The following is a 69,497-nucleotide window of genomic DNA, read 5'->3' as shown; positions in this document are numbered from 1 at the left end:
TCTTGAACTCCCAAGGAACTCCAGTCTCTGTAGTGAGGCCTCCCCAGCGTTAGACCTCTGGCATAATTGCATGCTTGGAGCGGGCAGCTAGAACGTTTTGTTCTTTCCTGATGAATGCAATCGGGCTGATTAGGGGGACCAAAGCACAGAGTCCTCCCCAATATCATGGCAAGACCATGTAAGCTCCATTTCCACACAGGAAGTACCAGTCTGCCATCACCCAAAAACCATAGTCTCCTGGCACTATGGCTCTGCACAGTGTTGTCTCCTGTTGTCTCTTTGTCTTATGCATGATATTGAAACTCCTCTCCTGAAGCAAGTTGTCACAGTCTGGGTTGTCCTTCCAGACTTTGCAGTCGGGGGTCGCCCTTTGACCCCTGCAGGCAATGCAGTTGATGTAATCCGATGTCGTTTCGCAGTAGGTGTAAGCTTTGCTACACAAATTCCAAGGTGACATCCCAAGAGAAACGTGTCCGTCGTTGAAAACGCAGCTCCTCAGAGACCCAGGTTTAGCTCCTGCTAAAGAAATGGTCTCTGGTATTTCCCATGCGGTTAGTGGAAACGGTGAAAATGGAAGTACGTCAGCATTAAAGGAACAGTTCATAGATCCAAAAAGCCCTTTCGCGGCATCTCCTGTCCGAAGTAGAACAGAATAATCCTTTTTGCACCATTTGCATCCCTTTGGCATGGGGACGCTGAGTCATGGTTTTGTGCTCAGGCCATAGAGACACATCTGTTTGTCATCAGTGATGTGTCCTGGACACAGACCTGAGTTGTGTGTGGCAATTGGCAGCTGCGCACACACATAGAAATTCACCTCTTTCTCCTCGTGAGCAGTCCTGTTCATCAGCTGCCACCACAGGTTGGTGCTGTAGTCATGTGGGTGGAAAGTGATGTCACTTCCTCCTCCAACATCAGACATGCTGCAGTCACAGTGCAGTAGAAGATCCATCTGGCATATGGAGTCCCATTGCTGCTTGGCGCGCAGAGATGTCAAAACCCTCAAACTAAAGAGTGAGGATGCGTCGAGTTTCTTCACTGGCGTTGAGACGAACCGCCCTATTGGTCAGGAACCCCTGTGTAGCCAGCCTTCCCCGCCATTCAGGATTAGAGGTCCAACACTCTCTGCAGCTTGCAGTGACTGAGATGTATTAAACTGGGTATTTCAGCAATATTTACAGCTGTTGGTGTTGTCATCAGCACCTGGAATGGTCCTTCCCACCGTGGACTCACCCAGTTCTTTTGTTTGATGACTTTAATGTAGACCCAGTCTCCTGGCTCGATGGGAGTGGTCTCCTGACAAGGAAGAGAATCAGAAGGCAGTAAATTTGTACTGGATACTTCCTTCAGTTTAAGAGTCCTGATTAAACAATCTGCTAATGTTTGCTCTTCATCTGCTTTCTGCAAGTCTGGAGCAAACAGAAGCAATCTATAAGCTCTACCATGAATTATTTCAAAGCATGCTTTGCTGGAACTATTTCAACCCATTTAGAAAAGCGTCAATTGTCATCTAACAGTATTTGTTAATTCAAAAGTTCATAAAAAAAATTATGTAAGAATTTTTCAGTAGTTATATAGTATTACCTCACCATTTTCCCTTCCCCCCCCCCCCCCTTTTCCCTTTTTACACATGGCATTGCCATGTGTCACAATCACTTTAGCTTCAATAAAGTCTTTGGAGGATTAATAGTTAATTCAGTTGAACTCTCAGGTTTATTGCTTTCAGAAGATCCTTTAGCAAACAAGTCTTTTAATTACAGGTTTGCCTTTCATTTATTTTACTTTTTGTTGTAATTCAACAGCGTTCAACATTTCTATTTTGTTTCTCTAAATAAAAATGACCATCTTTAATTTAAACCTAATCTTAAATTCTCTAATTCAAGATTATTATTATTTTTTTCTTTTTGAATTTATTGACTGTCATATCTAGATTAAAATGTTTTAGACTGAAATGTTGCTTTTAGTCACTATTATCAGTTTTTTGTAGCCATTTACATCTCCCAGGTTGCTTAAAGTCTCAGACTTTCACTTAACCTCGCATTTCAGACATGTTAAAAAGGTAAGTTTTTTCCATTTTAAATTAAGTGGTCAATAATTTCATTAGTTACTCAATTTTGTGGTAAAATTTCTCTCTTATAATAATTTTCATTCATCCCAATATAAAATACACAAACACAAAACCAATTTCAATCAATTTGTAGATTCTTTATAGAATTAAACTCTTGAATGTTTCAGTTAAATGCAAAGAAATATTTCAGAATATTTCAACACTGCAATATCAATTATTTTCAACACTTACAGATGTTTAATTTAGTTAAAATTAAACTAAATTAAACAGTTTAATTTAGTTTAAACTGTTTAAACAGTTTAGTTGGTGTAAACTAAACCAACTAAACATGCAAATAAATGCTTAATTTTTACAATTATTACACAGCACAATTAAATACTCTACATTGAAACCAAAGAACAAAACCTGTTTTCAGATCAGCGGATGTGCGTGTTCATCAATCGGGCCTTAATGTGATCCGCAGTCATGTCATTAAAGCGTCTCCTCCAACCTACCCGCGAGATTCACAGCTGTATCTACGGTAGAGTGACGGATCTCATCATCCAAGTCTCTGTGTCATGCTCGGTCTAATGTTTTTAGCCCACATGCAGAAACCCTCACAGAAAGATGGATGAAAAAGAGTGTTTATTGTAAAATACAAGAAATCAAACAAGGAAGCTCGACTAGGGAGGTCCGCGGGTCGGAGTCCGGGTGCGTCTGCACACAAGGGAATAGAGACGTCAAAATGGTTTCACAGGGGGGTAGGGAATGGTGATAATCACTGGTAGGGAGTACAGATCTTACTTGGACAATCGGGTGGAGGAACGGGGTTCCAGTCAGTGGAGAGAGCTATGGAGGCAGGTAGGGAAAGAACCAGGCGGTGAGGGGGGCAGGTCAGGTGTTTCCCCACAGGGAAGCAGTTGAGTCGGCAGCAGAGGCGTCACAGATGGGTTCTTCTGGACTGGTGGGCTTCAAAGGGTTCCTGAGGGTAAGGTCACGAGAGTAGGGTGAGAACCTGAACAGACTCGGGTCAAAACACAAGAAGATTTAGACAAATCACACTGAGGGGCTCGAGTACCAAAACTGGCAAACACTCTGGCAAGGAAGTGTTGGCTGTCTGCTGGTTATATACTGCTCCAAACGATGATTCCCCTCAGGTGTGGGTAGTTGGGAGTCTGCGGGCACGCCTCTCCAGCAGGGTGACCCGATGGCTCCCTCAGGTGGACTGGTAAAGTACTTAAAAGAAAAAAAAAACTAATCCCCACCACCTGGATCCTAACACTCTGGTCAGTTTTTTCTAGCAGAAATTCAAAGTTTCAGTTTTCATCTCCTGAATGGCCAAGCTGCATTACTTATATTTAAATACCATATCATTATTGACACACAGGTAGAGAAGAACCGCAGAGACTGTTTAGCCAATCAGGATGCAGAACACAATGCACAGTGAAAAAAAAACTGCACATAAAAATTCCGCGAAGCAGGGAGACCGCGAAAGGTGAACCACATTATAGCGAGGGTTCACTGTACTTCATTTTTTATTTCTTTCATTAATAGTCTCAACTAGCTTTTATAAATCTGCAGGCTAGATACTGCAACACTCTGCTTGACTGTGATTCCTTATGATTAAAAAGAAATAAAATTTAAGCTGTGGGTTGATGAAGGAAAAGGACATTTGAGGACAAAGAACATAAAGAATATCAGTCAGACATTCTAAGTGTCGAGTAAAACACCTAAGTCCATGCTTAAGATTTTGCAGACCTATACAGATAAAGTGGTGGAACAGTACATATGGGGAAGAATTGCCTGCCTGATCCCACATAAGCACCACATAAGCACCTGTGCTCCCTGAGGTCCTGGTGATGCAAACAACTTTGTAAGAGTCATGTCGAAGTTTGAGCAGAGAAGAAGAACAGAAACAGCAGCAAATATGTCAAATGCAGAAGAAAATATTAGGATTTAGTAAAACACAAGCATATTTACAGCAACTGTACAAAATGAAGATTTAATATTTGAATCTGATATGATTTGAGAAATAAGAGACAAAAACAGAAAATGTCTTGAGATTGAAAAAAACTGCTCAACCAGGAAAAAAACGAGAAAAACATCCTGATATTCAAAGTGAATATTTGACTTGCATATATTTGACAGATACACAAACAAGATTTAGATCCTGAATTACTGTTGGAATAATGCCATTTTAGATTTTTAGAGGATTGGAAGTGGAAAAAGTTTCAAAAGAATCGTTTAGAAAAGTTTCACCAAGAAGCTGATTGAATCCATACATCTGAAAATATCTTTCTGAATAAAGAGTCAAACATGTAGAGACTGAACTATCTGTTCAACTGAGAGAGAGTTTCTTTGACACGAGGAGACTTTTTAACTCTTGTATGTCAAAATGGGGTCCAACTGACCCCACACACGTAAAAATTGTATCATTTTCCATAGTCCTGTGTGTTTGCCTCAGTCCTCGCACGCACAAGGGTTAAACTCTTTAGACTCAAATCAGCACAAAAACACTGAGGAACCAGAATTGGACAACCAGAACCTAAATCCAGGAATCAGAGGTTCAGTGAATGTGGTGTTGAAGGTGTGGAGGTGGATCAGTGAGTCAGAGGAGACTCTGTAGAAGGACAGAATGCCAGCAGGACAGTCCACATACACTGATACTCTGTTAGAGTCAGAGGAGGAGGAGAGACGAGTTTCTATGTTATTGTGCCAGACAGAGTAACCTTTATCATCAGAGCAGATCAGACTCCAGGAATGATCATTCCTTCCAAACACACCGTCTATGCTGTATCCTTTCTTCCTGATTCTTCTGTAACTTACTGATATATTAACTCCTCTCCACTCGACCTCCCAGTAACAGCGACCAGTCAGACCAGTTCTACACAGCAGCTGAGGATGATCAAATCTGTCTGGATGATCAGGATATGACTGAAGCTCTTCCACAAGTGTCACCTTCCTGTTGTCTTCAGACAGTTTGATGTTTCTGCTCACTGTGTTTGTGTCGATGGTGAGTTGACAGGAATCTGATGGAGAGAACAAACACAATCCAGCTGCAGTTATTGATCATTTATTGATCTTTGATGATGATCCTGAATGAGTGATGTGACAGTTTGAAGATGGTTGAATGTGAGCTGCTTTGTTGTCATGAATCAGATGAGAAACACACTTACACTTCCTCAGCCTGGTGTCAAGAATCGGCCTCCAGCAGGCTCCACCCTGAAAGGAGGAGGGGGGTCAGACCATCAGTCTCTTTCAGCAGCAAACATGGACATTACATGTCAGAAAAATAATTTTAAAAATCAGTTATAAAAACGAAAGATTAAAAACTAAATTTGTTTCATACCACAAAACATCATTAATACCCCACTTGCAGACATCCGTGTTTTGTCAACTTCAAAAAATCAAATTCCAAACAAACTCAACCAACTACCAGTGTCTGCAATAAAACACAGATGTTATCCAATTGATGTCCATTTTTTTTTCTGAAAATCCATATTGTTACTTTTGCAGTACCAGTGATCTAATTTAAAAGAATATAAATAGACTTTTTATTGTACAGTTTTGTGGACCATCAAAGAGGTCTTTGATACTGGAAACTATCTAAGTGTTATTTTCCCAACCCAGAACTAATTTGCCTTCTTTAGCATTAAAGAACAACCACCTTTTTTAACAATAGACGAATGGCAAGAACATCTGTGTTGGAGTCCACAGAATTCCTGATACATAACAACAACCAAGGATTCACACCTATTTTCTAATTAGAACCTATAAAAGAAAGCCGAAATCTACTGTTAGTCAGACCAGACTTTACAGACTGTTTTGACTTTGCATTTCTGCTCCTATCTGCTCCTAAGGTTTTAATAAATTTCTTATTTCTTCTCATTCAGACTCTTGTTAGAGTATTTTTTCCCTGACAGATTTTTCTCATTTCTCCCTCTTCCTCCTCTATCAGACCTTCTCTTCTCCTGCAGCAGGTTCCTTCATACCTGAGAGCTTCCAGTCTCCAGTCTGGATCCTTCAGTCCAGCCGACAGCAGCTTCAATCCTGCAGCTGCCTCCAGTTCCCGCGCCAAGGCAGCGTTAGACTCCACTGCCTCCGGTCCCCGTGCCGAGGCGGCGTCTGTCTCCGCCCCCAGAGTTCCCCTTGCCCTCTGCTGATGAGCAGTCACCTTGGTTCCCCGAGTTGCCCTTGGCTCCACCCCACGAGTTTGCCGACGACCCCGAGTTCGCTGCTGGTGCGCAGCTCCCCGAATCCGCTGCCGGTGTGCAGCTCCCCAGTGCTCCTCCCGAGACTCCAAGACAGTGCTTGCACGGAGGATCTGTAATAATGTTTCTTTGTGTACCTCGGATGCAGCAATCTGGCAAGTGTCCAGAGTACACTATCAGTCGAAGCCTGAGCCCCACCTTTCTAAATATATTTTTGTTGCTATTGCGGTGCACAATGTTGCAGTCTTCTTGATTTCCGCAGATATTAATAATATTAATTATAATATTAATATTTGGAGGTGCTGTGGTGGCACAGGGGCAAAGCACAACCCATGTATTGAGGCCTTAGTCCCCATGCCAGTGGTCGCAGGTTTGATTCACGGCCTGGTGACATTTGCCACAGGTCTTCCCCCTCTCTCATAACCCTGTTTCCTGTCGAACTACTTTCAAATAAAGACCACTAGAGCCAACAATACCTTTAAAAATATACTCTTAACTTTAGAATTATACTTTAGAATTTATTTTATTGATGTATTAAATTTCTTAATCTGGGACCTGAGTCCGAATTTTATACCACAAGCAAGTAAAGGTGGAATGATAATAAAATTATTCTCTTCTTGATTCTTTCAGCCTGGAAATGAAAACCAGCCAAGTTTATGTTTATAGACTTAGCATGGTAACCAACATCAAAGTCAGACATCTATTATTATTATAATCAACTATTGAAATAAAATTTATACCATATCTGATAGCAGGTCATGGACAGAAATCTGGTTTCAACAAGATGGAAAACATTTTACCTGAGAGTTTCCAGGTTGCAGTTTGGACTCTTCAAGCCAGCAGAGAGAAGCTTCACTCCTGAATCCTGTAGGTTGTTTTTACTCAGGTCCAGTTCTCTGAGACTGGAGGACTGGGAGCTGAGAACTGAGGACAGAGCTTCACAGCTTCTCTCTGAGAGGTTACAGACACTCAGTCTGAGGAGACAAAGACAGAAAATGTGTCAATTCATCAAAATTAAGTTTTTATTTCCAGTCAACAAAGTTCTTGGATAGATTTAAGTGAATGTCTTATTTTACACAATTCTGTGTTGCCTTTTGTTGTAAACAAAAGGAGACTGGCATCAGAAATATTTGATTCCACAATGAACTAAATTAATATAGTTTCAGCTTAACCGCTGTTTGATTATGTAACATTATGACAAGACAGAAGGAAGTCTGTCTCTCTTATTCTCCTCATCCGTTAGTGGTCGGCAATGAGGAGACAATGTACCAATAAATAAACTGAATAACATAAAGCAATATTTACCATATCAATTTCATTACCAGATTTCTCTCTATCAAAAATAAACACAGTAACAATCTGTGTCCTTACAGAGCTTTGTCAGAAGCTTTAACCACTGGCAGCAGCCTCAGAAGAACCTCCTCTGAAGCAGAGTATTTCTTCAGGTCAAACACATCCAGATCTTTTCCTGATGACACTAAGATGAAACCCAGAGCTGACCACTGAGCAGGAGACAGTTTATCTGTGGAGGGACTTCCTGAACTCAGAGACTGTTGGATCGCCTGCACTAGAGAACGATCATGCAGTTCATTCAGACAGTGGAACAGGTTGATGCTTTTCTCTGCAGACACATTCTGACTGATCTTCTCCTTGATGTACTGAACTGTTTCCTGATTGGTCTGTGAGCTACTTCCTATCTGTGTCAGAAGACATTGTAGGAGTCTCTGATTTGTCTGCAGTGAAAGTCCCAGGAGGAAACGGAGGAACAAGTCTAGGTGTCCATTTGGACTCTGTAAGGCCTGGTCAACAGCTCTCTGATGGAGAGACTTTAGTTTAGGTTTATTAAATAACAAAAAAAATTTAGATGTTTGTTTTTCTCCCATCAGGTTGACCCCAGAGTTGATGAAGGTCAGATGAACATGAAGAGCAGCCAGATACTCCTGAACACTCAACTTTAAAGATGTTTTCTTGTCTGATTGTTGTTTCTGGTCTGTGTTGTTTCCTGGACGCTGTTTCAATCTGTCTGACCTCATGTTCATCATTGACCTCTCCAGTCCCTCCCTCTGTGATGTAGAGCTCTGTGTAGATCTGGTTCAGAAGGGTTGGACTTCCTGCTTTAGCAATCCCCTCAAATACAGACTGGAACGTTTTCTTTAGACCAGATTTAAGTGATCTCACAATGCACACAGGAACCAAGTCCAATTTGCTGCAGTTGGCAAACTGCAGCAAATTGATCTAAATTAACGAAAAAAACAAATCAGAAACAAACCAAAATCATTCATATTATTTGAATAAATGCGATTCCATCTCTTTGTCCATCAGGACTTTATAGAAATCATCTTACTGCTCTGCAGACGGTCAGCCAGCTCCTCCTGTTTCATCCTCCTCAGGAAGTTCAGTGTGATCTTCTTCATTGCCTCTCTGCTGATCCTCATCTGTTTTTCATCTTCACCTTCCATCAACTTATCAACCTCTCTCTTACTCTTAGAACCTTCTGCAGGATTTGGACTCAGATCTTTCCAGATTATCTTCAGCTCTTTCTTCACAAAAGTAAAAATGTGTTCCTCCAGCATCTGAAACAGAGTAATTGTCATGAATTGTGAAGTTGTAGTGGTGAGGATTGATATGGTTGAGCCAGATTGTAGTGTAAAATGATGATGATTTAATCAATGAACTCACAGAAAACCATGCAGCACAGGTGAACTAAGAGACAAGGAACTCAACACTGGAATCACTGGCAACAAGGACAAATGACAGCAAAGACAATGACATCTAAGACACGACAAGGATCTGATAAGGAAACAAAGACAAAGGTGGAATTAAATAGACAAGAATTTATCAGGGTACACGAGACACAGCTGGAAGCAATCAGGGCAGACAGGACAAGACAGAAACTAAGTAAACACACAGAAAAACCACATCCTCACAATAATAGATGAACACATCACACTGTACTCATGGAGCCAAACACTAGATGGTTGTTGGACAGACTGACAGTCCTCTGGTCTACAAAGTGCAGCAAGGAGACGTCTGTGAACTGTACCATTGAAAAGTAGTTGTTCATGTACAGACCTTAAATATGGAGTCCAGCTGTGTTTGGTGCTGCTGTGCAGACGGACCGTTGGGAACCTCTGAGCTCTGCTGGTTCACTCTGTGGAGGAACCTGGAGCAATCTGAAAGTCAGGGAATATTCATCCAGCAGGATTCACAGAGGAAATCACTGGGAGTTTCACATTATAAGTCCTTAAAGCAGAAAAATAGAGAATCACATGAAATTAGAAAGAGGAAGATGAACTACAAGGATGAAGACCAGTAACACCAGAATCACCAGTAGACATTTTAAAAAGTTGGTGCTGAACTTGGACTTCAAACTGTCCACACTGTCAGCAGATCTGATGCTGGTGGAGACAGAGTCCCAGAGCTTGGGGACAGTGGAAGTGAAGGCTCTGTCCACACAGGTCTTCAGGACAGTGTGGGACATCCATCAGGTTCTGATGACTGGATCTGAGGTGATGTGGACATGGAGGAGCTCTGAGATATGTGGGTGTGTCCATGTGGGATCCTCTCCTGGATGTTATAGAGGATTTAAAATGGATCCTGTAGATCCTGGAAGCCAGTGAGCTCACATTATATCTGTCCACACAGACAATCAGAAGGTAAAGGTCCATGAAGTGATATCTGGATGTGAGCAGTGAACCAGATGATCCAAGTAGCTGTAAAGATTTAATGTTCCTGCTGATCCCACTAAGAACCAGCAGAACCTCTGATGGTCCACATCAGCTCAGTCTGGTTGAGTTCCAGCAGATCTCACCAACCACATCATGAAGTTTTCCTTCCTGCTGAACTGATCTCACAATGCACACAGGAACCAAGTCCTGATGGACCAGACTGGTTTACCAGGTATTTCCCAGTGGGTGGTGGAAATGTGTCCCACTGTTAGTCTGACATGGAGCCAGGAAGCAGCAGAACATCATCATCATCACCCAGAGATGAAGATATGAAGGTGTTTTCATTAGAACAGAGCAGCTGATTTCTGTATATAATCAGCTGTAACTGGAAACATCTGAGTTATTACTGGTTCAGTTTCCTCAGTTACAGTAAATAGATTTAGCTCACCTCTCTGATGATGGAGGTCCAGGGGAGTTGACTGGTGTCATGAAGTGTCATTCGGTGAATAATGACACTTTTAAGGCAAAGTTTCTTTAAAAGTTGCATTAAAAGTGCTGATGTTGCATTATTTTTGCGTATAATGACACTTTGATGCAAAATTGGCACTTTTGATGGACTCTCAATGCAACTTCAGAGCAACTTTGCATTAAAAGTGTCATTATTTCCCAAGTGACACTTGATGACTACAGTCATAGACATTCACAAAAACTCCTTCGTGTTCATGACAGGTGTTATGGCATATTTATGACAGTGTCATGTCAGTCCTAAACACACCCCATCAAATTTAGTGTTAGCCTTAGTTTCCTTTATATTTTTGTATTATTTGTAGAGTTTATTTGTAGGTTAATAATTGTTGATTTATTTATTTTTGTTTTATTTTTGTTAATTGTTGGTTTTTCTAAGTGAGACAGAAGGAACTGTGGGTCAATTGTTTTCATTAGTATAGGGACTGGTATAGGGCCTATGGATTTTGTTTTACCACAGCAGGAGAGGCACCATAAAACAATGAAAATTATTATTTTGTTATTTGCTTGACAACTGGAAAAAAATGAACCATAAAGAGCAACTATCAAGTTTTGAACATTGGACTTCTTTTTCCTGCGTACAAAACTTCATCCCACTACAATAGCAGTGGCTCATTGATGGAACTTATTGGATGTTTGCTGTAACAATCGCCACTAAAATTTCATTTAGAAAAATTAAATTGATGCACAACAGGGAAAACACAATTAAATGTTTGTGGTTCAAAGGTCATGTCAACATAATAGTTTATGTATGTGTGTCCTGATTAAATAGTGAATTTATTCTGGTTATTTTTTTCCCAGTTATTCAACATTCATCTTATATGTGGTGTGAATAACTGGCCAGTAGGGGGCAGTATCACTACCTGAATGATGGTTAAATGGATCTCATGGAAACATCAGATCAAATATTGAGACGTCTGTAAACTAGATGAACCTGGAAAAGCTCTGGGTAGAGAATGTTGATCTAAATTGACCTGATTAATACTGAGAAGTTCTTACATTAATTTTTGCTGCTGCCCCCGCGACCCGGGGCAGCAGCTGATTCAATAAGTGGAAGAAAATGGATGGATGGATGGATGGATGGATGGATGGATGGATGGATGGATGGATGGATGGATGGATGGATGGATGGATGGATGGATGGATGGATGGATGGATGGATGGATGGATGGATGGATGGATGGATGGATGGATGGATGGATGGATGGATGGATGGATGGATGGATGGATGGATGGATGGATCCACTTGGACTTTACTGTCTCCATGGTATCATATTACCATGGAGACATCAATGTCATTGATAAATTCATATGAACGGAAAATAATGTGTAATCTGAAATTATGTGTAATGTTCCCATGACAACAGAACCCAACAGAACTTAGTATCATCATGTGGTCATAATAACAGATGTAGTCAGAACAGTAAATGCAATTAGAAACAGCTCACCTCTCTGATGGTGAAGATTCAGGAGATTTAAAGTCAATACCAGGATCATCTTTTGACATGTCGCTCTTAAAGGACACACAGCTGGGTTCTGGTTCTGGTTCTGGTTCTGGTTTGAGTCTCTGATGGATCCTGACAGAAACATGATGGTTAAAACTGAATCTGTTCAGTCTGGACGAAGCGGCAAAGAGGAGCAGCAGCAGCTTCATCACCACGTCTGTTTTGGCCTGATACAGTGAACGCTGTGTGAAAAGGGCTGTGGACAGTTAGAGATGGTGACCTCACCTCTGACCTTTGCTCTGGCTCTCATCTTCCCCACACAGAGTGGTTTTAGAGGGAGGGACTCCCTCCTCTCTGTCCTCACACTGATCCATGCTGCTCAATTCACATCAGCTCACACACACTTTCTAGCTTCACCTGCAGAGAAAACACACATCATTCATCTGCACATCAACTCTGATCATCCTTTACATCATTAGTGCTGGAAAAAGATCAGCTGCTCCTCCTCTGATTGGCTCTTCTTCTCTGCTTCATATCAGTGTCAGGTGAATGCAGTCAGACAGCAGAGAGGCAGAGGAAGCTGCCATCAGCTGCTGCACTTCTACTATCAGTCCACTAGATGGAGACATGGAGCAACATTTACATTCACTGATTCACTCTGAACAAGAAGGATTTTAGTTAATTATTATTCTCTATAACAAGTGTGACCTGAACAACAAGTAGATTATCTGCTCCATCAAAGATTAATTATTTAATAATCTGACTGAATCAAAAACATTTTAAGAAAATTATTTCAATTTGAAACGAAGCAGCAAGAAACTTCTCTTTGATGTTCATGGTTCTATATGTTTCCAATGGAAACAATTGAATTGTGAAATTGAGTTTTTATTCTATTATCAAAATAAAGACAAAGTTTTGTGCCCATTTTTAATGGAAACGCAGCTCATGTGATTCTGTTTTAACTGACCTGATGGAGCCGGTTCTGTCCAAACCTCCACAGGAATGAAGATGATGTTCTTTCTTCATCACTCAGCCATCAGACTGGTTTATCTTGATTCTATTCTTTCTTTGTTTAAACGCATATGACAAGCTGTCTGGTTATGTAAAGAATCCGACTTTGCTAATGCAAGAAATTTCTAAAAATCTATTTTAATATTTTATTCTCTGTCATTGGCCCAAAGTTATGGAACGACTTGCCTTTGCAGGTCAGAGAGGCCCCTTCACTGTCCCCTTTAAAAACCCATCTATTTTACTTGGCTTTCAACTCCACCGGGATCTAGTTTTAAATTGTATGTTTGTTTTTAAACTGTAAGTTTTTAGTTTTTATTGTCATGTTGTGTTTTAATGTACAGCAATTTGCATCAGCTGTGGTTGTTTTAAAGTGCTTTATAAATAAAGTTGGTTTGGTTTAAATAACCTGAGTGGTTCATAAGTTCTGACTAACATGTTAAACTCTGCAATTTACTTAACAGACGTTGGAAGCCTTAAATTTGCGACAAAAAATAAGATCAAATGTCTATTAAAATAATTTCTCTTCATTAAGTTTTCTCCAAACTTTTATTTTAGTCTTACTGTGTTTTCACACCTGTAGACCTGCTTCGATTAGGGACCAAAATTGCGATATGTGTTATATTTTCAGTCAGTCCTTTTAAATACAAAGCATCTGTAAAGTATATATATTGCTTTACTTTTTCCACATTTTGCTATTTTACAGCTTTATTTCAACTTGTATTATTATTCCGCAAAATTCTACACACAAACATGAAAATGTGGAAAAGAGTCATAATTCAGTGGGGGGGAGAGAGGTTGTAATTCTGAGAAAGAATTTCTGAGATTTTAAATTCTGAGAAAAAAAGTCAGAAATATGGAATTATAAAATTAGAAAAAATGAATTGAGATTAAATTCTGATTTTTTTTTTAAACAAAGAATTGTGGTATTTAAGTTAGAAGTCTAAATTTCAAAAGTAGAAAATGTTCAGTTTTTGAAACTCTAGAAAATTTTAGATTAATCAAACAGAAAAGACTTTTTTTCTTTTTAATTTTCAAAATATTTTTGAGCTCAGAATTTTTTTTTTCCTCCAGAAAATTTCTGAGATTAATCTAAAAATGTTGAGTTTGGTTTTAGCAGATTTGGAGCTCCAAAATTTCAAAAAAAAATTCTTAGAAAATTTCTTAAATTAACCTAAATATTGTCTTGCAAATTTTCGACATTTGGAGTTCAGAAAGTTTTGTTTTTTTCTATAAATTTTCTGAGCTTTTTCTGGAAGTTATTAGACTTTTAAAACTTAGAAATTTCTGTTTTTTTCTTTAATTATTCTTAAAATTACCTTGTTTTTTGCAGAAATGCAAAAAAAACAAGGTTATTTTTTCTTGCAGTCTCAAAACATGACCGTTACCTTAGGGGTGACCAAACACTTTTGCACAAACCATTTTAACCATAAATCTTTTTATTTATATAACAATACATGTTTTTCAGTAATAGCAACAGAAAACGTTTAGAGTTCTGCCTGAAAAGCCGCAGACACCAGCACCGATGCACCCATTATCGGACAGCCGTCCCGCCGGCTCACAGCGCACCCAGCTCCCGCTGCAGCCGCTCCTTCTCCCGCTGGAGCTCCGCGATGCTCTGGCGGTTCTGCTGCAGCCGGTCCTCCAGCCACTGCAGCAGCGGCCCGCTGACGGCGGACATCTGGCTGCACAGGTTCTTGGTGAACACCGAGCCGTTGTGGATCTTGGTGACCGGGTCCAGGTGGGACAGCCCGTGGATCCGGCGGTACGTGTCCTGCTCCTCCTGGCACAGGATCCGCGGCAGCTCCACGGCGGACTCCAGGCACGCCTTCCCGATCGCCTCGCGCGGAACCACGTGCACGGGAATCTCCACTCGCTCGTACTCGGAGCCCTTCTGCGCCTGCGCGGACTGGAAGCAGGTGTAGAGGACGCGGCCCGTTCTGGTGTTCTTGTCCTCGATGAAGCAGGAGAAGATGAGCCCCACGAAGCACTGGTCCAGCATCTGGTACATCGCCTGGGTCCGCACGTCGACGTGGGACGGCCACACCGTGATGTGCGGGTGGGAGTGGTACCAGCCCACCACCCGCATCGGTCTGCCGGTGGAGTCCGCCAGCCGCTCCGCCTCGGTGGAGGCAGCGGACAGCTGCTCCGGGGAGATCTCCACCCGGTCCTTCCGCTTGTCGGAGCGGCGGAGGATGATCACCGAGTGGATGTGGACGATCCGGGACGCCTCCACCTCCCCGATACATAAACCCATCACCTCCTCCTTCTCGGTGCTAAGCGCGTGGTTCATGCACACCAGGAAGGCGTCAGACTCCAGGTGGACCGCGCTGACGGCCATTTTTTATCAGAAAAAACAGGTTTCTGTCACCGGGAAGAGAGGAAAACAAAATAACACGAAGGCACGCGCTCACTTCCGGGTTCCTCTACTTCGCTTTTATCTGCTTTAGCGCCCCCATCGGGTCCGGAATGGTTCTGCAGTGACTTCATTAAAGTTTGCCATATTGTCAGCAGATACCAAATATCAACAACAAAAAGTTATGTCATTAATTTAATAAAACTGAAAATAAATACAGAAATAATTTAAAAAGCTGTTTTTATATAATTGAACATTACTCATTCATAGAATATATAAATAACAGACATAGAATTGTAAAAAACAAACTAAATTAAGCATTTTATTTTTTATGTAACAGAACATGGAAAATTCCCCACATTTATCAGCATTATAAATAACTTACCTAAAATAGCGACATTTAAAACAAAAACCTAAACAGAGCTTTTTATTTTAAGTTTTTTAAATATAATTTATCATTTTAAATATTTTAGATATTAATGATATTCATAAATTGCAAACCTAAAATCTGTGGGGGGAAAAACAAAGAGAGAAAAAATCTATTAAGTTGATTCATAATATGCTTCATTACAGGAACATAAAATATTTTAGTAAATATTGAAATTATTCTTTCTAGTTTTTAAAATGAAATGAAATCATTTACTTGAGGCACATTTACTGAATATATATTTATTATTAATTTATTTCTGTATTTACAGTTTGAATAACACATTTAAACTATTATTTCTTAAGTGTTGTAATTTGTCACTGTTGCTTATATATTAACCCTCCTGTTATGTTGCGGGTCAAATTGACCCGATTCAAAGTTTAAAAATATTTTTAAAATAGTTGCAAGTATTTTTATTGCATGAAACTTTTTCTATTTGTCTTAATAGGTGAACTCTACATATAAATTGAAAATTTATTCATTTTACACATTTGCAGCCCCCCCTGCGTCTACTTGTTACATCGATACTGTTCGGGTCAATTTGACCCGGCAGTCAAGTTAAAGTGCAAAAAAAGATTAAAAATGTCCAATTCTGTTTGTTTCCTTACAGCTTTGAACCTTATTTCACCACACACACACAAACACAACACACCACACACACACAAACACACACACACACATACACACGCAGACACACACAAACCCACTTTCTCCCTGCTCTCTTTTCTTCACAATGAACTGCGAGAAAGCAGGTGTTCATACAACTTTTGACAGGAACCTTTTCTGTTCCCGTGGGTAAACTCCACCCACACTGAGTGACACTCAGTAGAAGTGGAGGGGAACATAAATACTCTCTGCATGACTCATTTATCTTGATTTTAATTGGCGGGTCAATTTGACCCGGAACAGTATGTGTGTCTCAAATTCAATTATAAAGATCACCCTTTGAAAAAAAAAAAAAAAATGTAATATAAAAATTTTTTACCAAAAATCACTTTCAAGGAAATTATTGTTTTTTTGTGTCTAGGTTTTTTTCAGTGGACATAAAAAATGTAAATCCTATTTTTTATGTCCAAATGAGTAATTGAGTAAGTTGTCGTCATTAATCCTTAATTTCTGAGAAATAAAAAACATAATTGCACAAATTTTGATTGAGATGGTTAGTATTAGAGTTAATAATCAGATAAAAAAATGTTTTGGAGGAATTTTTTGGTTCCTGACACTATTAAATGATAAAACTCTCCCCGGGTCAAATTGACCCACGAACATTATTCCTGTACCTCAGAAACGAACATAATAGGAGGGTTAAATGATGAAATATTGCCCTGTTTTTTGTTTAATCCTTTTTTAATTGCCCTGTAGGCAGAAATTTATTAATATATCTATACATTTATTATTACTGATACTTTAATTAAAGATGAGTTGTACAAGTTTATGTCATGGGGGGAGGGGGGGCACCGATGACATGTTCTCATACACCTCAGAAAGTTTGTAGTTGCGCCCCTGCTGTTGTTACAACTCACATCTGCATATTATCAGGTTACAACTACAGATTTATTTATTTTAAACCTTCATGAGTTAAGCAACCTAATCAATAAATAACTTAAAATAAAATCTGAAAAGTGTGGCATGCATTTAGCCCCTTATTCTGATGCCCATGAATGAAATTCAGTGATTTATGGGTGACCATCTTCTAAATGTTTTAAAAAACAATATTTTTCTAAAATAATAAAATAAATCAGAGTTTGCATGTCGAGTAGAGAATCCATGGCTGCTTGATTCTTGACCTCTGGTCCCGACAAGGTGACCGATGAAAGCAGACGGCGGCCCGGTTGAGGAGTCTGATTGTCGCTCAAATAAACACACGTCCAGGCTGGGCTATGCTGGGAGTGTTAAGACATCTAAAGCTGCTGTGAGGGTGTTGATCCTTCCTCTGACCCATGAGCAAAACAGAGAAAACCTGAGAAAACTTTACTTTTAACGCCTGGTAGCGTGTTTTTATATTTGTTTCATCATCATGAAACACATCTGTTGTTATTTTCCAACCTACTTAAGCAAGATGAAGTTTTCAGAAGATCTTTGAGTTTGAAGATGGAGGAACCAGCGAAACCGACGGCTGGAAGATCTGGTTTTGGTTTCAACATAATATTTAGAAGGTTAAAGTCCAGGAGGATGACATCACGATTACATCACAAATAAAAATAGTAATAAAAAAAAAACAATTTATGTAAAAATAAAAGATGGACCGGAGTGGTCGTCTCCACATGCTGCTGTTGTGTGGATTTTTGTCCGCGCCGTCACAGCCTTCCTGTTGCCAGGCGATGAGCGCGGCTCGGATCCATGACAAGCAGAAGCTGCGGTGGTTCTGGGAGCAGAGGATCGTCCGGCACGGCCAGCAGATGGACCAGGAGGAGAACCGCCTGAGGAGCAGCGCCCTGACGCGGTCAGAAGACACGTCAGCTGCGAGTCGGAGGTTTTATCCATGCCAACCCAATCAGGACTCATTATTCCACTACGTCCTCATCAGGCGCTAAAATAAGGACAAACATTTTACAACAACTAAACCAAAACACACAAGTAGATGATTATAAACCTAAAGAGCAGCTTCCGTCAGATTTAAAGGTTTTATGCTTCCTTGAACATGTTGAACTAAATCATTGCTGGATCATTCTTAGGAAATGAGATTCTAATCGGCTCAGTTCTCCTGTTTTAGGGCTTCCGTCACTTTAAATCCAAATAAGCTGCTGCTAGCCACGCCCACCAAATTCAATGCTTACGCATCTTTGAAAAGCACAAGTGGAGCCTCCTGCACAACCAACAAGAATCAATCAAGGGGTTTATGTATGGCACATCAAGAACAAAACACTTGACTTTTCCAGCAGCCATTGTACAGCGGATAAAACCAGGTGGCCAAACGTGCTGGAGCTCCGCTTGGGTTGCTAGGTAACGGGCTGGGCTTGGCTGGGGTTGCTAGGTGTTGGTACACTGCACTGTCTTATTTACACTGTATTTCAGGAGTGAAACAACGGATTTACTGTGTTAGCATTTTGGCACTAGCATGCTAGTTACCTTGCTAGGTTAGCAGTTAGATGCTTGTTGTTAGCAGGGGCCATCACTTTTCTATAAAAATAATTTAAAATAACCCCATAAAACTAACGTGCATAGATTGCACATTAGTTTTATTAAGCCTAGTTTGCTATCATTAAGTTGTTAGATTATGGGATGGATTGAAGTTTTCTCTCATTGTTTCTGAACTTTGGTTTAGTTTCTGGTAAAAAAAAAAATATACATACGTATTTCCTAAAATAATAATAAAAATAAAGTCAAATAAAGTTCTGGCAGGTGAACAAAGCCGTGTGGACAAACTGTCAGACAGGAAGGGAACGCTAAAAATAAAGTGTATTACCGAGGGATGGATGAGTTCATTAAACGCCTCGGTCGTGTTTGCAGCTTGTTTGTCTGTCATCGCGTCGTCGCCTGAGAATGTTGATCAGAGGCAGCGAGGCCGCAGGTTTGAATCCCGGAGATCAGCAAGAGAATCACTTAATTAATCCTTCAGCCAACACGGCTTTCCTCTTTCCACAACATGAGATGCTGGTGCAACGACCGAGGATCAACGCTGCAGGACCAGAACAGACAAAGAGGAGCACGTTTTCCAGACAGATGGTGGATCTTTCGTGAAAAACATTTACAAAATGTACATTTGTGGAAAAAAGTCAAAATGTCCCTAAGAATTGGTCAGAACAAAAGTAGGATTTACTAAAAATTTTACAGAAAAGATCAAACATCTCCAGGTTTTCTGCACATACAGGATGTGACCTGATTGACGGACATCTGCCAGACGTCTTAAAAACTTTAAATATCAAACATCAGATTGTCTCATTAATGAAAATTATCTAAATTAGCTAATTAGCCATTTCTTCAGTCTGAAATAGAACCAGGAGAAGGAACTAAGTTCAAAGTTCACATTAATGTTGAGTTCACTTTTCATTTCTAGTCTTTAAATCATATTTCTCTTTTTAACGCCACATTTCCACAACGGAAGCTGTAGCTAAAAATGTAGTTGCGCTAACCGTACGGCACCAAACTCAACCATTAGTTCTGCCAATGCTAAGCAGTTAGCATTAGCTAAGCTAAAGCTCCAAAGACCTAAATTAAATCAAGTTAATTTAGTAATTAGCTACTTATGCATTAGCATAAGTAGCTAAAGCAGTTTATGCTACCATTAGCATAAGTAGCCACTTATGCTAATGCATAAGTAACATTACTTATGCATAATTACTTTGCATTAGCATGCTAATGCATTAGCATGCTGCGAGACACTTCTCACATTAGCATTAGCATAAGCATATGCTAATGCTTTAGCTACTTATTCATTAGCATAAGTAGCTAATGCATAAGTAGTGCATTAGCTACTTATGCATTAGCTACTTATGCAAGCTAATGCACTAAATATTTTTGAAGTTAGCCAAATAACTCAGAAAAACAATTAGCATATTAGCGGTAGAGTGCCTACTTCATTTTGAATAATTCTCCACTCATATGATGCAGTAAATTGACTAATAGCTTTTCCACAACTATAACTACCACATTTCTTGGTCTGGACCTGAGCTGAACCTTCTCGCCTCCATTTTGCTGTTTCGCTTCAGGCTCAGGGACCAGTGGCTGCTGCGCCTCAACCTGAGGAACCAGAACCAGAACCAGCAGCGCTTCTTGGAGGAGAGAAGACAGCGAGAGCAGAAAGCTTCTCGGTTTCTCCAAAGGCCCAATTAACCAACAAACCAAGAGTTTAAAAAAAACTGATCACAGAAATGAGATCAGCAAACCTGGAACTTCAGATTAAATCAAACATCTGAATGTTTAATATCAGAAAAGATCAAATAAAATGTACTGATATAAATCTGTCATTTTTCAACTCAAACATTTTATTTGTCCATCAAAAACTCAAATCTATATTACGAGTTACTTAAAGAATATTCAACTATTTTAAAGTTCTGAAATTATAGTTAAAATTTTCTTCATTTCTTCAGCACATTTCCACTTTCCCAATAAACTCCAACGCTACAAAACGAAACGTTCAGATCGATCACTTATTATCAATTACATGAATCGTGATGTTAAAACTGAGTCGTCATGTTTTTAGAGCTGAATTACTTAGAAATTAATTTTATGTGACGATACGTGAAGGACTGCATCCAAAACAAAGGCCAGATGTCAGTTTGAGAGGAGAACCAGTTAGAGGTGATGATGAGTGTCGGGATTTGTTTCAGAAAATTATGAATCTTAGCTGAAATTCTGTGGGTCACTTAACCAGTTTCCAGGGGTTTATTTAATCTATATGGTTATATGTGGGTCAGTGTAGTCCAGAGGAGCCATCTGGATGAAAAAAAACAAAACATGAACGCTGTATGCGCTGGGTTTTTACCTTAGAATGGCAAACCTTCTGTTATTCCTGTTAATTTGATACAGTAAGAGCTTCCGCACTTCCCATATCTGTGTCCTCTGACACTTTTATCAGCAGTTAAAACTGTTTAATCCGTTGTTAACATGTGGTAACCTGTTTTTCCGAGCCGCCTTTAAACGCAACATGAGAACTACGACGCTCGCGCTGGGTTTACACCTGTGAAGGAGACCTGCTGCTGCTGGGCGGAGCTACGCAGGTTTGTGTTAGAATCATGGCAGCAAAACGCAAAGAACTTTTCACCGTTTTTCCCCCAAACTAACAGACTGAGTTGAGTGAAGCTGTTGGATGAAGGTAATGCTAGCTAAAAGATGACTAGCTAATGTTAGCTAAAAGATGACTAGCTAATGTTAGCTAAAAGATGACTAGCTAATGTTAGCTAAAAGATGACTAGCTAATGTTAGCTAAAAGATGACTAGCTAATATCAATACAGCACCTTTAGCTTAACAGGTAGCCTGTAGGCTACTGGTGTTGTTGTCTATGTTCAGCTACTACATTCATTTTGCTCCCAAAGAAGTTGAATCCCCGTCTCCCAGGGGGCCCAGAAAATGTTTGGAAACCACTGGGGGGGCGCAAGAGATTAAGTTTGGGTACCACTGGTCTAGTCAAAGTACTGTATGGAGAATAATGGAGGGTATTCTGGGTCTTTAACTCTGAGCCCTCTTTCTGGGACTGGCCTGTAGGTGTCAGCAGAGAGCTGCAGTTTGACTCAGAGGGCCTGAACTCGTCATAATTAACTTTCCCTCACAGTTAAACCTGCAGGTGCCTGAATTTTACAGAAACTCTTTTTGTTTTTTTCCCAGCAGGCATTGCAGCTGTGACTCAGGAACTGAACAGAAATGTTCAATGTTCACTTTTCAGATTTAGAATAAAAGTTAGGTTATGACTAAAATTAGCTTTCAGCTCTATTTTCTGATTTATTTTTTTACACTTTTAGGTATTTTTACATAAAAACATGGCCATGTTGTGTATTGTTGAGAATTTTCTTTCCAAACCTCTAAACATTTTGACCAAAGTGGAATTATTTTCAGTTTTTAGTACCATTTAACTCTGTTACACTAAATGTTGTTAATCCCTAGTACCAATGTAATTTTCTAAATAATTTCTGACGGTTCAAATTTACACACAATAGAAAACAAACTAAAACTCATTAAGGCTTAAAACTATTCAGTTTAATATTTTACAACGACTTGTTGGAAAACTGTGAATGAAAACATGAAAAACTGTTTTTATCACATTTATCTCTTCGCTTTATTTTCTCTGACAGGAAAAGTCGGATATTTGCTGAACAGTTTTTCTGTCAAAGGGAGGCGTCACCATGGCAGCAGGGAGTCGTTTGGCTCCTCCTCCTCCTCCTCCTCCTCCTCCTCCTCCTCCTCCTCCTCCTCCTCCTCCTCCTCCTCCTCCTCCTCCTCCTTCATTAATCTGTTTTAAATCCATCCAGATCCGCCGCAGCTTTTTCTCTCCTCTGCTGGTTTCTGAGTTTCTCCGCTGGACGTCTGACCTGCTGACAAACTGAAACTAAAATCACGTTAACAGCTTTTCATCGACTGGAGCGTTTTTAATTAACTTGTTAGGAGGAGTCGCCTGGGCAACAATGGGGAGATTACGCTCTGGTTACTCTGGGATTAAGACGGAAAACCTGCCTGATTATCTCCTCATCCACACATTTGTGTTTTCTTGTACACTGTAAAAAGTGTATTTGGGCTGCAGTTGATCTTACAGACTTATTTACATTAATTTCACTTAATTATTCTGCTTTTGCTGTGATAACTTACTTTTTTGTGTTCATTTAACTCAAAACTTACAATTTTTTAACTTAAATGAACTTTTTACTTTGACTTTACTTAAAACAATTGAGTTCAATGCCAGTTTCGTATCCTATGTCTGAACAACTCAATTCACTAAGTTCTTATAACTTAATTCATAAGGGGGTTTAAGATAACAGTTTTAAGTCACTCTTACTCAAATCATTTATTTTCTTCTAATAAACATTTAAAATCTCTTTGACTTAATTCTACAGAAAGTCAACTCAAACTTTTAAGTCGTTAAAAACTACATTTTAATTCTCTTTTTACAGTGTCATCTAAATACACAAATCTTTTCCTCAAATGGCCTTTTTGCTTTGACTTTACTTGAAATAATTAAGTTAAATGCCATAAGGACTTAAACCCCAAGTTACCTACTGATCTGCACATTAAGTGAATGTGACTCTAAAATGCTTTCAGTGGCCAAAATGAATGGAAAAAGCTCTATATAAATGTATTTACCATTTTTGAAGTAAACTAAATGATTTGAGTAAGAGTGACTTAAATCTGTTATCTTAAACATACTTAACACATTTGTTAAGAATAAATTAACAAATTGAGTTGGATGGATTAGAATATATTGAATTGGTTAAACGTAATAAATTCAGTAGGATAAACTTAACTGACTTGCTTGTTACCCATAGAAGCAATTCAATTAAGTTGGTTCAACTGTTTTCTTTTTAGAGTGTTCCTCTGCAGCAGGAAAACTCCTGGTTTGGATGTTTTTAGTTGAGGTTAAAGTCAAATGTTTTGGATTTTATTCAGGTGAAAAGGAGAGTTAGATAAATGTAGCTCTGTTAACCCAAAGCATTAACCATAAATTACACTCAGGCTAAACTGCTGCTACACCAACATGGCATTTAGCAAAAACTAAGGATATAACATGGTGTTGAGCAGATGCTAACGCTAACGTGCTAACTTCTATTAAAACTTTATCTGCTCTTGAAACACTGCAAAGTTTGAGCACCAAATTAATTTTGATGTTCATTAATGACCTTATATATTGTATTTATGTTCATATTTTCTCTACTGGTTGTTTTACTTCATGTTGTTTCAGATATTGATTCATAAAAAAAGTCAGTAAACGTCTTCACCCATTTCAAAATAAGAGCATGAGTATAAACAGACTCTTAGCAGTAGATAACCAAAACTTTAACTCATATTTTGAGTTTATGACTAAAATTAGCCTGAAATTTCACAAAATAGTCAGAAAAACTCACTCTTTAGAATTTATTTAGGGGAAACTAAGTGCTAAAAGGCTAACAGAAAATTAGCTTAGCTGTTAGCCAATTTCACAGCTTTGTGTTCTTGGAAACCAAACAATATTGATGCAGATTAAACAAAAGAGCCGACAGGAACATTTAGGTTTTCAGACAACATATAATAGACGCACTAAAACACACAATCGTCTTATTTTAGTGAAATAAAGCTGCAGACGAGGTGAATGTGACTGAAACCCTCTGCTTTAATCATCCAGACCTCCACTGACCTCCAACAGCTCTGGGTTTTATTTAGCGTCTCGTTGGAGGAGATTAAAAACACGTTCAGGCCACACTTTACTGCAAATTTTTATTATTTTCCACAACTTTCCCTCTTTACCCCATGAACCAAAACAACACTTGGAATTTTATGGTTAAATAATTGAAATAAATCTGCAAAGATTCTTTATTTAGATTTGTTTCTTTAGGACTTACAGAAAACCAGGCGACGGACTGCAGAGCAGCAGCTTCTGTTTGTTTTAGATAAGAAAGCAGCAGATAATCAAATCCAACCTCATCAATAAAGTGGAGATAAGAGGCAGGAGAGAAAACGGCTGGAAATACCTGCAGATAACAGAAAGGCTGGAAGAAGAACCGCAAAACCGGTTCAAACGAAACCCTGAGCATCAGCAGCACGAATACGGCTTCAATTAAACAAACCAGGTTCAACACAAAACGTCACATCAGATTAAAACAAGAATCACAGGAAGTTTTTTCCTTCAAAGACAAAATGACTTTAAAACATTTTCCATAAAAATCTTATATACAGCTTCCTTCATTTCCTTTATATGGAAGGATATTAGGGCCACTGAACGAAAAAAAAAGTGACTTTTTCTCAGAATTTTGATTTTAATGTCAGATGAACTCAAGAAAAACAAACGAGAAATCAGAGTTTAAAACTGAAAAAAAGCCACAAATTTTGAGAAAAAAAAAACAAGATTCAGAGACAAAAAAGTCAGTATTACAGTTAGAAATCTGAGGTTAAAAAAATAATTATGACATAAAAAAGAAATCATTTCTGAGAAGAAAGTCAAAATTCTGAGATTAAAGTTAGAATTTTTGTGGAAAAAGTCAGAATTTGAGAAAAATTTTACAATTTTGAGAAAAAAACAAATTTCTGAGAAAAAAAAGTCACATTTCTGAAAGTAAAGTCAGCATGCTTAGATTACAGTTGGAAATCTGAGGTTAAAAAAATATGAGAAAAAAGAAATCGTTTTCTGAGAATAAAGTCAAAATTCTGAGAATAAAAGTCATATTTCTGAGATTAAATTTAGAATTCCGGTGGAAAAAGTCAGAATTTGAGGAAAATTTTACAATTTTGAGAAAAAATAGAATTGTAAGAAAAAGTAAAATCTGAGAAAAAAACGTCAGAATTCGGAGGGGGAAAAAATAAGATTTTTTTGTGGCACTAATCTTCCTCCATACATTTAGATCTTTCAGGCAAACAGGATTTATTTTGGAAGAACTCTTCTCTCTCCAGTTAGTTACATAAAAGCAAATCAGGAGTTGGTTTTTTCCTCATTAAAATAAATACTGCAGCATCATCAAGTTTATTATTCACGTCGTTTTGGAGCCGATTAGAGAATAAAATCTTATGAGCGTCAGAAGACGAGCAGCACAGGAAGTAGCATCAGCAGAGACAGGAAACAGCTGAGCGGAGTCAACCTGACCGCCGATGAAAGATACCAACGAACCTCCTCATCCGAGTCATCTGGGAGAAAACGAAACAATCAAGAGTTTACATCATTAATATCATGTCTTTAGAGCCATTTCATGTATTTTAAGCCGTTATCTTTTTCTTTCACTTTCTCTAAACTTGGCTTCGCTTATCTCGACTTCCAGCAGCTCTTAAAGATACACGTTTATCTCCCAGGCGGGACAAGGAAAGCCTTCACTCTACACTTCTGCAGCTCGTTTATTTTTGGAAAAAAGACAGAAGTAAGTGATGCTCTGTGTTGGATTAGCTAGCTAGCTTAAAATTTTACCCGCTTAATTAAAGTATCAAAAGTTGGATTGATTTTTAGTTCCAAGTTGAAGATTTTATCTTCAGGACAAAACTCAGAACATTATGTGACATATGACTATGTGCAGAAGATTTGACACACATAGTGCTCCATAGAAGCTTTATTAAAGATATTTCTTTTCCAAAAATGTTTTATGCCTTTATTGCATCTATCCATAACAAATATTTGTGATTTTTCCTCTTTCTGATCATGAAATAAAGTCATTATTTTTACAAAAATATAAATCCCCTACATTTCATATTTGGAATTGGAAAGATTTTAGGTCGGTTTTTCCATTTTTGTCATCAATGTCAAAAAATAAAATAATGTCTAGAGACACGATTACCTGAAAACATGATGCAGTAATCGTAAATCTAAAGAGCTTAAGAAAATTACAATAATTAGCTGTGGATGCTACCAGTAACATGCTAATGCTAGCAAGTATTACTGTTAGCTGACTCTGTTGACTGAGTTAACCTGGTTTAATTATTGTGCTTAAACATTTTAAATGAGTAACAATAAAATACAGAAATAAACTGGAAACATTCAATAACCAGAATTATCAAGATTAAAACAAGGTTTTGTTTAAGGCTAACATGCTAACGTGTTAGCCTTAAAGAGCTAGGTGAGCTGGTGTGGGGATAAAGCAAAGAGACATGAGGTAGATATGCTTGAGCATTTTATAAACACGAACCTAAATCACAATATGTAGCTAACATTATTAATACGCTCCCACATGCTAATGCTAACATTAGCAGCTGTGATGGCTCAGTGGAAGCAAACAATTTAGCAGCTAGCATGTGTGAGAAGTTGTTCACTTCTAGATTCTAGTTTGAAAATCACAATAACTTTTAACATTTTTAATTCTCATACATGCTAGCGTTAGCAGTAGCATGTTTGGTGGGTCCAGAGCAGTTTTATAGAAACAAGAGGGAGTTTGGATCAGTTCTGATGGACCAGATTTTAGTTCTGTTGACAAATAAAACCCATAGGAGGAAATTCAGCATCAAACACTTTTGACATTTTGCTTTAAGAAACAAAGTTTTGGGGCCCAACAATAAAGATCAAACTAGATTTGTTTCTTTGTCTTTTCTGGGTTTCAAAATCATCCCAAACTCCACATCAGTGTTTCTGTGTTAAGGAGTCAAATAAGAAACATTTTGGAGGATAAAAGGCTTGAACTGTAAATGAGAAGGTGGAGCAAATTCATTCAGCCCCATTTACACTCAGAAGGAGTTTTTGTGTCTTCGGGTGAAACGTGTGAAAGGCGGGTTTTACAGCGACTGTGGGTGTTGATTCTCTTCCCCCCCTTTGAGATGACAAAACCTTTCAGGGATTACCTGAACCACACCAAGAAACCAAAAGAATTAAAAACTAGAATAAAACTTTGGAGGATCTCGTCTCAGAATGCAAAGCCGACAGACTCTCAGCTTTAACGCTTTTATATCTAATAAAAACAGATGATACTGTTGCTACGTGTGGCGACTTTCTTACCACAGTCTTCATGGAAAACGTGAGGGAAGCAATGCAAGACGCCGTAGAAACAGCGGCAGTAGGAGCAGCCTTTCTGGACCCACTCGCCGTGAGGAACAACGTCACATCGTCTGCAAACACACAAACAGTGAAAACCAGGCCACGGCGACAGACAGAACAAAACCATTATGATGTTAATGTTGCTGGAAACCCAGGAGACCATCAGCTGGGTTACCTGATTCTGGTGTCGTACTCGCAACTCCTCCCGGTGAAGAACGGAGGGCAGGCGCAGAAACTGCCCAGGATGCAGGTTCCTCCGTTTTTACAGCAGCTGCGGCTCTGATCAGCACCTTAGAAACATTAAGAACATTAAAAACATCAACCTGATCCTCCGTTTCCATCAGCCTCAGCAACGACGGAGGGAAACATTTCATCTTCACTGCAAAAACACAAAATCTCACCAAGTAATTTTGGTCCAGTTTGTAGTGAAACTATCTCAGTAACTTTCCATTTCAATCGGCAGATAAATTAACTCATTACATGAGAAAAACGTCTTGTTAAATAACCTGCCAACGGAACTGCAGCTGGGTTGCTAGGTAACAGGCTGAGCTGGGCTTGGCTGGCGTTGCTAGGTAACAGGCTGAGCTGGGCTTGGCTGGCGTTGCTAGGTAACAGGCTGAGCTGGGCTTGGCTGGCGTTGCTAGGTAACAGGCTGGGCTTGGCTGGCGTTGCTAGGTAACAGGCTGAGCTGGGCTTGGCTGGCGTTGCTAGGTAACGGGCTGGGCTTGGCTGGCGTTGCTAGGTAACAGGCTGAGCTGGGCTTGGCTGGCATTGCTAGGTAATGGGCTGAGCTGGGCTTGGCTGGCGTTGCTAGGTAACTGGCTGAGCTGGTCTTGGCTTGCGTTGCTAGGTAACAGGCTGAGCTGGGCTTGGCTGGCGTTGCTAGGTAACAGGCTGAGCTGGGCTTGGCTGGCGTTGCTAGGTAACAGGCTGAGCTGGGCTTGGCTGGCGTTGCTAGGTAACAGGCTGGGCTGGGCTTGGCTGGCGTTGCTAGGTAACAGGCTGGGCTGGGCTTGGCTGGCGTTGCTAGGTAACAGGCTGGGCTGGGCTTGGCTGGCGTTGCTAGGTAACAGGCTGGGCTTGGCTGGCGTTGCTAGGTAACGGGCTGGGCTTGGCTGGCGTTGCTAGGTAACGGGCTGGGCTTGGCTGGCGTTGCTAGGTAACGGGCTGGGCTTGGCTGGCGTTGCTAGGTAACAGGCTGAGCTGGGCTTGGCTGGCATTGCTAGGTAACGGGCTGAGCTGGGCTTGGCTGGCGTTGCTAGGTAACAGGCTGAGCTGGGCTTGGCTGGCGTTGCTAGGTAACAGGCTGAGCTGGGCTTGGCTGGCGTTGCTAGGTAACAGGCTGAGCTGGGCTTGGCTGGCGTTGCTAGGTAACAGGCTGAGCTGGGCTTGGCTGGCGTTGCTAGGTAACAGGCTGAGCTGGGCTTGGCTGGCGTTGCTAGGTAACAGGCTGGGCTGGGCTTGGCTGGCGTTGCTAGGTAACAGGCTGGGCTTGGCTGGCGTTGCTAGGTAACAGCCCCAGTGGAACCAGAACTTTTTTAAAATATCAAAGGAATTACTGACTTAAAACAAGTCTATATGTATGTTGCTTTTAATTTAGTTTATTTTATTGCAAATAAACTAAAATATTTCCACTAGAAATTAAACCAAAACTACTTGGTAAGAGATTTTGTGTTTTTGCAGTGTTTACCTGTTGTAAGTATTCATTTAATCCTTGTTTTTTATCTATTTTCCTTCACAATGTCTGTATATTTATATAATGTTTAGCTTTTTTTTTCATCCAGAAAAAAAAGTTTTCACTGTTTTTCTAGTTTATAATCTGGAAAACTGAAAACAATAATCTGAATATGAAGTTTTACTGATTTCTCACGTAATCGTCTCTGTTTAGCAGATTATTTCTGTCTCGTTTTGTTTACAGATTTGAAGTTTTACTGGGTTTGAACATAAAGATCAAAACTCCTCATGTAAGTTTTCTGCAGGTTTTCAGTCTGAAATCTGCTGTCCAGCTGCTGCAGCTCCTCTGTGTGTGTCGGTGAAATAAACCAGAGTCTGCAGCAGCTGGCAGCACATTCCTGCAGCACTCCTCCGCTCCACACCAGTAAACAGCAGAGAGTCTGAGCAAACCTCTGAAAATGACAGAAAAACACTAAAACTCAACATCCAGACACTCAAAGCTGAAGCGTTTTGTTGCTTCATGCTGCAGAAACGTTGATTCAGTTTCACTTTTTATGAATTACTGAAACGTTTTCCTGCTAGAGACGTGTTATTTTCTGTGAGAACAGAAATCTGTGTGTGTGTGTGTGTGTGTGTGTGTGTGTGTGTGTGTGTGTGTGTGTGTGTGTGTGTGAGGAGGCGTACTGCTGGTGAGGCCGATGAAGGGCAGCACGGCGCTGGCGTCTCGGTGTTTACGGTCGCCGCTGTTTGGAGAATTCACCTGGGTAAACTGGGACAGAAACTCCTGGGAGGACTGGGCCGCAGGAGGAGGGTGAGGAGGAGAGGAGGGCGATGTGGCAGCTGTAGAAGAAGAAGAGTGGAGGACTCCTTCAGAGCCTGAAAGAAAACAGCGGCAGGTTTGAGTGAATAAAGTAAAACCTCTGAATCATCAGCTGGTTTGATGGATTCAGGGTAAAATCGGTGAAATGTAAACCCTGACAGCCACATTGTTGGTTCCTCGCCTCCCTCATGTCTGGTTCAGAACAAAGTCCCTCCATTACATCTGACTGATGTGCAAATGAGGAGAAACCAGCAGCTCAATGGAGCCAAACTGGCTCAAAACCAGTTAAACCACAGAGGAGAAAACGTCTGAATTTACACTGAAAATATCTGATTGTTTTAACAGAGAGAGAAAAATTACAGGCAGATTACATGGAGCAAAAACTTCATGATGCGTTCAAGTACATGTAGAAAATATGCGAGTAAATACACAGTTTTGGATAAAACGTCTGTTTAAGGGCAAACGTTGACCAGTTAGGATTTGGGTCACCGGAAAAAATTATTCTGACTTTAATACAAGATTTTTATTCGATTCGAATAACCAAACATTCTTTGGTTTACGTCAATTTTGTAGTTAAAATGTGAAAATAGCCACATAACCTTTTCATTCTCCCGTTTCATAAAAATGCACTTTATCTTTAACTTCATCCAAACCGAAAGTCTGTCTCAACTTTAGTTGGTAGATTTGAGTTTTAAGAACATAAACAATTAAAACGTTTGTGATTCAGAGATTAAAATCATTCTTCCGTGTTTCAGTGTCCCTAATCCTCTTCCGTAGATTCTTAATCAAATCTGATTGATGAACGTTGAAAATTGGTGCCAGATTTCCCTCGAAATGTTCTGAAGGTTGTGGAAAATTTAAGATGATTTATAGTTTTACGAGGTGCGTTTGAACGCATCGTGAAATGATCGCTTCTAATAAAGAAGCCCGTAAAAAAAGATATATATACATATATATATATATATATCGTGGAAATGTGGAGAAAAACCGACCTGAGGGAGAAACAAGCCGGAGACACCAGAAAACACCGAGCAGGACTCTGAGAGAAACGGGGAATAAATTCATTAAACATGGAAAAAAATGAGGAAAATTTTTTGAAAAAAGTTTTTTCAGTTTTTAGGACTCACTTGAACTTCTGCTGTCGCCTCATAGTTAAACTTTTCAAAATTCCAACTCCTTGCAGTTTTAATATGAGTATAAAAAAAATAAGAAAAATCTGTTAATTTTATCTGTAAATATTCCTGAAGTTCCCAGAAAAAGAAAGAAAATCAATAAATCCAGGAACAAATGAGAGCTCGAGGTTTTCTCAGCCTCATTGGTGAACATCTGATCAGATTCAAATCCCTCCTCTCTGCTCTCCAGGTGATTTCCATTCCGGAAGTGGGCGGGACTCCGGCAGCCACGCCCCTTTCTGTCTGCTGCCCGTTTCCGCCTGCAGGTTGGAATCAACAAGAACCGGAATGACGGAAGATGAGAGGATTCTGCTGAAAAGGTCCAGATTTTAATCCAGGAAACAAATATTTGACTCATTTATTCGGAAATAATTTAAATAAAGTTAAAACTGTTTATTTTTTTAGTGAAAGTGAGATAAAATTAATTTAATGAGATAAGTTTACTTAAAAAGTTTGGTTATAAAACTCTAAATAAGGAAAGCTGCTTTTATTTCCTCTGAAATTTTGTCTGTGAATTAAATCTTAAGTTTTAATTAGATTAAACTTTACATTTTATACGTTTTTCTCCATATTATTTTACTAATTTTTATATTTTTATTTTGTTTTATCTTTGACTGGAAAAATGGAAAATTTGTATGTTTTGCTGCAACAAAATAGTTTGTCTTTATTTTATTCGTATGATTATTTTTGTATTTTTTTGCCATTTTGTTTTATCAAACTTAAGTTTTATTTCTTGTGATTTTGTCATTGCTGTGAAGTTACGGAAGAGGATTAGGGCCACTGGAAAAAAAAAATAAAACTTTAACCTCAGATTTCTGAGAAAAAAAGTCAGAATTCTGAAATTAAAGTCAAAATTCTGAGAAAAAAGTCGGAACTGTTTTAATTTTTCTCAGTGGCCCTAATCCTCTTCCGTAGTGAAGTACTTCAGTTGAGGTTATTCTTCTTCTGTGGATGTTTAGCTGGATCTCTCCACCCCCACCAGCATGTGTGCTAACCTCATTAGCATGTGTGCTAACCTCGTTAGCATCCAGTCACATGTTAATCACTCAGCTGCTGCCAACAGGAAAAACTCCTCAACAGAAAACATGCAGAAACTTTTCATGCATGAAAATAAGCAGAAAGTTCAGGTTTAAACTTCATTTCTTGATATTTAAATCCCCAAAAAGCCTGAATTTATTCTGACACATTAAAATGTTTTTTTTTATCGACACCTTTTTATTCTTTCTGAAACTTTAAGAAACTTTTTAACTACATTTCAGTCCAACATGTTTCCGTTTTCAGAAGAATGCATCTCTTTCTGTTATAAAAAGGTCAAAATGTTTTGAAATAAAATGATTAAAAATAAAAAATAATGTGTTAAAATGATAAGATCTGCTATTCAAAGCGGTGAACCTCAGGGTTGTGTTTTCGGCTCCATCCACATGGAAACTTAACAGGTTTTTTTCACCTATGAAAAGCAAAAACGTCTCTTTGATAAAAACTCTGACATATTAGCCCGAACTCTAATCTGACCTTTAACCCCAAAAACATCTTAAATGGCAGATTTCATGCTCATCTTGTAGTTTATTAGTTTTCTAATTCATTATGTGACAGAGAAGAAGAAGATCGACTGATTTTAATTGGTTGAAATCAGATTTTGTTTGGTCGCTCATGCCAATAATCAATCAATCAATCAGACTCTGTGTGGACAGTTTACGACCCCAGTAAACATGCAGAAGAAGAACATCGATGTCGAACAGCAGCTCTTTGTCTACAGGATTGATTATGGATCAGTTTTAATGTTTTTGAGCAACAGGAAATCACGACAAGAGAAAGAAAAGAGAAAACACGACCAACAGCTTCAGCCTTTGATTACATCCAGAGTTACTGTCCGTCTTCTTCTGGTGCAGAATCATGACGCACGTCTCACAGCACTGATGTAAGTTTGGATGAAACTCAAGATTCTGTTGGGATTCCAACAAGAAATAGGATAAATAACAACAAAAAATTAAAAAGTCAGTAAAAAAAACTGAGAAAATGAAAGATTATGTTGTCTAGTCCAACAATTATCTTGTTTTTCTGTTGACAAAAGGCTGATTTTGTAACTGTCTTTGTGTTGCTCTGAAGGTTCAGGTTTTGAGTCCAGGAAGCCGTTAAATCATGTAAAACTGAAGATGCTGCTTGTTCTGGTTCTTCTCCCTCTGAGGGACAAACAGAGGAAATGGGCTTTTTGTCGTCACAAAGAAGTTTGAGCTAAAGAGGAGCAGCAGGAGGGGCGACCTGATGGGACCCCAGCAGGAGGGGCGACCTGATGGGACCCCAGCAGGAGGTCAGCATCCTAAAGCAGGAGGAAGACCTGCTGCAGGAAGAGAGGAAGACCTGCCTCGTTCAGCTGCAGCAGGATCAGGAATCAGAACAAAGTGACCTGATGTTGACAGCAGAGACTCATTAAAACTCAGATCTTGTTTCACCACTTTAGTTTTTCTGACAGGAACCAGGAATCCTGACCACATGACACCAACTCTGGCATCTTTACACCTGCTGCCTGGTTTTTATCCAATAGATTTTAAGATTCTGTTGTTAACTTATAAAATGGGTTAAACCCCCTTTATCTTCAGGACCTTTTAAATGTCCGGTCTGCGTCCAGAACTTTAAGATTATTACTGAATGTTCCTCGGACTCGACTTGAGAGGAAAGGAGATGGAGCTTTTTCTGTTGCTGCTCCTGTTTTATGGAATAACTTCCCTTTCCAGATTAGATCTGCCCACAGCCTGGAGCATTTTAAATCTTAAATCTCATTTTTACTCTTTGGCATTTAATTGATGAAAAATATCCAAAGAAACGACAGATTAACCGACAGAAATGTGATTTCAGCTTCAATTAGGGATCCAGAATCAAACATTTCTCTGTTATTCAGAGGAAGATATAAAACATGTCCAGTTGGTTTGAGCTGCTCTGGGTTTTTCCTGCGTGTTTCTTTCTTTGGTGAGGAAATATCAGTGAATTTTTATGTAACTAAATAAAAAAGCCTCGTCTTGACTCCACCTGGAAGCATCTAAACTGCTGCTGTTTGTCCCCAGTGGGGCGTAGTGACGCAGTCCCACCACTAGAGGGGATGTTCCACAAGCAGTCAGCTCTTCTCTCCTTCCGTTTCCGTTTCCTGTTTTTCTTTTCGACTGATCAGTTTGTTTTGCGGGTGAATTTTTTGCCAACATGGAAACAAGAAAATAGTTTGATTTGCAAAGAAGCTGGAATCCAGCAGAGAAACATAATGACGAGCAAAACCGACAAAGATTCAATTTATTATTTAAAATTTATTACATATTTTGATGTACAATTTACATATTTGTACAAATATTAACAGACAGTTTTTAACCTAAGCTTTCTAAGAATCTACAGATTATTTTCCTGGACGTCACGTTACACGTTACTTTCCAGAAACTGACCGGAAACCGTCCTGGTACGTAACCGATTTCAAAATAAAAGGCTCCGGTAGCTTGGAGTTACGTTCAGTAAACATGAAGTATTTTCTCATATTTACTACAATGAATCTACAGAGGACTTTCCTGGAAGGTGCAGGTTACTGTTTATTTATTTTAAAGGGATCAGAACACGTCATTAAATATTCTGGTGTTAGCCATAAAGGTTTGTTTTTATCCGTGCTAACATGCTAACCTTTGAACTCGGGTCACTGAACCAGAATTCACTGAATAATTAGCTGAAATGTGTGTAATTTACAGGGTAATACTTTAGCGTTAGCATCCATCTACACAATCCTTTCCTGGCATAGCGCTGTTTTGCTAGCAGAGCTAATATTTAAGTGCGTTAGCATTAGCGCAGCTAACGTTTTAGCCAGCGGTGAACACAAAGTATCTTGTAAGATCCAGGAAAGTTTTGATCAACGTTCATTAAAATGTCTCAGTTCATAATGTTTGATCACATTTCAGCTCTCCTCTTCATCCTCCTCTTCATCCTCCTCTTCCTCCTTCTCCTCCTCTTCCTCATCCTCCTCTTCGCCGTTAGCTGTGTTCATTTTCCAGCTCAGATTCCACTTCCTGTTTGTCGTTTCGTCCACTTCCTGTATGGCGTCCCGGCGGCTCCGGTGCTCCCAGCAGAAGCTCATCACCTCGTCTTCGTCCGTCTTCCTCCAGCGGCAGATTCTCCAGGACTCCTTCCAGGCCCGCCACTCGTCCCCTTCCTCCTCGCCCTCCTCTTCCTCGTCGTCTTCGTCGGCTCCGCCGCGGTGAGCCACGGCGACCATCCAGCAGCGCCGCCAGGCGGAGAAGGAGGCGTTCAGCTTGTGGAACTGCAGGTGAAGCGGAGCGTCAGGTTTGGTTTTCGCTCGTCTCCGTTTCTTCTTCTTCGTCTGTTTTAGAACGCCGCTCTTCGTCTCCTGCTCCTCTTCCTCTGTTTGTTCGTCAGCTCTTCCCTCCACAGGATTTTCTTCATCAGTTTCTCTGTTTTCCTCACCTTCATCTTTGTTTTTGTTGATTTCTTCCACCTCTTCATCATCTTCCTCCTCATCTTCCTCACAGCCCTCATGCTCTTCCTCATCCTCCTCTTCCTCATCGTCCTCCTCATCTTCCTCACAGCCCTCATGCTCTTCCTCATCCTCCTCTTCCTCATCGTCCTCCTCATCTTCCTCACAGCCCTCATGCTCTTCCTCTTCCTCATCTTCAGATCGGCTTTGTTTGGTTTCCATCTTCATCCTGTGAATGTTTCCATCGTCATCCTCATCGTCGTTTTTGACTTTCTGCTTTTCATTTTCTTCTGCCTCCTCTTCCTCCTCTTCACCTTCCTCCTCTTCACCTTCCTCCTCTTCACCTTCCTCCTCTTCTTCATCATCTTCTTCATCATCCTCTATATCCACACTGGAAACTTCCTTCTCCTCTTCCTCCTTCTTTCCCATTTTTCTCTCCATTTCTGTCTCTTCTTCTTCTACATCCAGTCTATCATCATCATCATCATCTTCCTCCTTGTTGCTCTTTCTTTCATCTTTAATCTCCTCCTCTTCCTCTTTTCCTTGTTTTTTGTTCGTTTCCTCTTCCTCTTCTTCTTCATCATCGTCTTCTAAATCTGGGCTCTCTTCATCCTCCTCTTCCTCTTCCACATTTACGTCTTCATCCTTTCCTTTTTCCTTCTCTCCTTCTTCATCTGCATCTTCATAGTCTTCCTCCTCTTCTTCCTCTTCATCTCCTTTACTTTTGTCGCTTTCTTCATCAAAGTCCAGAAACTCCTCCTCTTCATCATCTTCCTTGTCTTTTCCCAGCTTTATGGTGTTCTTCTCCTCTTCCTCGTCTTTTTCTGATTCGTTGTTTTTCTTTCTTTCTTCCTCCTCATCTTCATCTTCCTCATCTTCAGCATCTCTTCCTCTGCTCTATTGGATCTCGACTCTTCGTTTCTTTTGTTTTGGTGTATTTGTGTCTTTCTTCATCATTGGCCTGATTTTTCTCTTCCTCATCTTCCTCCTCCTCATCTTCAGCATCCTCCTCTTCTTCATCTTCCTCCTCTTCCTCCTCTTCAGCATCCTCCTCTTCTTCATCTTCCTCATCTTCAGCATCCTTCTTCCTCTGCTCAGTTTCAAGCTTTTGACTCTCCGTTTTGTTCGTTTTGGTGTTTTGCTCCTCTTCCTCATAAATTTCCTCTTCATCCTTCATCTTGTCAGCTGACTCGTTGTCCTCCTCCTCTTCCTCATCTGCATTTTCACATTTTTCTTCATCCTGCTCCTCCTTCGTCACTTTGACACTATGATGCGTTTCCTCCTCTTCATCTTCTCCTCTCTCCGTTTCGTTTTCACCATTTTCTTTCTCATCTTCTTCATCTTCGTCTTCCTCCTCTTTATCTACACCTTCATCTTCCTCTTTTTCCTGCTCCTTGTTCTTGTTGAAGTTTTTGAATATTTTTGTCCTCCTCTCCTCTTCCTCCTGTTCTTCTTCCTCCTCCATTCCTTCATCCTCCTCCTCTTCCTCAGTTTCGTCTCCTTCCTCGTCCTCCGGTGTTTTCTGTCCTCTTGGAGCCTTCCAGGCCTCCGTCCAGTCACTCAGACTGGACCGGTCCAGACCCGAGAACAGGAAGACGTTTATGGCTCTCCGTCTCCTGGTCATCTGGTTGCTATGGTGATGGGCGGACAAGATGGACGCCTGACGCCACCTGAGGGGAAACCAGAGGTCAGTGTGGAAAAACCCAACGTTTATCCATCCAGCGCTAACAACGGAGCTAAATTTAGTTTTAGCATTTTTTGCTAAATCTAAAACCGTTTAGCGCTTTTAGCTCCCGCTAAGCTAATTTTCCCAGATGAATTCGATATTAAAACTTTATTCAACTTTTAGTTGAATAAAGTTTTTTATCTGTGTTGAAGTTTTAGTTTTCGGTTGTTAAGAATTCTTCAAATATTTAGACGTTCACATTCATGCTCTTATTCTGAAATCCGTGTGGCCTGATTACGCAGCAGATCCATTTCCTGTCCTCACCTTCTCATGACACATGCTAAGTGTCAACATGGCTAAATTTAGCTCATAGCATTAGCTTTCACTAAATACCAAGCTGCTGTAGTCATTTAGCGTTAGCAGAACTAATGCTAATTATTAGCGCTTTAGGGTTAGCTTAGTGGTTAGCGGTGGCCTCCTCTGGTGATGGGAACGTTTCGGTGGTGTGTTGAGGCTGAAGCCGACCCACCTGACCTGCTGCTGGTACCCCCAGCAGCAGCTCCAGCTCCTCTGCCGCTCTTCGTGCTCCTCTGGAGGAGCTGCAGCCAGCAGGCAGGATTTGCTCCATCCGGGCATCAGCCAGTCGTTTATCTCTGCTGTGAACGTGGCGGGTCCATCCGCTGGATCTTCTGCTCCGGAGAGCCTCCATGAATCCTCCCAGCCTTCAGGCTCGTCCTAGTTAAAGACCAGAACACAGATTTTCTTTGGTCAGTCAGATTTGGGGCTGAAACCCTGGAAACGGCAGGAAAACAACAACCTGATCCAGCTGCTCCTGAATGAGGTCAAACTTATCGGACTTGTCTGTTGTTCCCTGTTGGTAGTTTTCCCAGCCGCAGTCCCAGTTCTTCTTCTGCTGCCTGAAGGGAAAGTTCATGATCTTCCACGTTCCGGCCCAGACAGGAAGACGATATTCTCCTATTTCCACTTTCCTGTCCATCGTCCTTTCAAACAGAGTGTCCCACTCAAAGTCTCTGTCCTCTGACTGCTCTGACTGAGCTGGGCTTTTCACCTGGAAGCAAGAAAAACATTTAGAGAAAACATCCGTTTTGGTTCATTTCCTGTCTTTTTCTCTAATCCCATTTATTACGACAATAAAACCCAAAATATTAGAGAGGAAAACTGACAATCTAAATATCTACACATCATCTTTATTGTGAGATTTGACCCTTAAAGAACAATCAGTTCCACGGTGGTGGACACGGCTAACTAAAAGGTTAGCTTTGCTAGCCCTTAAAGTGCTACACAACACCATATTTAGCAGAGGCTAATGCTAAAACAATGAAACTGTATTTAGTCTAACCTAATGTTAAAGGGATACAATAACATATCTAACTAATAATAGTAGAAGCTAATACTAATGTGCTTAGTGGAAGCTAATGCTACAGCGCTATACCAACATAGTTTTAGTGGAAGCAGCACAAATGTTGAACTTTAATCAACTGAAAGTTGACAAAACAGCCAATAAATTAGCACTTTATAATGTAGGGGAAGTTAAATGCACTAAACGTTTCAAAGTTAGCAAAAAGCGCTAAACAAAAAATTAGCTCTGCTATTAGCGCATTAGCAGGCGTGTGCATCCTGACCTGCTTCCAGGAGTGACTCCATTTAGAAATCGGACCCGTCCCGTCGGCGTCCGGTCCAGGAAGTACAAACCCGATTGATTTGTACTTCCTGTTCCTGGGACACTGTAAGCTCATCAGCAGCGTCCTCCTCTCTTTAGCCTCTCTGGCCTTCAGGTAAAGGTACTTTGGTGGCTTCAGGCTCATCCAGGATTCCCTCCAGCACAACCCAAACACGTCCACTTCCACTTTGCGTTTTTGCCTGTGACGTTTCGGGGAGGACGACCTCCTGGGGGGGGGCGGCGGCGGAGGAGGCTCCGCTTTGACTTTTGGAGGAGGAGGAACAATTTTGAATTTGATTTTAGGCTTTTTTTCTTCGTCGTCTGTCCGGGTCGTCGCCCTCCTGAAGTCGGAAATCTCATCCTTCACCTGTTCCCCGTTGGGCCAGTGGTAGGTCCACTTTGAGAAAAGACTGGAGCAAAACACAGAAAATAAAAACCATCTGTTAGATTGAATATGGAAAACCTGCTTTACATGGAACTAATAAACAGAATTCGCTTACATTTCAATCAGTCAATTATATACGGAGGTCTGGTCCTGACAAAACTGCCCGTAGTAATAATAATAATAAGTACTGTTTCAAATAAAAGATGTAAAATATAAGAACTTTCCCTACTTACCTGAGTTTTTGAGTGAGACAAATACATATTTAGCATTTTTAGCTGTGTTAATTTTACTGTTTTATTTATGTGAAATAAGTTGTACGGAATAAATGTTTTGATCTTTACACTTTAACAGAGCTTTTCCGTTTCCATTCAGCCTCCTGTTTGCACTGGTCCGCCTCGTTCTGGGCTAGTTTCTCCCACTGGTCTCTCAGACGGCCGTTGCTGAACGATCTCTTCTCTTCCTTTTTGGACAACATCGCGTTTCCTACGAGAAACGCAGATTTATTATCACTGTAAATTATATTTTAACATCAGTATAAAAGAAATAGAAAAAGTGTGGTAACATAAATAAGGTCCAGGTTTGTGTGTTAAGTCTGATTTAATATATATAATCTAATTATAGAGTCATAATTGGCTAAAAAGCTAAAGTTAGCATAAATGCTATCATTCTATTGTTGGCTTATACTACGCGTTTTCATCAATCCTTTCAATAACATTAATTTATTACTTTTCTTTATAATTTATCATTTGTTTTTTCCAGATTTTGTAAAAAATTGAAAAATAAATTTCTATACCACAGGTGTCAAACTCCAGTCCTCTGCTGTCCTGCAGTTTTTAGATGTGCCACAGATACAAAACACTGGAATGAAATGACTTAATTACCTCCTTCTTGTGTAGATCAGGTCTCCAGAGCCTTTATGGCCTAATTATTCTATTCTGGTGCAGCAGAGGCACATCTAACAGTTGCAGGACAGTTTTGACACCCCTGTTCCATACAACAAGGAATAAAACAGAGGAAATAAATCAATATATTTTGAGAAAGGACAGTAAATAAAAAAACACTAAATAAATAGCAATAAATAATATAATAAAACAATAAGTTTGGAAATAATGGAAAATTAAATAGAAGCGACAATGTTAAATTAATATTGTTGAAAATTACAAAGAAATTTTTGTCACACTGTCTAATCACATAAATTGGAAATGCTCTTATTTTTATTTTTGAAGAACAAATTATTAACATTAAGTCATTTATTTATTTCTATATTTTTGGATAATTCTGGCAGGATCAGTCCTCCGTACAATTAGCATTCCAGGAATGTCACAAGTTGTTTTCTCAGAGAATGAAAGCGACAAGCAGCAGCTCTAAAATTAAACTCTGCCCGGCAACAAGAGCCTGTAAACTGAGGAATAAACACAGATATTAAATCACATTCTGTCCATCAACACAACAACTTTATGCTCAGATTTATCACTTTGATTTCCAGCTGACTTTACATAACTGGAAACCTGTAAATATGGAAAATGTTTAGTTTGTTATGTGAAAATGGAAGAGCAGCAGCAGTCAGAGGTTTTTAAAGAACGGCTAATTTTAAAACTAGCATCAGAACCGTAGACCGTCTGGAGGATTTACTTTGCATTTCAGCCTCATCCGTCTTGATAAACGCCGTAAAATTAGAGGATGACTTCAGGGACCCTCCACCACCTGCTGCCCGAGACGCTTCCCCCCCAAAAAGACCCCAAACATGTTTCACAGAAACGATTCACATTAAATCTTTAACACAAAAGATTCAAAATCTGACAGAAATTAAGCAGCAGCTGCAGCGCTCCACAGAAAAGGGAAAGTAATGCGGAAACGTTGCCATGGAAACCGGCTGACATCAGCCCCACTAGCCAACGGAGCGGCGGTGTTACGTTCAATCCTGTCAGGAGGAACGTCAACCCATAAATAAAACTCAAAACATTTCCCAGAAAAATTCAGTCTGTGGCAACTTCATGTTTTCACGCTTGATGTTTATCTCCTGATTTCTAATAATCACCTGAAAACGAGCGGCGATTGATTAGCTAGTGAGCGCCAGCCAGCTGGAACCAAAATGTCTCATTTGGACACATTTTATTTTTTTTGATCTAATTTCAACATAAAGCTTTGTTGATCTGTAGTTTCTGGAGTTAAACTGCGTCTGTTTAGCAGCTGTCAGTGTTTTTAAAGAGACACAAACCATCGATCTGTTAGCGCCAAAATGCTAACCTAGAATCCCACAGAAACAAACTACAAAACATCACATGTTGTCGGCTAAAGGGACATAAATAATGAATTCTCACCTGTTTCTCTGGCTCGTCCTGGTTTTTCCTTCCTCTCCGGCTCCACTGATCGTCGCCTCGACGCTCCTGCAGCTGAAGTTTGACTCTCTGTCCTGAATAACCAGCCGGCTTCCCTCCTCCTATCTTTACATCACAACACATCCAGGGCTGCTGCTCTAAATTTAGAGCAGCCAGCGGGACAGACGAGGAGGATTAGATGAAAAACACATTAGTGAAATGAATCTTCATTCAACAGGTGCAGCTGCAGAAATACGACAAAGACGAGACGTTAAAGGCTGCAGGTCAGGAGAGACGTAAATATAGAACAACAGATATTAGAGCTGCTGCGTTTTCCACAGGTTGCTGATAAATGATGCACAAGATTCATATAGAATAAATAATCTGGTGTTAATTTAATGTTAAAATGTTTAATTACAGGAATAAGAAACGTACAGATTATGCAAAATGTCCAGTAGGATATAAATCTGTTAACTGTTTGGTTTATAGATTTGGATTTGGAAACTGAATCTGTGGGTTTAAACAGAGAAAACAAGACAATTGAAAACTTTCTGTTTTTTTAAATTAATTTATTTTGTTTTTATATTTATTTGTATTTATATTTTACTCTATGCTTATATAACTCGTTTATTTTTGTTTTATTGATTTTATTTTAATTTATTTTTTCAGTTTTTATCAGTTTATTAATTTTTGTTTTTTATTATTGTTGATGTATTTAGTTTTTATTTAATATTTTCTTTAATTATATTTTTATTTATGGCTTTTGGGGTTTTCATTTATTTTAGTGTTTTCTTGTTTTTATTTAATATTTTCTTTTTCTTTTTTATATAGTTATTTACTTTTACACATATTTATTTTTATAAATTCAGTATGCCTACTTCCTGTTTGCATAAAGGTTACATTTATTAACAGGAAGTTAGAAAAGCAGAAGTTTCAAACTCCAGGAACCTTGAATTGTTTATTTCGTCCATTTATGGAATAAACAATTCCGTTTTCCTTATTGGCATAAGGAAAACAGGAAGCAGATTTTAGCCGTTTTCTTAATTTAACGTTGAATCTTGTTTAATAAATGTAATTTTTTATTTATTTTTTTGTTGGAATATTGAGCAGCTGTTTGTGTAAACTTAATCTATAATCTCCTCAGGTATAAACAGATCCTTTGTGTGTGTGTGTGTGTGTGTGTGTGTGTTTTCTGCATGTGCGCAGGCTTTCTGTGCGGTCTGAGCATGCGCAGTAGCTGCTGTGTCACTCGGCAGCAGCTGATCTCCGTCACCGTAACGAGACGCTCAGATCACTTTGCTGCTGACGTCACAGACCTGCCAGCTCTATTTTTAACACATGGCATCTTTAGGTTTCCATACGTTTGCTGTCAGCGAACACAGGAGAAAATGGATTTGTTGTTTTTTTTCTAGATTTTTCACCAAACTTTATGAATCGTGGAAATAGTTTTGCTAAATTGACAAAGTTCAACTGGAGGTCACAAATACACAACAACAGCATTAAAATACTAATTATTTTAATGCTGTTGTTGCTCTGTTTATTTAATTATTCATCTCTGTCTCATTTGTTTCCAGCTGAATATGAAATACATTTTTCTTTCACTCCTGTTGCCACTAGATGGCGCTGTTGTCTGATTTATCTCACGCTGCTTAAACCTCACTTTGAAATTTCAACATGACTTTAAATCATATTTTTAAAACGACCAACTTTCAAATATATGTCTTATTTATATGGAGAGAAAGTTAAATCTAAGTTTAAGGGCATTTAATCAGCTCCTGGTAAAATAATAAAAAAATAAAGTACATTTCTGAATTTTGTAACCATCTACAAACAGATTGTTGCACAGAGAAGCTGCAGCGCCTGTATGTTATAGCGCTTAAAAAAATAAACATATTTAAATATAAAGTTATACATTTTAGTTTTGAACAGTAAATATATATATTTTTTACAATTTAAATATATCAATTTAGAAAATATCATCTTTCTTTTACTAGGACTGTAATATAAATAATTTTTTTCTCAATTTTCCTATTAATTTTTTTCCCCTTTCGCTTAGTTTATATAAATTATAATTTAATTAGAATTAAAAGAAGTTGCACTTATATATCTGCAGCCTTATTCCTAAATTCAAAGATAAAATGACAAAAAGACGTCAAACTCCAACTAAACTCCCAAGTTATTTTGGTCTAGAAATTGACTTGGTCACTATTTGGTTTGACTATATATATATATATATATATATATATATATATATATATATATATATATATATATATGAAATTTGTGATACAAGTCTTACCAGATCTATCCACTAGATGGAGCCAGTGAGTGTTTGGTTTGTTAGGTTGAGGAAACTCCTGCAGTAACAGACTGAATAAAGACACAATACTGTTTGTTTTTACTCCTTTATTCAGGAGACATTAGTATTTCCTTCACCTTCAACATCAGACAGTCCTGTATAACTTTCTCTTTCTCAAACTGTTTTAATATTCTCATCTTAAAACTACACCCATTCTTTTCTTCCTAACATCCTTATCCCACTTCTTCTTTGCCTTTTTTTTCCACAAATAGCGATTTAAAACTATATTGTTCTGATTTATTTGCCTTCCATCCACACTGTTCTGTGCTAACTATTAAAAAGACATTCTCATTTTATGGGCCAAATGCAGATCCTTGGGTTCAACTAATTTCTTGAAGCGATTGTTTTTGTTGGGCTTTAGGTCAGTTCAGTGGAAGGAGGAACTTCCAGGATTCATCCCAGCCAGATATTGGCTTAAAGCTCATCTGTTTTTTCATGTTTTTGGGACGGATGAAGAATCTCCACGACTCTCCCCACTCCTCCAGGAACTTCTTAAAGGCACTGTCTTCAGGCATAAGCTTACTGTTAGAACCGCTGCCTTTCTTGGGACGAGGTTGGGTTTTACCCAGCAGGTGGCATCCTGCCCACTTCCTCTCCGATTGTTTCTCCTTCTCCATGCCAGAGTACAGTTGCTTCCTCATTTTGATCTTTGTTGGTAAAATTACCCTTTGATCACGGAGTTCTTTGGATCTACCTTTGGTTTTAAGCTGGCCATTGGGTTTCTGTAGGAACCGGTAGGAGTTTGCCCAAAATGTGGCTGAAGCTAACACTTTGTTTAGGTCGGATTTATTGTTGGTTTGTATCTTGTTTTTGCTTGACCATAAAACCTGGTGGTAACCAGGGTTCTGGGGAGACTCCATCCAGGGCTGATCCAGTTGGGGCGTTGGGTTGGCGAGTCTGAAAGATCTTCCCCATTTACATCCACACTCACTCAGGATGGGATGTTGCTGCTGAGATGAACTACTTTTGCTTGATTGGTTGTTTAGAAGTGATTTGATGCTCCATGAGGAGATCCACTGTTTCTCAGGGTATCTTTGGCCAAATATCTTGCTGTCAAAGGAGCGGCTCACTTTAGCTTTTGCTCCTTCTGAGGACATTATGTTTTTTGGGCGTTGGATCTCAGTGGATTCATCCACCCATTTGTCTGTCGATTCTAGTCCAGTCCAGTGTGGTGTGTGGTAGATAGACCACTTCCAGGATTCCCTCCACTGAGCAAATGATGGTTTGTCATGTTTCAAATCTGTTTCTGTGATCATCCAGGCATCTTGCCAATCTGACATGGACTTGGCATGACTTCCATGTTCCCTTGAGTTATCAGGAACATTCAACTTCCTTTTGTCGACTTGATCTTTGGCTTGTGCAGGTTCTGATCGATAATGGTGTCTAGAGAATTTGCAGGATTCTCCCCAAACCCGTTCACTTGTTGGGCCATTTTTAGGGAATTCCTCCACTGAAATCTGACTCTGGTGCCTCTCCCAGTTCACCCGGACCTGTATTGAAGTGGACCAACCTTGTTGCCACAGCTCAGGGTTCTGATTCAGAGACCGGCAGGTAAACTTCCAGGAGTCTTTCCAATCCGACGCATTGGACTTTGAATCTTCCCCTTTCTCTGACTCTCTGAAAGGCTTCAGAGGATCCGGCTTGTATCTTCTCCTCTCCTGTCTTATTCTGTGTTTTATTACCTTCCAAGAATCCCTCCATTCAGAAGGTGGAAGTATTTTCTGCAGGTGTTTCAGAAGAAGTATCTTTGACTCGGGGAGCTCCCTCCTTGTGTGATGTATCACCTCACGTCTTAGTTGCTCATACCTTGGGTCTGCTTTCTCTGTCAAGTAATTGACCTGAGGGATCTTTTCCACCCTTTGAGTCTCAATCTTTGGTGGTAAGGATTTGAGGACTTTATCTATCTCCGCACAAGGTTTTGAGTTATTCTTTGGTATCTCCCATGACTTGCTCCAATCGCCCATTGCCTCAAATTTATCGTAAAACTGAAGGCCTCTCTTATGAGTTGTGGAGGTAATTTTGTGAAAACCATCTCTCTCCAGGCTGTGATCATCAAAGCCGTGATGTTGGTTCTGAGAGGAACTCTGCTTGTTGTTGAAGACGCCGCCTGCTGTTCTCCATGAACTGGCCCATTCTGGACTGAGCGATTTCTGGTGACGAGGAAGCTTGAAGCTGTTGCTGCCATGATGGTTGAGAAGCCTCCAACATTCCTTCCATTCTGGGTTTATTTCTCTTCCCATATCTTTATTGTCATCAACTGTTGCATTCAGTAAATCTTCGTTGCCTGGCTTGGTGGACGTCCAGGAATCACTCCACTCTGATGAACACAAGAGTTCATTTTGGTGCTGGGTTTCCACCAGTGAAGTGAAGAATCCATGTTTAGAGGCTTTCTCTTCATCTTCAGCAGAATCTTTCTTGATTTTCTCAAATCTTTTCCAGGATGTTTGCCATTTGTCAGCGGGCAGCTTCAGGTCCAGCTCCTGTGATTGCACCATCTTGTGAAAGTCTTTTCTCCAGAGATGATAGCTTTCTGGATCCACCAGGTTGGGCTCGTTTGGCCAAGGCTTACCTTCCTCGGCTCGAGGTTGATAGGGAGCAAACATCCAGCACTGCCCCCAGTCTGGACTTGCGCCCTCTGCTGGTGTTGGTAAGGACTTGTTGGACTTCCAGGACTTGCCCCACACCAGAGATGACGGCTGAGTTTTGGTGATTGACATGAGTAGCTGTAGTTTGTTGACACTTTTGTTTTGCACCTTTTTGCCCTTGAGATTTGGGGTTTGAGCAGAAAAGCTTTTCGTCTGAACTCCTGATCTGCCAACGGGACCCGAACCTCTGCCAAGAGGAACTGCCTGAGGAACCGGCGGCTGCTTGCTCTTCCAGATGTTGTCGTCTGGTTGGATATCGGAAGGTGTAACTTTCCTCTCCACTCTTTTGTGTTTCCCCATCTTGGCAGTCATACGGTCTGCCCACTCCTTGTTGATGCTGTGCAAACAAAAAAGAACAAAAGGGCAGCTAGTCATTATTCATTTATTTTTGACATATGAAACCTGCGGTTCAAACTTTTTGTTCCTAACATATATTTTCTAGGTTTTCTGAGCCAAAACTTGGTAGATCCATCTTTAAACATCAATTATCTTTAGGTTGTTTAGTTCTTGTTTGGAGGATTTCTCCAGAAATGTTTCGTACATCATTGAATATTTTGGACACTTCTGTTGACTGGTTATTTAGTTTGGCCTGATTTAAAAGATAATTGTGTCACAAACCAACACCAAAAGGAATCATATGCTCCAGAAAACCTGTATGGTGTGGAGATAAGTCTGTTTTTCTTGTTCTGGAATAAATTTGGCTGTTCTGTTTATATCCAGGCAAATGATGATGAAACCCTTTTGTAGTCTGAGGTAAAGTTACTGAGGGGTAAACTGATGCTACCATCTGGTAGCTCTTTAATAACACAACAATGTTTTTATTTATAGATAATCTGTTTCGTCCTGCTGCTAGGAGATCAGACTACACTGGTCACACTTAAAAAAGGAAAAATACAATTAGGAAACATTATTTACTGTACAATTTTAGTTCAACAAGGAAACAAATGGTTGGTGTTTTTCTTTTGTGGTTTTTGTGTATTTTCAGATCTGGTATTGAGGAGAAAAGTGGAAACTTCAAATAAGTTTGGAGGTTTTTTCCAGTGTTGCCATAAATTGTTTGGTGACACCTGAATGATTATCAGGTAACTTTATTTATTGTTTCATTGGAAACTTCCAGAGTTTCAAATGTGAAAATTTTCAACTTTGAAACTCAGAAATTTTCAGAAATCAGAAGTTTTGAGATTAATCTTAGAATTTTTTTAGATTATTCTAAAGAAATTAATCTAATTTTAGATTATTTATTTAGATTAGATTAGTCTAATATAAAGAATTTGCAAGAAAAAGTTAAACATTTTTCTCATAAATTTTAAACTTTTGGAGCTCAGAAATGTCCTGGGAAAACCACCGTTGTAGTTTTCTCTCTGCGCTGAGTCAAACCAGCCTGTTCCCCTCCTGGCCTGTGGGGCGCTGCACCAAGAACCACTGAAGGAAACGACACAAAAACCTCTGAAGACTCTGAGAGCAACTTTCCTTCTTCACAAAATGGAAACAGAAATGGAGGCGTCAGATTTTAGTGGTTGTAGGATTTCTGTTTTTGTCTTTGGCTAAACGTCTCGAATCATTTCTGCCGCTGGCGCTAGGCTAGGACGTTTGTTTTGGTTGTATTTACCCAGAATACCCTGCCTTGTAGTCTGCTTCCTGCTTTTGGAGTGGCCTCTCTGGTCCTCTTGGTGTTCACTTATCAAACTGAACCAGAGTGCACTTCAACCGAACCCAGACTGATGTTTGGGTTTGATTCTTTGGTTCTTATCAGAGTTCAGGAAATGTTTGATTGAAAGCAGCAAAATAACCAGCCTGAAACACACATTCCCTGCAGTGTGCACCATAAATCACTGTGTCACTCCGTCTGAGAGTTCATTTCAGCTCCTGCTAAATCTGTTCGGCTCTTCAAGCGGCTCTGGAAGTCGAGACATTGCATGCCTTCTTGGACCGGTACCTTTTGTGGAGATCTGGTGGCGAAGCTAACTGGTGACCTTTGCTGCTCTGGTGGGTCAAGTTTCCTGCTCTGGACAGCGTCATCATCATGATGTTTCTGAGAAGTTAGCTCTTGCAGAATAATTTGATAAATTCCTATTTAAAGCCATAAGGATGTTCACACTTAGTAAACATTACATTTGCGGTTACAGAACTGATCTCTGTATTAGCCTGGATGAAGAGCAGCTGGCATTAAAACAAACCTGAGTGAACTGGGACTGAGATATTAATACATGCTGACAACCCAGCTTGTAAAGCAAGAAATACAAAATAATTAAAGACATTTAATACAAATACAGCAATTAAAGCAGAAAGGTTGAAGGAAAGTGACTTTGGTTCATTGTTGCATGTTTTTCTTTTTGTTTTTGCTCCTTTTATGCCGAGTTTAAAGCAACACTTTGTTTTCACCTGAAAACTTTTTCAAACCATTTTTTATTTCTCTGTATTTTCCTTCCAAACAAACAGATGTTCCTGTAAACTCTAAGCATTTCTGATCATATCAGTTGCTTCCTGTTTGCCTTTCGGTACGGTGGCCCACAGGTTCAAACGCAAAACGAACTGCAAAACGTGAATGAATCTGAAACAAAAAAATAAATGCAACAGAAAAATGTTCCAAACACAGGAAACGGAAGCTAAAGGGAAAATACTGCAAATACAAAAAAGCAAACAAAAAAAACCCTGAAAATATAAAATGTTACAAACTAGCGTCACAATACAAAAGTCCTCCAAACCACTAGAGGGAGTCTGGAGTCGGTAATGTTACCTAAGTTAATATGCTGCTGTTCTATAATAATAAAATGTCTATGCTGCTCTATAATATTATAAAAGACAAAGTATGACGAGGATCTGGGCCCATGTTATTTAGTGGCCGACTCCCCCTAGTGGTCTGGAGGACTTTTGTTTTGTCTGTAGTTGCATTATTTTCTGTTGCATTGGTTTTTATGTTTGTGTATCAAAATTTGCATCATTAATTATTTTTTTCAGCGTCTTTCACCTGCTGGCTCTGCTTTTCAGAACCTTTCTTTGGACTTTTGCTGCTTTTTCTCTGCAGGCTGAGAGTTGCAAACTAAAAAGTGGGAAAATCTCCACTTTTCATATTACACCATATAAAGTCATGCGATTAAGTGACAGGAAAATAATCCAGAAATTCATCCAGCTGGAGGTAAAATCCTCGGTTTAGTCTGTAAAATGTGTTTTCAGAATTTCTTTTCTGTTTTTGTTTTAGACTTTACTTTGAAAACGAGGACAGATTGTGTTTCTCTTCCAAACTGCTGTTATAAAAAGTCCAAAAATCAGAAAATCTTTACCAACTTTGTTCAAACCTTTGAGTTTAAGAGTCTTACTATTTGTAAGCGATTCAATCAGTTGGTCGACTAAAACTAGGTAAAAAAGAAAAGAAAGAAAAATGCCTTAATTTTGATTAACCAAATTATTAGTTTCTAAAACTGTCTTATATTTTGCAGAAAAGTTACTTGTAAATTAGTTTTCAATCATTTCAATTGCACTAAGATATTTACAATTGAAACTCGACCAAAAATACATTTTGTGTTTTTACAGTGTTCTGAAAGTTTGGAGCCCTTTGGAAATCTTTTTAGCATCAGAAATCTCTTCACAATATTTTTTTTTCAGTATTGAGAATCTGTTCAGCATCTAAAAACAATCAAATTTAAGGAACGGAGTGAAAATGGGTTTAAAAAGCAACCAAAGAAGAAAGAAAACCTTCAAATTTCAGAATCTTCAAACCTTTGAGTTCAAACATCAGAGTGAATTCAAAATGCGAAACTTTATCTGCAGATGGAAAATGGGTTTTAGAAAGCTGATGACCAAACCCAGTCAGTCAGGAATCTGTTCAGTGTTGGGAATATTAAGATACAAGAAAAATCTATAAAACATCTAAACATTCATGCAGACGGTTTGATCAAAACCATTTTTAAAGATTAGAGGAACTTCTGATTGTCTGGAAGGACATTAAAAAGAATCTAGGAAGGTTTTTGCAGAGACTTGTAGCTGTTTAAGTTTTCATAATCTCTAATTTAAAATTTACTAGTTTATAGTGAAAACTAACTTTGTGCCAAGAGAAAAGTGGCTGCAGTTTCTGCAGGGTGAAACTTCAGCCTCTGGTTTGGGTTCAGGATCTAAAATGTCAAACATTTTGGACGTCTCTCTGCTGACAGCAGGACTTTCTGTCCTGATTCGTCCCGGTTGGGTTCAGTTTCACCTCATCGGCTGCAGTTTGTCTTAAGGTTTAGTTTTCTCACGCGGGCAGCGCGCTCCTCTCCAGCCGCTCCTGCTCCAGCCGCTCCTGCTCCAGCAGCATCCTCTGTCCGAACTCCCTCAGCCGGATCTCCCACACGTTCCTCATGATGGAGGCGTCGCATCCCACCACCTCTGGGTTCGTCTCACCGGACATCTTCAGCCTGGTTCCTGCAGGAAGCAGAGCCACAGAGCCGTTAGCGTCTCCATCGCTCAGCCTGCCGTGGATCATAGTGAAATCTGGATGAGGCTGAGACCTCCTGCGGAGACGCAGCTTCAGCGGCGATAACCAGAGTGGAGACGCTGCTGACAGCTCTGCTGATCTGTGCTGAGCCAATAACCAGCTGATGGATGTGAGGGGCTGCACCAGCTAAAAATAACGCCCTACCCTGACTACAGCGCGCACTTTTTACACTCAGCCTCCATCAGCACTTTTTCCACAGGGTTGATGTTTTCCAGCTTCCTCCTCCCATAAATCTGTTTGCAAAGCTGAAATATAAAATTCTGTCAAAGTTTTGACCAACAACTGCAGCTAAAAACTGCAATATTTGTGTGTTGGATGGAAAATGTATGATAGTGAATCTGGGCCATCGCAGTTAGAAAAATAGGGAAGTACATTTCTGCCAAAAAACTGACATTTCTTAGAAAAAAACTAGAAAACTTCTGAGTTTTAAAAGTCAAAAGATTGTTAGAAAAAAATCACATTTTTGAGACATTTACTAAAAAGAACTTGGACATTTCTCAGTTTGTAAAGTGGAAAATTTTCAACTTTTTAAAAATGTTCATGTTTTTTCTACAACATTTTTGATGTTATTCTCAGAGTTTTAACAGAAATGTACACCTCTAAGGTTTTTCTTTCTATAATGTCCCTATCATGCTGTGATTTATGACGGCTTTGGTGGAATCTTGATTTTTCTCACAAATCTTTGTAAATGACAAAGTCGTGCAAACGATGAGGAGTTATCCCAACAAGAATGTTTTCCTTTGCAGTCCAACTGGAAACTAATGCAGTGGAAAAGTTGCCTCCCATTTCTCTTAAATCTCTAAATAAAATGATCTCTTTGAATTTTGGTGTCAATATTGTAATTCACTGGTTTTCTGCCTTAAAGTTTTTTTCTTTTTATTTTCAGTAAAATACTGACTTGATCCTTTTCAATCCATCTATAACAGTGTTTGCAGAATCCAAACTGTCCAGATTGTATGTTACTCCTAACGTCCAGTTGGCTTCTCTACTTCACACTTGTAAATCTCAGTGTTTAAACTCTCTTGGCCTGCAGGTGACATATTTTTAAGGCAACGTCATCACTTGGGCCTGGAGTCAAAGATCTTTTATAGAAAGCAGATGTGTAGCCGTATTTTAATACCTGAACTGCAGCGGTTGTATCGGTGAGATCTGGTAGGTCAGACCTTCAACCTGTCTAGATTAGACAAAACCGATGCTAGTGAGCCGTCAAGATTTTAATAAACTTGTAACAGTTCAAATAGAAATGAGATGCATAGGTACAGATCAAATAAGTCAAAAAAGAAATAAAAAATTATAATAAAAAAAAACAACTGAAAACATGTTTTTGGTCTATAAAATTACTTTACTACATTATTAAATTTAACGTTTTTTTTATTAATACTTTTTATAAAGTCATCCAAGTACTACATTTGCCGCAAGATGTCATTTCTTTACAGTGTGTTTTGGTGTTTACCACAAACATCTTAATGAATCAAAAATAAATCACTTTCATGCAAATATTCACATTTTATATTATTATTTTATATTATTATTAAATATTCACATTTTAATCAAAGCCATAACAAGTTAAACTCCGACATTTTACAAAGAAAACGTGATAAGTAGGTCATAAATATCTCCTACATTAATAAAAACCGTGTATGTTATTTTTAAAATTGAAAATTATAAAGCATTAACGGCGCTAACCTGAAAGTTGATTTTCATCAAAGTAAACATTCTTTTCCGGCGCTCCTGTGACGTAAGCAGAATGCGACGGCGCCTGGAGCTCCGTGTCTGAGCAGCAGCAGCAGCAGAAGCAGCAGCAGCAGCAACGGGGAGAGATGGACCCGTTCCCGGAGCGGAGCGGCGGCCTGTGGCGGCTCACGGTGCTCCTGCTCTCCGTGTCGTCGCTGCCCGCGGTCACGGCGCTGCTGGAGGGGCTCTACTGCGGGACGGAGGTCTGCTACGACGTGCTGGGAGTCTCCCGGGAGGCCTCCAAGGCGGAGATCGCAAGGGCTTACCGGCAGCTGGCCCGCCGGTACCACCCGGACCGGTACCGGCCCGAGGAGCCCGGAGATGAGGAGAACGCTCACACGAAGTTCCTGCTGATTGCTACAGCTTATGAGACACTGAAGGTGAGTAACGGTTCTGTCCCACTTTACTCTCATTCAGAAACTTTATTTCATCTCCTGTAGCAGTCCGCATTGCAGCGATCACAAAAAGCCTCTGACTGAAGACACTCAGGTTGTCCAGAATGTTCTGGATTTTATGAAGAGTTCTTTTTTGCTCCGTCATCTACAGTGGCTCTTATCTACTGTGGAGTATTAGGGCCATAATAAGAAAAAAAGAATTAACGAGAATAAAGTCATACAAAAATAGTCAAAATAATATACAAAAAAAGTTGTATTTGAAATAATAAAGTTTCATATTATTCCTACTTTATTTTTGTACAAATTCTCGTAATATTATTACTTTATTCTCATTATTTGTATGTTATTTTCATGCGACTTCTCGCAATACGAAGACTTGAGGTCTGGACTTTGACTAGACCACCTGCATCCTGCAGATCTGCTGCTGCGTTTGAATTTATGGTTCAAATTTCCTCTCATTTGACTCAAGAACACGTTGAAATAAAGAAAAGTTTATGACTGACTCAGATATTACCCAAGCCCACATCATCACCCGTCCACCGCCGTGCATTAGAGTTGATGTTAGAGGTGTGCCGATCGATTGCCCACCGATCATAATTGGCCGATGTCCGTGAAAAAGTGTATGATCGGTGATCGTCGATCACACAAACCGATCACCTGCATGTCATTTCTCAGCCTGCCTGTGCAGCTGGTCTCCTCTTTCCTTCACTCTGCAAACGCGCAACAACAAATCCTAAAGGATGTGGAACTATAACTATAACACACTGAGTGAATGGGGAAGTTTGCGTGTTGAGGCGGAAAATTGAAGCACATCAAAATGCATCAGCACAATGAAGCTGATACAACATAAAAACAATGCCATACTTGACGGAGTTTGGCTACATCGAGGCTCATTGCAGTAAAAAAGACATGCGGAGGATCAGATAGCAGGTAAAGCAGCGCACAGCTACAAACACACGGATTAGCATGACGGTCAGAAAGCTAAACAAATAACCCGCAAAATTATTTAAGTCTTTGAGCTGCGATGTAAGACGCTGGTTCGGTTCTCGCTGTTGAACCGCTGCTACGCTACAGGTAGTAATATTTCATAGACAGAGCGTTGCTTCTGCTCCACCTGGTAGTGACTCTCACACCAAACCTCTGCTTAAAGCTGCAGCATCTAACTTAAAAAAAATACATTTTACATACATATTAAAACTTTCGCTGTCCTAACATGAGACAGATAATCTCTAAAAAAAATAATCGATCTGCTCCCTGTTCTGCATAATTACTCTGCTCAGTCAGAAACAGCCACTCAGAACTAGCAGTGATCAGCTAGCCGCCATGCTAACAGGAAGTTTTCATTCAGTAACTCTGGATTGTTTATTGTAATGGAACCTGTATTTGCCTTTGAATGTTAAGTTTTATACTTGAATTTTTTGGCAATGTTGAGAGGTTTTATTTTGGCTCTTTACATTATTTAGCCTCTTCAGAGCCTCCATATGTTTTCAGTCTGTTAAAGATAGTTTTACTGATAGTACGATTTGCACAATGCCTGTTTTGTTTAGTTTTCTTGGAAAAAGTTATTAAAAACAAGTTCTTGTCTAAATTAAGGTGAATTCATGGTTCCTTTATCCACATAATGTAACCGGTAGTGTTTATGATTAAAAATAATAATTATGTGATCGGTATCGGTGATCGGCCCTCATGGGTGATCGGAATCGGTATCGGCAGGAAAAACCCTGATCGGCACATCTCTAGTTGGTACAAACATCCTTCTAAAACCGCCATCTTGTTTTTAGAGAGGAGAGTTTTTCCCCGTTCTAAACTTCCCAGCCTGCCTCCAATATTCTGAGTTTTTATGTTATTTTTCTAGTGATGCTGGATAATCCTGATTTAGTTTTTTCCTCCCTCTGCAGGATGAAGACTCGCGGCGCGACTACGACTACATGCTGGACCATCCTGAGGAATACTACCAGCACTACTACGCCTACTACCGCCGCCGCCTCGCCCCCAAGGTCGACGTCAGGATCGTCATCCTGGTCACCATCTGCGCCATCTCTGCCATCCAGGTAGGAGCGCCGCGTTCAAAGACCCGGTTCTGGTTCTGGTATTGCATTTTGTTTTCATGAGGACTTTTATCATTTACTCATATAATTTATTTATTAATAAATAACAAAAATATGTATTAGTTTTGATTTCTTGGGGACATTTATTGTTTGCTTATTAATAATGAATACATTTATTTTGCATTAATAAATAACTATTTATTAGTAAATAAATGTTTATTTTTAAGTATTAATAAAATATATTAATAAATGAGTTTTTATGTTATTTGCATATTTATTATTCACTTATTTCATTTATTTAGCAAAATATTATTTACTACTTTATTTATAAATATTATTATTAATAAATATTCATTACTCTGTTAAATTAGAATAAAGGAAATGACATTAATGCGGGTGACAGCACCCCCTGCTGGCTGGAGTTTGTCATTAAAAACATGTTAAACACAAATCTAGATTTAGAATCTATTCCAATAGATCTGTGGGTCTGAAGCGTTCTGGTTCTGGATGTGAAACGTTTCCTCCAGCCTCTTCCAGGCCCAGGATAACCAGTACAACTAGTATAACCAGCATAACCAGTACAAGCAGTGTAACCAGTGTCTGCTCTCCAGTACGTCAGCTGGTGCAGCAGCTACAACAAGGCCATCAACTACCTGGTGACCGTCCCAAAGTACCGCATCCAGGCCATGGAGATCGCCAAGCAGCAGGGCCTGCTCAGCCGCACCAAGGAGAAGGGCAAGAACCGGCGCTCCAAGGAGGAGATCCGCGAGCAGGAAGAGGAAGTGATCCGTGACATCATCAAGAACAAGATCGACATCAAGGGCGGCTACCAGAAGCCGAGCCTGTCGGACATCCTGCTGTGCCAGATGGCGCTGTTCCCCTTCTACCTGAGCCGCTACGTGGCCTGGTACGCCCGCTGGGTGTACCGCTTCACCGTCTGCCGGGAGGAGTACGGCGAGGAGGAGAAGCTCTACCTCATCAGGTCAGTGGCGCCGGCCCGCGCCGCTCGGTTCTGGCCGAGGTTCTGACGGCCCGATTCTGCTCTCATCAGGAGGAACATGAAGCTGCCGCAGGCGCAGTTCGACAGTCTGGAGGAAAACACCAAGCAGACGTTCCTGGAGAAGCAGCTGTGGCTCCGAGAAAACTACGAGGTACGAGGCCCCTTTAAGAAACTCTGGGCCAATCAGAGGCCACTTCCTGTTTCTGAAAGTTTAAAAATACTAAAAAAAGATACTTTCACTCCAAACCGCTAACATATAACATCTGATTCAAAATCTAAATATTTTATATTTTATTTACAAGATTAAAACAATAAAATTAGAAGAATAACGTTATTAATAAATAACGAGGATAAACTCGAATAAATTCAATAAAATCACATAAATACAGGAATAAAGTCGTTATATGAGAATAAATTTGAAACTGAGAACAAAGTCATGTTATGAAAATAAAGTTATAAAATAAAGTTAAAATAATACAGGAATAACATTAGAATCGTAAAATAAAATCATAAAAATGCAAAAATAAACTTGTAATAACAGGAGAATAAAGTTATGAGAATAAAGTCATAAGAGAAAAAAGTCTTGTTTCAAAATAATATTACTTTTAGTAATTTATTCTAGTCATTTTACAACTTTATTGTTGTATTATTACGATGAGAATAATTATTAAAATACAAGAATAAAGTTGTTCTGTACGTTTAAATTCTCATTATTTCTACTTTATTGTTTAACATTTTTTCGTAACTTTACGACTTTATTCACGTTACTCTGCTGTAATGATCAAAGTTTCTGTTTTTCTATTTTTATTTTTTGCATTATCAGAGCCTGGTTCTAACACTGCACTGTAATTATCAGACTTTCTGTTTTTATGCATTTCTTATTATCTGCTCCTGGTTTTAATCTCCTTCCTGTTATCCAGCCTCTGAGTCTCTCCTGCTCTCCTTCCAGGCCTACAGGAAGGAGCGCGAGGAGGAGATGAAGGCGAAGCTGGCGACCGACCCGAAGATGAAGCGGTACCGCCGCTGGATGAAGAACGAAGGCCCGGGCCGGCTGACCTTCCCAGAAGACTGAGGGCGGCGCCGCCCATCCAGAACCAAAACACCTGCCTCAGCGCCGGCTCAACGCCCGACCCGGTCCGACCCGGTCCGACCCGGCGCCGGCGGACTCCAGCCCGGCTGTTTGCAGCCGTCGCTACAGATATTTTCCTACAGACGCGCCTCAGACTGACTGAAGTTTGACGTATTTCTGTAATCCAACATTTTTACCCCATTAAAAGAAGCAGATCAAGTCTATATTTAAGATTAAACGACGTTTGTGATGATTGTGTTATTTCCTCCACATTTCAGCCTTTTAAGCCTGAAACATAAATATAAGTGTCCTTTAAAAAGGCAGCAACAAATAACCTCCTGCTGCTGGTGAAGCCGTTAAAGACGTGAATGTTTTTCTGTGGTGCCTGCAGTACCGCAGCGTTCCTCCGGGGGCGATGGCGAGTCGCTGCGGCGGCTGTGCTGCTTTCTGTTCGCCATTGTTTAACGGCTATGCAATGTGATGGTTAACGCGACAAAGTGGCCAAAGTTTAGAAGGAGCGAAACGTTTTTAGGAAACGGTTGAATAAAGATGGTTTCGGTGTTTTAAAGCACCAACAGAAGTTCTGGTGTAGAAAATGGATCCGTTTTCACTGGGATCTGGTCTGATTGGGCTGATTACAAACAGAAATAAAAAGTTTACAATGACATGGTAATAAACTGTATTTATTCAGATTAGCTGAATATGTAAATCCAGATCAAGACATTGTTTATAAGAACTGTTGGGTCGTTTTATATCAACATTGTTCCTATAAATCCTGTTTATCTGTTGGATTAAAAATAAAATCAGATTTTTTTTCATACCAGATCCAGTTTCCATTTCTAATGGGTCTTTCCCCTGGATTTCTTTTTAAAAAGGGGAATTAATTACAGAAAATAATTTATTGTATGTTTAATACTTTTTAGGGATAAAAAGAAAATTTAACAGAAAATTTGCAAAAGTCAAAAATGTTCAACTTTTGAAATTTTTTTTTGTTTTGTTTTTCTGAGATACTTTTTTTTCCTTCTATCTATAATGGCTGTAATATTTTCTATAATTTTTTTTTAGAAAAGTAAGTGAGAAGAAACATTAAAATGGGAAAAACATGGAGAAAAGTTTATCTGTTTATTTCAGTTTGGGAATTTATCTAACATTTATAAGTTGTGCTGTTTTCTGATGTACGATGGCACATCAGGCTGTAGACAGTAAAACGGAGCAAATTTGTAAAAAGTACAGTCAATTTTGAAATTAATATCCAAAATTTTAACATTTCTGAGATGATTCTCAAGAGTTTTTTTTCCTACTTTTCAGACTCAGAAATTTCCTAAATTTCTGAAGATAATCTAAAGGTTTTTGAGGTTTTTCTTGGAACAACTGGATTTTTCTACACAATTTCTAAAAGAAAATAAAAACTTCTAAACAATCCTGATTTCTGATTTTTTTTTCTCAAATTTCAAACTTTTATTGCTCAGAAACTTTCAAGTTATTTCCAGAAAATCTGAGATTAATCTCAAAATTTCAGTCGTTTCCTTCACAAATTTTGTAGATTTGACTTTATAGCTCAGAAATTTTTTCTAGAATTTTTCTGAGATTAATCTTGATTTTAAATTTTTTTTTTTATGGAAAATTTCTTCATTTTATACAAAACGCCGCCATAGATTTGGTTTAGTTGCTGAATCTTGCACCAAAAAGAGTTTTGGATCCAGGAGGAATGTGACATGTTACAGTTTTATAACTAAATAAACTTGAATAAAAAAGTGAATTCATGAAGTCTGCTGCTGATTAAAACGTTGATGTAACTTAAACTAATCGTTTCTTCTGAGGAAAAACAGAAATGATGCAATAAGATCAGATAATGTGTGAAACCGAAGGGAAGATGATTTTCACGTTCAGACTCATGCTGGTTTCCTCTTTGGCTTCCGTGTAAATTTTATAGGCAGATGTAAAACTCAAATTATTATCACGACAAAATAACTTTAACTGGCTTTTCCATCTCATTTTAAGGATTTTTATCTCATAACATGAAAGTTTCTGATGATAGTATATAAAACTCGTCTTGTTAACACAGCAGCCTCCCCTAATTATTCCCTATTTTTATAGCTTTTCATTCTTGGCCTCTGCAGGTTCCAGCAGTGAGGCGTCAGTTATTCACTGACTCATCATGTAAAAGGAACCTGAAAACACGAAGCAGCAACTGTTTGCTCTTCATCACTGATTGCATCACTGGCAGCAGAGAGCGGTCGGCTCTGAGGGCAGCGCGTTCAATAAACCGATCAATACGTTTGGGACTGAAATGATTAGCAGTCATAAAAAAACCCACCTTGCATTAATATGATAAATAATTTGTGTTTCCAACCAATAGGAGCTGATGTTTGGTGTAGAAAAGCAGAACTGCATACAGAATGATTTCAAAAGTCTGAAAGGTTATGAAATGTGAGAAACAGGAAGAGTTCAGGCGACACAGATGGAAGATACGGTTCTCCGTCCAGGGCGCTTTTCACCAGAGGGCGAATAAATAATGAAAAATATATATTTTTTAAATTACATTAAAATGTATATAAATAAAAAATTATTAAATGAAATTGTGAAATAAACTCATTGCTCATTTAATGTTTTCATAGTGAATCATCTGATGAGTCATTATATCATAGTAAATTAGCTTTTAATGTAGTAATTAATTTGCGTTTTGTTTCCCAAACATATCAGATCTGTTACATTGTCAGGTGTCGTAAGACACCGCTAAACTGGTGTCTTACGACCCCCTTGTGGGTCCCGCCCCCCACTTTGGGAACCCTAGATTTAAAACGCCACAATTTTAAGTAAAACTGGAAGCTATAAAGGCATATGATAGCCATGGTAGATAGAAAAAATAAAGCAGAAGTATATTTCTGCCAAAAAAAAAATATTTTTAAAATTTTGATTTTTCTAGAAAAACTTGGAAAATTTTCTGTTTCAAAAGTTGAAGATTTGTGACTATTGAGACTCAGAATTATTCAAGGTCTTTTGACAGCATTTCTGATATTAATCTCAACATGTTTAAGTGTTTTTGGCAGAAATGTACTGTTCCCTCCAATGGTTTAACAGGCAGCACACTGCCCTCTGGTGGCGCAGTTGGTAGAGCTGTTGCCTTGCAGCACGAAGGTTCTGGGTTCAATTCCCGGCCCCGGTCTTTCTGCATGGAGTTTGCATGTTCTCCCTGTGCCTCCGGTTTCCTCCCACAGTCCAAAAACATGACTGTTAGGTTAATTGGCCTTTCCAAATTGCCCCTAGGTGTGAGTGTGTGTGTGCATGGTTGTGTGTCCTGTGTGTCTCTGTGTTGCCCTGCGACAGACTGGTGACCTGTCCAGGTGACCCCGCCTCTCACCCGGAACGCTAGCTGGAGAGGCACCAGCACCTCCTGACCCCACTGAGGGACAAGGGTGAAAGAAAATGGATGGATGGATGTTTGATACTCGAAAAGTGCTGCTCTAAAGACATTTATCTGTAAACAGTTGATAAATACCATATATCTAAATCAATTAGTTGGTTAATTGTATTAAATTGGATCAACTTGGATTGTTTTTAGGTCCGTTTCTGCCGTAAACATGCAGTTGCAGTTCCTCTGGCGGCCACTGGGCGCCGCTGCGAACTGAACTTCTCAAAGTTTATCCTCCAACACAGAAAAAGAAACAGGTTCTCATGTGAAAACCTCCTCGTTGATGAGCTGCTGGTTTAATTCTGTTCCTCTTTAAGCTTCAGTTTAAATATATCTGAGTCAGAAGGAATGTGGGACAATTTAAAAACTAAAAGCTCTACAGAACAGGACGTACACGCTCTCCCCCGTGGAGCATCCTGAAGATAAACATCAGACCTTTCCCGTCTAAAGGAACCACAATCTCCCACCAACTGACACAAACTGGCTGTTTCAAATATTCAGTCGTTAACGCCAAAGGCTTTACTAAGTAATGACTTCATCACCCAGCCAATGAATTAACCATCTTTTTTCAGGAGAAAATTCAAATAATCTGAAGCTTAATCTGCACATCCAGTACCAACGCTAAACCCAAACACAACAAATGCAGAAAAAATGACCAACTAATTAACAATAAAACCCTCAAATAAATTATAGATCGATTAAGAGCTCAGGTTCCTGAATATATATCTATAGATTCAGAAACCTAAGCTCTAAATTTATTTCAAATTTTTTTAGGGTTTTATTGTTAATTAGTTGGTCATTTTTTCTGCATTTTTTGTATTTGGATTTAGTGTTGGTACTGGTTATATATAGTAATATGATAATAATAATACATATTAATAATATAAATATTGTTACAACTGGCTCAAGGTCATAACAAAAACAGGAGGTCATTCAGGGGTTAAAGTGCAGAAAAATGAATATTTATTAACAAAAACAACAACAATGTATTGTGGATGTCAGTATCAGTGGTGTAATGCAAACGCTTGGATGTGACGTGTGAGTGCATATGGAAGTGTTGAAGTGCAAAAACAAACTGAAATGTCCGACAACAGAGCACCACAAACATCAAGAAGCAGAGTGGATGCTGAAGGTGGAGACCACCAGGTTTAAATGCTCTGTGCTCCAAATGAACCGGATCAGCAGCACCTGTAAAGGGGAGGAGCACAAAGACAGACAACAAGACACCTGGAGCCCAGCCCTTCAGGCCCAGGGCCGTAACAACAATAATACACATCCATAATAAAGTGCAGTAAATGTTATTGGGCTGTGGGAGGAAGCCGGAGCGCCCAGAGAGAACCCACATATGGACCTGGAGAAGCAGAAAACCCCATGCAGACAGAACCAGGCTGGGATTCAAACCCAGGACTTTCTTACTGCAAGGCAGCAGTGGTACCAACTGATCCACTGTGCAGCCCTGATGTTTTATTCACAAAATGAATGTTTTATTCTCACCAGAGGAAAATTTAGAGACTAATCAACCCAACAATGATGACTTTAGATTGTAGCAGGAAGCCGGAGCGTCTGGAGAGAAACCTGCAAACAGGATATTCACTTTTTATAGTTTATTCACAATATTCATTGTTTCCTGCTCCTCTCCAAAACCAGCTTGGTTGTTTTTGAGAGGAGTGGCAGGAGAAATCGTTAGCTAGGATTTTCTGCAGAGTGTGGTGTTTGTCTTCATGTGTTTGAGTCTCATGATGAATCTCCCTCTTGTACACGTCGTCTTCTGAACGCTTTAAAAACAACCAACCATTTCTGAGAGTGTTGTGAAACTGGTACAGAGGTTGTCCTCCGTCGTTGTCATGAGGCTCCTGTCTTTGCGGCAGCTGTAATCGCAAAATAATCTTTTTGTCAAAGAAAGTCATAGAAAACTTCACCATCTGGATCAGTTTTTCCGTAGTAAAAACTGGTCCCAGAGTTTCTCCTCATCTTCCAATGGCAAACCACCACATCCAGGATGGTTTTTCCTTTGTGAAATGTTCAAAATCTGGTCCCAAAGTCCACAGTCGGAAGAAGAGGTTGAACCACCCCGTCCGGGATGGTTCTTCCTTTGTGAAATAGTCAAAGCCTGGTCGAAAAGTCTTTCCTCGGAAAAAGAGGTCGAACCACCCCGTCCGTGGAGGTTCAACCTCTGTGAAATAGTCAAAGCCTGGTCGCAAAGTCTGTAGTCAGAGAAGAGGTTGAGGTTATGAACCTTTCACAAACCTGTCCCAAATTCTGTCTTCAAATGAAGAGGTTTGACCACCCCGTCCGGGGTGGTTTGTCCTTTGTGGCAAGTTCACAACCTGGTCCCAGATTCTGTCCTCAAAAGAAGAGGTCGAACCACCCCGTCCGGGGAGGTTCGACCTCTGTGAAATGTCCAAAGCTTGGTCGAAAAGTCTTTCCCTGGAAAAAGAGGTCGAACCACCCCGTCCGGGGAGGTTCGACCTCTGTGGAATGTTCACAAGTTGGTCCCAAAGTCTGTCCTCAAAAGAAGAGGTTGAACCACCCCGTCCGGGGAGGTTCGACCTCTGTGAAATGGTCAAGTCCTGGTCGAAAAGTCTGTCCTCAAAAGAAGAGGTCGAACCACCCCGTCCGGGGAGGTTCGACCTCTGTGAAATGTCTAAAGCTTGGTCGAAAAGTCTGTCCTCAAAAGAAGAGGATGAACCACCCCGTCCGGGGAGGTTCATCCTCTGTGAAATGGTAAAGTCCTGGTCCCAAAGTCTTTCCTCAGAAGAAGAAGTTGAACCACCCCGTCCGGGGTGGTTTTGTCGTTCTCCATCCGGGTCAGGTTGTTCTGTGGGACGGGAAGGAAATCCGTCCCAGAACCAATCTCTCTCTTCATCCACATCCAGGTCAGGTTGTACAGTGGGACGGGATGGAAGTCCGTCCCAGAACCAATCTTTCTCTTCATCCCCTTCCGGGTCAGGTTGTGCTGTGGGACGGGATGGAAATCCGTCCCAGAACCAATCTCGCTCTTCATCCCCATCCAGGTCAGGTTGTGCTGTGGGACGGGATGGAATTCCGTCCCAGAACAAATCTCGCTCTTCGTCGTCCTGAATGGTCCTGTCGTCTGAGTCGTCTCCACTCCTTTCGCCTGAGTCGTCTTTTGGGAAGAAGTGGTCATACACCTTCTTCATCCCTTTTGTCACCAGATATCCGACTCCTAAACCAAGTGGTAAAGCAAAAGGATATGGCATGTTGGAAAATGAAAATGGTCACTAGTCACAAAATAATCTCAATGAAGCGTTTGGATTCTGGCTGATGTGTTGAGATTCCAGCATTCAAAGCCTCAGAACTTCTTTGATCTGCTGTGATGCACATGATGTCACATATGACCTCATCAGTGAACTCGCTGTAGTTCTGGGGCAAGGTCTTGCTTCTGATCGTTGCTATGGAAACGATAAGATCAGTTGTGCCTGACTCAAACTGCAATAATGACTAAATATTCATTCTTGAGAAGGAAGAGACCTCCTTTCTCACAAAGGAAGGTTGAGGTTAAGAACCTTTCACAAACCTGTCCCAAATTCTGTCTTCAAATGAAGAGGTTTGACCACCCCGTCCGGGGTGGTTTGTCCTTTGTGGCAAGTTCACAACCTGGTCCCAGATTCTGTCCTCAAAAGAAGAGGTCGAACCACCCCGTCCGGGGAGGTTCGACCTCTGTGAAATGTCCAAAGCTTGGTCGAAAAGTCTTTTCCTGGAAAAAGAGGTCGAACCACCCCGTCCGGGGAGGTTCGACCTCTGTGAAATGTCTAAAGCTTGGTCGAAAAGTCTGTCCTCAAAAGAAGAGGTTGAACCACCCCGTCCGGGGAGGTTCGACCTCTGTGAAATGTCTAAAGCTTGGTCGAAAGGTCTTTCCTCCGAAGATGAGGCTGAACCACCCCGTCCGGGGAGGTTCATCCTCTGTGAAATGGTCAAGTCCTGGTCCCAAAGTCTTTCCTCAGAAGAAGAAGTTGAACCACCCCGTCCGGGGTGGTTTTGTTGTTCTCCATCCGGGTCAGGTTGTTCTGTGGGACGGGAAGGAAATCCGTCCCAGAACCAATCTCTCTCTTCATCCCCTTCCGGGTCAGGTTGTGCTGTGGGACGGGATAGAAATCCGTCCCAGAACCAATCTCGCTCTTCATCCCCATCAAGGTCAGGTTGTGCTATGGGACGGGATGGAATTCCGTCCCAGAACAAATCTCGCTCTTCGTCGTCCTAAATGGTCCTTTCGTCTGAGTCGTCTCCACTCCTTTCGTGAGTCGTCTTTTGGGAAGAAGTGGTCATACACCTTCTTCATCCCTTTTGTCACCAGATATCCGACTCCTAAACCAAGTGGTAAAGCAAAAGGATATGGCATGTTGGAAAATGAAAATGGCCACTAGTCACAAAATAATCTCAATGAATAATCTAATGAAACATTACAGTCGGTGGATGATGCCTGTAAAAGCCCGTGTCCAGGAGCAGAACTCAATACATTATAATAGTTTAAAACAATTAAAGCAATACAACAATTATATATTATGACAATTAAGTATAAGGAGTCATATAAATAATTATAAAAGTATCAATAAATTTAATTAAAAATAATTTTAATATATTTTCCAACTCCATTGAAATTTGTCCCTAGTTTTGTCAACACCGTCAGAAATAAAAAGAATGTAAAAAAAAAATCAGGCATTATTGGGGGGCACCAGAACTTCTGAGAACCCCATGACCGCTTCCTTTCTCTTCCTTTGCTAAGAGGGCTAGTTAGCTCTGGTTAGCTTATGTTATTCTTTAGTTTTTTCTTCTTTTTATTCCTAAATTGCTCGTCACAACCATGATGTGTCAACACCATAACTGACAATTTACAAAACTTTGATGCAATTTTGTGAAATAAAAGCTTAATTTTGGTAAAATATAAAGATTTCATGGACCTGATGAGCCTCCTTCAGAATAACATCATATAAATTGAGGTAGTTTGGCATTTCGTCAACTCCGTGAGATGTCAACTCCGTCAGAGTTTTTGTGACTCTTTCAGTGAAATTGTTGACAAATCTCACTTAAATGTGCAATGAATTAATTTTAATCTATTTTACATAAATTGCATTACTTCACCTGCGACAGACTGGCAACCTGTCCAGGGTGTACCCCGCCTCTCGCCCGAAACGTTAGCTGGAGATAGGCACCAGCAACCCCTCCCGACCCCATTAAGGGACAAGGGTGCAAGAAAATGGATGGATGGATGGATGTATTACTTCACATGTACCAAGTTTTTCATTTTACTCACTAGTTTGTCACCATCTTCAGTTCTGTGTCAACTCCGTCAGGTGGTCTTTTAGTTGTTTTTTGTTTTAAATAATATTTATTTTGTTTCTTGAGAAGCATTTGTCTGTAAAATGAGTAAAAATATCACTAGTAGGGTCATTAAAACTTATTTTTTATTTATTTTTGTCAGATGGTAATGACAAAGTTCTGGATCAGGTCGATTAAAAATGTAATTACAAAAAAAAAATGTTGCAACTGGGAGCCTGCACCTTAGCATCTTTACATTTCCAAAACATTATTTGCCATATTTGCATACATAAGATTGAGACAAATAACAAAAAAAGGGGAAACTTAAAACCCATTTTGTCCCTATTCTCAAGAATCACTGATATATATATATATATATATATATATATATATATATATATATATATATATATATATATATATATATATATATATATATAGCTCAAGAGTTGGGAAACCGTTGGGTTAAAGACGAAACTTGGAAGAAGCCACGCCCCTCTTCACAAGCCTCCATTTTCAACAAGACTGTGAAAGTTGCATATCGGACTTCTCTATTTTTAAATAAGACATGGTACGTAAAAAGAAGATAACGGTTCAACGTGAAAAGGATCTTATAAATTAATAGAATGTATTTCGAACATGTTTAATATTTATTTTGATGGTTATTTAAAATATTTATTATTGGTAAGTTGCTCTGATAAAGAGCTTCGGTGTTGCTACAACACGGCTGTTGGGGGAAAAAAAGGTGAAGGGGAAGGGCACCATTTGTTAAGTTAACTAAATCCAGTTGTTGAATCATATTTGTTCGTAACTTAACATAGTCAGATTTTTAAAAATCGATTAAGTTTTAAAAGAAAAGATGACGGTTGGTCCCGTGATTTTCGCGGGCTTAGTACACTATCAGGGTGCAATATGCGCGCGCATCCTCAGCGGGCTGAGTCTACGTGTTCTAGCAGCAGCAGTAATGGCGGAGGAGAACAAGCAGAGCTATTAATAAAGTGGGTATATTATGCTTTTTTGAAAATAAAATAACTTTTACAAATTTATTAGGTGAGAAATTAGTTGTGTAAACCTGAATTATGCGTTCGGTTTATTAACAGCTTAATATAGCTTAATTACAAACATGCTCGGACGGTTTCGGACTTATCCGCTCCTCTGCAGCCGCTGGCTCCTCGCCTGCTCTGCCAGTTGACCGGGTCATCGGGTGCGGCTCGTTACGGCTTGTTAAGCCGAGAGAGAAAAACCGTCTCCCGACACATTGCTTTAAAACTTCCGCTGGTTTTCGGCAACAAGTTAAAAGCAAAAATGAGACGATATCTAATGTTAATGTTTGCTAATTTTATTGTTGTTACTATTAATTACAAATACAGTTATTTAAAGTTGGTGCTGAAAGTTATTACTTCCAAATTAAATATATCTGTCATTTTATTTTATTAAGGTACGGCATTTATTTTTAGGAACATAAAAACTACTCTGGACATTTGAAATTACTTGTTAATTACAAGTTATTTGCAGTGGAGACTGCTATGAGATTGAATTCAGTCATTCTTAAAGTTTGATTTGTGATTTTGTCTTTTCTGATTTTGTAATTTTACATCTAGGATCTTCAGGAGAATTAAGCGAAACCCAAACTCCTTGTTTTCAACGAAGACCTTCTGTATGGCCAAGAACATGAGTCTGCTCCCTTGAGGCAGTGGTCCCCAACCTTTTTATTACCGCGGACCTGTCAAGATTTGGTAATTTTGGCAATGGCCCGGAAGGGGAGGTGAGCTTTCATCAGATACGGCTTCTGCTTGTTTGCATTCCCGCTAAAGTCTCTTTTTCCCTTTATGACAATCTTACAACATCCTGCAGTGTGTGGCGTGTTACGTGGTGGTGTGTTCAATATTCCCGATCTAAAATCGGACATATTCAACATGTCTTGGCCCGATTACGGCAGCTTGGGGTTTTTCCCTGACTGGGAGGGAGAACGCAGCCTGTTGATTGTGACAGGTAGCCAATCAGAAAACACGGTGTCGTAAGAACGAAGGGGGAATCCCAAATTGAGAGTCCAGTGGACATCGGAGATATGTTGAAATGTTTATTATTATATGTAAAGGTCGTTATTATATATGGTTATTATATGTGGTTATGTTTATTCAGATAAAAATGTTAACTGCGAAAAAACATAACTCCAAATCATAGTGCAATAAATAGAGCGGCTGCCCAAACGCCTTTTCTTTTTGTCACGTCTGTTATCGCTTAAAATGAGCCCACAAACTATCACTACGTCATCCGTGTTTGATTATTCTGAATTCACATATGGTAAGATGAGGGTTTTACTGTATTTTCTTCTGGAATTTAGATGTTTGTGAGAGGAATCGCACATTTTAAAACTATAATTAGGCTATTTCAATCAAGACATGTTAAGTTTTAAAACTAGCTTATTTTAAATTTACTTTCTTAACACAAGGTACACCTACCCCACAAAATCCCAAAAACCGTTAGAGATAATGGGCTTAAATTTTTTCTGCTATTTCCTGGTTTTACACTTAATAGAAAAATGCATTCGTAGTACAAAAAATATAAAGAAAAAAAATTGATTGCCGGTACCTAGTTATAAAAGTATGCCATAAGGAAGTATGTTTGGAGAAAGAATATTAAAACAATAATCTATCTTATTCATTAGATTTAAATAGAGAAGATGGGCACATCCCACTACCTAATGCAATAATTCACACTACACAATTTTTTGCCCCTATTTTTCCTTCACGAAAATCTTAGATCGTTGGCCGATCTAAGATTCTTGCTGGTGGTTTCGTAACCGATCATCCTGCGGTGTGTGGTGGGTTACGGTAGATCGTCGTGGCCGCTCCGATATAAATCAGGGGTTTTCCCCGACTGGGAGCTTAACGCTGAATGTGACAGGTAGCCAATCAGAAAGCGCAGATTCTCCGCTGCGCTTTCTGAGGGGAAATTACGGAGGGGAATCCCAAACAGCTGACACGGCGCAACCCGAAGTCCAGCGGACATTGGAGATGATATGTGGAAACAACATTAATGTTTATTCAACATTTCGTTCAAAGAATATAGAAATGATAAGGAGAGGAGTTGGAGCCAAATTGCTACCGCAGTTGATGAACCCAGTAAGTTTTCAGCTGTTCTTCGTTAACCTGACATA

The 69,497-nt window shown here is 39.7% G+C and overlaps 6 protein-coding genes and 1 long non-coding RNA gene across 13 annotated transcripts; 3 read left to right on the top strand and 4 right to left on the bottom strand.

Annotated features, from left to right (window-relative positions):
• Positions 1–14,325: 14,325 nt before the first annotated feature.
• On the bottom strand, positions 14,326–15,347 carry LOC145554339 (lys-63-specific deubiquitinase BRCC36). The gene has a single exon (XM_081613907.1). It carries the CDS (start codon positions 15,243–15,245, stop codon positions 14,463–14,465), a length of 783 nt encoding a protein of 260 aa, XP_081470033.1. The 5' UTR covers positions 15,246–15,347; the 3' UTR covers positions 14,326–14,462.
• Positions 15,348–17,937: 2,590 nt separating this feature from the next.
• Positions 17,938–20,741, top strand: LOC145553959 (uncharacterized). Of its 2 annotated transcripts, none has more exons than XM_081613058.1 (2): positions 17,938–18,130; positions 20,337–20,741. In XM_081613058.1, exons 1-2 carry the CDS (start codon positions 17,952–17,954, stop codon positions 20,458–20,460), a joined length of 303 nt encoding a protein of 100 aa, XP_081469184.1. In that variant the 5' UTR covers positions 17,938–17,951; the 3' UTR covers positions 20,461–20,741. The 2 variants fall into 2 exon arrangements, with proteins under 2 accessions (XP_081469184.1, XP_081469183.1); XM_081613057.1 differs by having other exon boundaries at positions 17,938–18,160.
• Positions 20,742–24,604: 3,863 nt separating this feature from the next.
• Positions 24,605–31,518, bottom strand: tdgf1 (teratocarcinoma-derived growth factor 1). Of its 2 annotated transcripts, none has more exons than XM_081613991.1 (6): positions 31,374–31,518; positions 31,239–31,285; positions 30,111–30,302; positions 27,928–28,042; positions 27,714–27,823; positions 24,605–25,927 (listed from the first exon to the last, which is right to left on the bottom strand). In XM_081613991.1, exons 1-6 carry the CDS (start codon positions 31,394–31,396, stop codon positions 25,818–25,820), a joined length of 597 nt encoding a protein of 198 aa, XP_081470117.1. In that variant the 5' UTR covers positions 31,397–31,518; the 3' UTR covers positions 24,605–25,817. The 2 variants fall into 2 exon arrangements, with proteins under 2 accessions (XP_081470117.1, XP_081470118.1); XM_081613992.1 differs by having other exon boundaries at positions 30,111–30,266.
• A 5,128-nt stretch (positions 31,519–36,646) lies between these two features.
• On the bottom strand, positions 36,647–42,173 carry LOC103473934 (uncharacterized). 2 transcript variants are annotated; one of them, XM_008424592.3, is made up of 7 exons: positions 41,931–42,173; positions 40,491–40,593; positions 39,951–40,092; positions 39,187–39,634; positions 38,361–38,612; positions 38,073–38,278; positions 36,647–37,547 (listed from the first exon to the last, which is right to left on the bottom strand). In XM_008424592.3, the coding sequence occupies exons 3-7, from the start codon at positions 40,082–40,084 to the stop codon at positions 36,755–36,757; spliced, it is 1,833 nt and encodes a 610-aa protein (XP_008422814.2). In that variant the 5' UTR covers positions 40,085–40,092; positions 40,491–40,593; positions 41,931–42,173; the 3' UTR covers positions 36,647–36,754. The 2 variants fall into 2 exon arrangements, with proteins under 2 accessions (XP_008422814.2, XP_081469771.1); XM_081613645.1 differs by lacking the exon at positions 40,491–40,593.
• A 2,145-nt stretch (positions 42,174–44,318) lies between these two features.
• LOC145554115 (uncharacterized) lies at positions 44,319–51,520 on the bottom strand. 4 transcript variants are annotated; one of them, XM_081613475.1, is made up of 3 exons: positions 51,416–51,520; positions 51,164–51,329; positions 44,319–47,268 (listed from the first exon to the last, which is right to left on the bottom strand). In XM_081613475.1, the coding sequence occupies exons 2-3, from the start codon at positions 51,313–51,315 to the stop codon at positions 44,649–44,651; spliced, it is 2,772 nt and encodes a 923-aa protein (XP_081469601.1). In that variant the 5' UTR covers positions 51,316–51,329; positions 51,416–51,520; the 3' UTR covers positions 44,319–44,648. The 4 variants fall into 4 exon arrangements, with proteins under 4 accessions (XP_081469601.1, XP_081469600.1, XP_081469603.1 ...); XM_081613474.1 differs by lacking the exon at positions 51,416–51,520 and having other exon boundaries at positions 51,164–51,409; XM_081613477.1 differs by lacking the exons at positions 51,164–51,329; positions 51,416–51,520 and adding an exon at positions 51,124–51,143.
• A 1,658-nt stretch (positions 51,521–53,178) lies between these two features.
• Positions 53,179–58,466, top strand: LOC103473935 (DnaJ (Hsp40) homolog, subfamily C, member 25). Its single transcript, XM_081613478.1, has 5 exons — positions 53,179–53,516; positions 55,430–55,582; positions 56,191–56,561; positions 56,631–56,730; positions 57,529–58,466. Exons 1-5 carry the CDS (start codon positions 53,223–53,225, stop codon positions 57,649–57,651), a joined length of 1,041 nt encoding a protein of 346 aa, XP_081469604.1. The 5' UTR covers positions 53,179–53,222; the 3' UTR covers positions 57,652–58,466.
• Positions 58,467–67,125: 8,659 nt separating this feature from the next.
• LOC145554287 (uncharacterized) lies at positions 67,126–69,395 on the top strand. Its single transcript, XR_014090307.1, has 2 exons — positions 67,126–67,335; positions 67,939–69,395. It is a non-coding gene; the product is annotated as an uncharacterized LOC145554287 (long non-coding RNA).
• Positions 69,396–69,497: the final 102 nt, after the last annotated feature.

Source organism: Poecilia reticulata, chromosome 12 (assembly GCF_904066995.2).
Source record: "Poecilia reticulata chromosome 12, P_reticulata-male-v2, whole genome shotgun sequence".
Lineage (NCBI taxonomy): Eukaryota > Metazoa > Chordata > Actinopteri > Cyprinodontiformes > Poeciliidae > Poecilia > Poecilia reticulata.
This window is presented reverse-complemented; position numbering and strand designations above follow the sequence as displayed.

Excerpts from the sequence above, each read along its gene's own strand:
- LOC145554339 (XM_081613907.1), bottom strand. The coding sequence starts at position 15,245 with ATGGCCGTCAGCGCGGTCCACCTGGAGTCTGACGCCTTCCTGGTGTGC.
- LOC145553959 (XM_081613057.1), top strand. The coding sequence starts at position 17,952 with ATGCTGCTGTTGTGTGGATTTTTGTCCGCGCCGTCACAGCCTTCCTGT. Across the intron at positions 18,161-20,336 it reads ACGTCAGCTGCGAGTCGGAG|GCTCAGGGACCAGTGGCTGC; the intron begins GTTTTATCCATG and ends GTTTCGCTTCAG.
- tdgf1 (XM_081613991.1), bottom strand. The coding sequence starts at position 31,396 with ATGAGGCGACAGCAGAAGTTCAA. Across the intron at positions 31,286-31,373 it reads AGGCGACAGCAGAAGTTCAA|AGTCCTGCTCGGTGTTTTCT; the intron begins GTGAGTCCTAAA and ends CGTTTCTCTCAG. Across the intron at positions 28,043-30,110 it reads CTTCATCGGCCTCACCAGCA|GTGCTGATCAGAGCCGCAGC; the intron begins GTACGCCTCCTC and ends AATGTTTCTAAG.
- LOC103473934 (XM_008424592.3), bottom strand. The coding sequence starts at position 40,084 with ATGTTGTCCAAAAAGGAAGAGAAGAGATCGTTCAGCAACGGCCGTCTG. Across the intron at positions 38,279-38,360 it reads TTCAGGAGCAGCTGGATCAG|GACGAGCCTGAAGGCTGGGA; the intron begins GTTGTTGTTTTC and ends GTCTTTAACTAG. Across the intron at positions 37,548-38,072 it reads GGGTACCAGCAGCAGGTCAG|GTGGCGTCAGGCGTCCATCT; the intron begins GTGGGTCGGCTT and ends GTTTCCCCTCAG.
- LOC145554115 (XM_081613474.1), bottom strand. The coding sequence starts at position 51,390 with ATGATCCACGGCAGGCTGAGCGATGGAGACGCTAACGGCTCTGTGGCT. Across the intron at positions 47,269-51,163 it reads GAGAGGAGCGCGCTGCCCGC|CATCAACAAGGAGTGGGCAG; the intron begins GTGAGAAAACTA and ends TTGTTTGCACAG.
- LOC103473935 (XM_081613478.1), top strand. The coding sequence starts at position 53,223 with ATGGACCCGTTCCCGGAGCGGAGCGGCGGCCTGTGGCGGCTCACGGTG. Across the intron at positions 56,562-56,630 it reads GAGAAGCTCTACCTCATCAG|GAGGAACATGAAGCTGCCGC; the intron begins GTCAGTGGCGCC and ends TGCTCTCATCAG. Across the intron at positions 56,731-57,528 it reads GGCTCCGAGAAAACTACGAG|GCCTACAGGAAGGAGCGCGA; the intron begins GTACGAGGCCCC and ends CTCTCCTTCCAG.